The sequence below is a fragment of the Prunus avium genome, chromosome 1, assembly GCF_965620075.1.
Source record: "Prunus avium chromosome 1, drPruAviu1.hap1.1, whole genome shotgun sequence".
Classification (NCBI taxonomy): domain Eukaryota; kingdom Viridiplantae; phylum Streptophyta; class Magnoliopsida; order Rosales; family Rosaceae; genus Prunus; species Prunus avium.
In genome coordinates, this window is record NC_142284.1 from 40,339,167 (window position 1) to 40,410,983 (window position 71,817).

General features: G+C 38.9%; 3 protein-coding genes, 1 long non-coding RNA gene and 1 pseudogene across 6 annotated transcripts; 3 read left to right on the top strand and 2 right to left on the bottom strand.

Annotated features, from left to right (window-relative positions):
- The first annotated feature begins 9,811 nt into the window (after positions 1-9,811).
- Positions 9,812-12,680, top strand: LOC110760714 (5-formyltetrahydrofolate cyclo-ligase, mitochondrial-like). Of its 2 annotated transcripts, none has more exons than XM_021963034.2 (9): positions 9,812-10,226; positions 10,349-10,489; positions 10,598-10,762; positions 11,299-11,340; positions 11,417-11,462; positions 11,833-11,903; positions 12,019-12,145; positions 12,248-12,310; positions 12,415-12,680. In XM_021963034.2, exons 1-8 carry the CDS (start codon positions 9,953-9,955, stop codon positions 12,258-12,260), a joined length of 879 nt encoding a protein of 292 aa, XP_021818726.2. In that variant the 5' UTR covers positions 9,812-9,952; the 3' UTR covers positions 12,261-12,310; positions 12,415-12,680. The 2 variants fall into 2 exon arrangements, with proteins under 2 accessions (XP_021818726.2, XP_021818720.2); XM_021963028.2 differs by having other exon boundaries at positions 9,848-10,226; positions 12,248-12,329.
- A 1,332-nt stretch (positions 12,681-14,012) lies between these two features.
- On the top strand, positions 14,013-21,415 carry LOC148297827 (disease resistance protein RPV1-like; annotated as a pseudogene).
- An 8,180-nt stretch (positions 21,416-29,595) lies between these two features.
- On the top strand, positions 29,596-35,392 carry LOC110760834 (disease resistance protein RPV1-like). Its single transcript, XM_021963170.2, has 5 exons — positions 29,596-30,346; positions 31,078-32,182; positions 32,361-32,777; positions 32,949-34,523; positions 34,646-35,392. Exons 1-5 carry the CDS (start codon positions 29,844-29,846, stop codon positions 35,156-35,158), a joined length of 4,113 nt encoding a protein of 1,370 aa, XP_021818862.2. The 5' UTR covers positions 29,596-29,843; the 3' UTR covers positions 35,159-35,392.
- Positions 35,393-36,264: 872 nt separating this feature from the next.
- On the bottom strand, positions 36,265-37,466 carry LOC110760940 (uncharacterized). The gene is made up of 3 exons (XR_015833114.1): positions 37,420-37,466; positions 36,858-37,319; positions 36,265-36,522 (listed from the first exon to the last, which is right to left on the bottom strand). It is a non-coding gene; the product is annotated as an uncharacterized LOC110760940 (long non-coding RNA).
- Positions 37,467-56,848: 19,382 nt separating this feature from the next.
- Positions 56,849-64,515, bottom strand: LOC148297828 (uncharacterized). Of its 2 annotated transcripts, none has more exons than XM_088246924.1 (2): positions 57,276-64,515; positions 56,849-56,931 (listed from the first exon to the last, which is right to left on the bottom strand). In XM_088246924.1, the coding sequence occupies exons 1-2, from the start codon at positions 58,111-58,113 to the stop codon at positions 56,894-56,896; spliced, it is 876 nt and encodes a 291-aa protein (XP_088103050.1). In that variant the 5' UTR covers positions 58,114-64,515; the 3' UTR covers positions 56,849-56,893. The 2 variants fall into 2 exon arrangements, with proteins under 2 accessions (XP_088103050.1, XP_088103049.1); XM_088246923.1 differs by having other exon boundaries at positions 57,246-64,515.
- Between the last annotated feature and the right edge of the window lie 7,302 nt (positions 64,516-71,817).

Genomic DNA, 71,817 nt, shown 5'->3' on the forward strand with positions numbered 1-71,817 from the left:
CTAATCCAAACCGTCTATTATTTTAGATAATCATTCAAAGATCATCTCTACAAAAAATACTTGAATCCAATATCATTTGACCACTCAATTGAGTTTTTGAAATTTTAGTACTTTCTTGAAGCACTGTGTTCATTGATTTTGTAGGACACAATTGCATGTTGAAACGGTTTCCGATTCGTCTAATTTTTTGCAAAGATGATCTATGAATATAGACTTAAAAAATAGATGGTTTGGATCGTTGAAAATTTTTTTGTAAAGTACCCTAAAGGGTGTCCCTCAAATAATTATTTGAGGAAAAAGGGATTGTATATATATAGAAGAAGGATTTTATAACATGATTGTACATGAACATGAGCTCCGAATAGACTGCACATATAGAAGCTGGTTCTTTGCAAGAGGTGGTTTTGATTAGGGAGAATATATATATACATATATATAGCAGGCCTCTCTCTCTCTCTCTCTCCCCCCCCCACTCCACAAGGCCAAAGGCATTCGCATTTCGCACATTTTGTCTTATCCATTCTGTATGAATCTAATAGGAGAACAGTAGAAACACTAAAAATTCTTGTTGGAAGCGAATCAAATGCTTGTCATCATCACTGTATTAGCTTCTTGTTGAAGGTAAATAAAGCTACATAAACTAACCAGCTAAAGCCAAAGGTTAATCCTTTATTTACTTCTACTCTCTTTATATATATAGCTTCCATTTTCTTTTTTGCGCCATGCTGGTGCTGGCACTATAATATTACACAGGCCAAGCTTCCAAATATCATATAGTACTATAGATGATGTTGACACGAGAATAGAAAGAAACTACAACAAAACAAAATAAATCCAAGCAGAACCAAACTAAGCTAGCTAATGACGTACAAGATATGGGATGTCAACTTGTAATAAACAGAAATGACTCATTAAAAGAAACTTTTTATAAACTCGTGTCAGACTGAACTAAAATTCGTCTACAACAAAATAAGAACACATTATATATGATGTACGATGCAATTTTTTTTTTTCCGTAAAGTAAGATGTGGACTACCATTACATACAATAATTTATTCATTTGTACTTAAGTTACAAATTCTTTTGATCTAAAATCCTATATCAAAAGGTGTCACAATTCCATAGGGTTGTTTTGTCTTGATTAGTTGAATGGCGGCTTATATATATATATATATATATATACACACATTCCTTGGCAGTTGGCTGCTTTGCATAATATATTAGAGACAAATCTATAGATTGTGGAATGGTCCAATAAAGAATATATAAGGAAAGAAAAATGAGAGGTATCGTCCTTATAATTTCGATATAAATCTGTCGTCCGGGAATTGGGATATGGAATCCATTCTAAATTGGCTTATCCCCTTGGTACAAAACAGTCCAGTTGAAAACCATATCCACCAATAATGCAGAAAAGTAGTCTTGTTCTTCCCACCCAATGGCATGCAATGCATAATCTTTACGGCTGCTGTATATATCGCAAATCGAGATCATCAAGAAAAATTTGAATATAATTATTATTGGTGGGTTTGTGATCAAATTAGGAAAGTTGATGGAGCCCAAATTAGTCAACTTGATGGTCAAATGGAAAATTATATATTGCAAAACCGAAACCTATCTAGCTAATTAAGGTTGAAACCTTAAATAATAATACTAATAATAAGATGTATGAGATTCTGTCAATCAATCTTTTCTACGTAGTTTCATTCCATCCCTATATATACTCTTGAGAATATATTTATATATATATAGAGAGAGAGAGAGAGAGAGAGAGAGATAGAGGTGGACTTAATTGTGGTTGGCTTATAGCTGTAAGTACCTACGGCTGCTATCTAGCATATCATATTCATATAAATCTCATCGTTTATGGATTCGTACAAGACAACTTAGTGAAATGTTCCTACTTATTCGATATGTTTAAGGCTCGAATATAAATCAGCATGTATAATTGGCAACAAATTAAGGGCCCTCCAAGCGATATTTATTCTGTGCTTTTGCATTGCATTCATGCACTACGTACCATGCTATATATTCCAACCCTCACTAAAGAAGCATGCTTAAAAACACTACCAGAGAGAGAGAGAGGGGTCATTTCCATTCATTTTTCTCGTGCAAGATTCTTTAATTAACACGTCAACAACTCTTACAAAATGGAGGCTTATCAACTATCTTGTTTAAATTTATTCACTATCGAGAGTGTTGAGCAAATAGTACATGTGTGCTTTTCTCCTCTTTTCTCCTCCTGCTTGGCATCCAGGATCGAAACTCCAAGTTGTCTTTGAGCCCCCTCCCTATATTGTAATTTGTAATCGCTGTATTTGAAAAAGAAAAGGAAAAGAGAATTGGTATCTATGCATACTAGGCAGATAAATATAGAGATATTCAGTCATATACCTATTCTTAGCACTAAAACTATAAATATATCCTACATCATTTAATTTCTATAAACAAACCCAAAAATTGATAGCTGGCCCTATTGAATTTAATTTTGTTTATTAAATTACTTTGATGCCCTATTGAGTGTTTTGGGCTTTTTTATGAAGTTTTGGGGTTTGGTTTGTTTTAAGAAATCAATGACAGTTTTGTAATTTAAAATAAGTTAAAAGCCTTTTTATTATGTTGTAAATGAGCTTTGGTTGTGTTTTTAAAGTCCATTTTATATAGGGTTTTTTTTATTATTTATTTATTTATAATTTGGTCTCCTATATTTGGTATAACAGTGAATCTCCCATATAATAAACTGATCACATCATAAATATTTGTTTACCCTTTTTTAAGGATGCTATAAATAAGCGAAAATTCTATGGTTAAAATGTTAAAGAAATAAAAAAAGAAACCAAAGACAAATCGTACTGCAGCTTGAAATTCTCTTGGCTTCGTGTGTGAAGAAGCTTGAAATGGATGTTGGGCTACTGGTGAAGACTCTCTCTGTTCCACTGCCCCTCTATTTTCTTCGTGTCAGACTTCTTGGTTAAAATTCTGATGGGCAACGGATTCTTGTTCATTTGACTGGTGGATATCAATTGGTAGATCTATAATTCATGGTGAGTACAAAAAATTCCATTTTGTTTTGAGGGTTAGTGACGGTTTTTTGCTCAAAGAAACCCAATGTGATTTGAGCCTTCATGAGCTGAGGTTGTAAAAAGATTGGAGTAATCTCAGGATTTTTCTCTACTTTGATTTTTGTGGTATATTGTTCATGTTGAAAATTTTGTGACTCATTGCAAAAGCAGTTTCTTTTTACAATGAGTCACAAAATTTTCAAAATTAAACAACATGTTCTTAAATGAATAATATTCGTGAAACAAACGAATTGTGGTATAATTATATGATCTTTCAATAATTTGGGTTTTGGTCTAAATCAAAAGTAACACTAAACCAATTCACTACCAAAATATGAATTTTTTAAATATTTTGTTTCTTTATCTCCAACTCAGAAACCTCTCTTTCATCTCACCACACAAGTCAGGCCCATTATTAGCTTTTGACACATTTCCTCCTTCACAATTTGAGCATTCACGGGCAAGTTCCATGGAATCATTTGAAGCCTCCAGCCTTCCCAACTTGGTGTCTTCTGCAAAAAGACAGCCGATCATAGCAGTTATGGTGGAGCTCTTAGTGTTATCATAATATATCTATAATATTAAAATTACATCCTAAGGTTTAAATTCAAGAGTTTCCCTAGTCATGAATTTCTGTTTTCTTTTTTGGGTGAAAATGAATTTCCTCTTTTCAATAGAGACATATTAAATCATATTTCTTGTGATCCAGATATTCAAACATGGAACTAAAATAATAGAGATTGTGAGGTAAAAAAAATTAATGTAACATTTCAAGCACAATAATTCATATCAAAGAGCAATGATATTGGAATATACTTACTTGACTGAAGGCAGTAATTCTACATGGGTTCCTTGTTCAACTTCTGCAGAATTTGTCTAGGAATTTTCACATATTAAAGAAACAAAATCGGAGTTTCAGTGAGGCAACCAATTTGATAATAAATATATATCATTGAGATCTTGAAACAAGTGCCAGGTTTGAGGCAGAGGATTTTCTTCTGTAATTGCTACAGGTTGAGGAAGGTCTTAGAGCTGCCATTGTTGAAAGAATCCGACGAGCTTTTGAGCCTGCAATTGTGAAAACAAACAAAGATTCATGAGTTTAATGATATACAGGTAAGTTGGTTGGTTGGTTTCTCATAATACTTTACGGATTGGGAAGACCATCTCTGTTCGTTCCCGCCTTCACATGTGGTCGGTCCAAAAAGATGAGTTTTTAGTTTAAGAAATAATTTTTTATTTTTTATTATAATGAAACGTGAATACAATACAGAAAAAGGCTTGAATCTTATCCAATCCCGACCAGTAGTCATCCAGAGTTTGTATATTGACATGGATATGCCTACTTGGAACTACATGGTTTTGAATGGGAAAAATAAATTTAGAATCAGAAGAAAAATCTTAACTTTTAAATTGATATACACCAATAAAGTTCAACTTTAAATTCCGTCTCAATAATTGTCATTTATAAAATATCAACAGAGTGAGAATTTTAAGAACAAAAAGAGTCACTTGCCACCACCACATTACCATGACAACCACCATCAAGAAAATCAAGACCATCATATCACCACATCTTCTGTATATATCGCAAATCGATATCATCAAGAAAAAGTAGATTACCCAAGATTTGAATATAATTATTATTGGTGGGTTTGTGATCAAATTAGGAAAGTTGATGGAGCCAAAATTAGTCAACTTGATGGTCAAATGGAAAATTATATATTGCAAAACCCAAACCTATCAAGCTAATTAAGGTTGAAACCTTAAATAATAAAAATAAGATGTATGAGATTCTGTCAATCAATCTTTTCTACGTAGTTTCATTCCATCCCTATATATACTCTTGAGAATATATATATATATATATATATATATAGAGAGAGAGAGAGGTGGACTTAATTGTGGTTGGCTTATAGCTGTAAGTACCTAGGGCTGCTAGCTAGCATATCATATTCCAACCCTCACTAAAGAGGCATGCTTAAAAACACTATCAGAGAGAGAGAGAGAGAGAGTGAGGGGTCATTTCCATTCATTTTTCTCGTGCAAGATTCTTTAATTAACACGTCAACAACTCTTAGGAAATGGAGGCTCATCAACTATCTTGTTTAAATTTATTCACTCTTGAGAGTGTTGAGCATATAGTACATATATGCTTTTCTCCTCTTTTCTCCCCATGCTTGGCACTCAGGATCGAAACCTCAGGTTGAAAATTTTGTGACTCGTTGCAAAAGTAATTTTTGTTTACAATGAGTCACAAAATTTTCAACATGAACAATATACCACAAAAATCAAAGTAGAGAAAGATCCTGAGATTACTCACAACCTCAGCTCATGAAGGCTCAAATCACATTGGGTTTGCCATGATTACTTGCAAGGATAATTTTGAGTTAGTGACATCCATATCATTTGGTTTTGTAAAAGAAAAATAATATTAACCATATCCAGAACCAAGGCAACTACTATACAATCTACATGTTTATGTAATGTGATAAAAACATCAATTTCAATATGTTGATTTTACATAATGTCGTTAATGGAAATCATAAACAAGTTATATATACATTAATTCAATTTTCAAAATTAAACAACATGTTCTTAAATGGAATGTTCATGAAATAAACGAATTGTGGTATAATTTTATCATCTTTCAATAATTTGGGTTTAGGTCTAAATCAAAAGTAACACTAAACCAATTCACTACCAAAATATGAAAATTTTCTATATTTTGTTTCTTTATCTCCAATAGAGCATATGAGCCAGATATATATATATTTTTTTAATCTTCTAGGCAACAGAACCACTTTTCCTAAAGCACAATGTCTAAATAAACAAAAATAGAAAAACCAGTTTAGGAACCTACAATTACCATAACCCTAAGATAACCTACAATTACCGTATTGTAGGAGTTTTATTAGTTTAAGTTATTTATTTGTAGGAACAATCCTTTACTTGCACCCTATACTATTGTTTAATATGTGCACTTGCAAGCTTAACTTTAGATTATTTTAATCTATTTAGGTTGAACTATTTTCACACCAAGTTCTTTGAATATCAACTTGCATTGTATTTGACAATGAATCCAATATAAGTAAATAAAGTAATAACATTTACTCAGTTATGCAAACTCATCATAATATAAATATTTCTATATACGAAAAATGCCTTTTGGCGAGGAATGTAATATTTGTCAAATTATTGATATTGATAAAACAAAAATAAAAACAATAAAAATTGTGATAAAAACCATGAAATTTTTATTGAAATTTTAAAAGATGGTCATTTAGTTAATTATATATTCTTTTGAAAAAAAAAATTTGAATAAAATGTAGTGCATAGTGAGTTTGAGAAATTTAAGGTGACTATTTAAGAAGACCATATATTCTTATATGTAAAATTGTGAATAATATCACACCTATTTACTTTTTTTATAAATGATTTCACACATACTTATATTATATTATTTGAGTAATTGTCAATAATAGATAATGAATACGTAACATGTGCAAAGTACTTTATAATATATTTTTCATAAAGTCTTGAAAAATAAATAAAGGAAAAAAAGAACATGAGAGTTACCAAATAAAAATGCATAAAGAAAAAAAAACATTTCACCCTCCCTCCGAATTTTTAACTTTTCCAAAATAAATACTGAATCTTCTTATTTTAAAAATTGTTACCAATAATTAAACCAAATATTTGCTTTTCCTTTTCAATTTTTAATTTTAAAAATGGTTACCAAACCAATAAAACTAGTAAATTTGAAATCAATTGAATTGGTAAAATTCATACTGATAGCAACACTAAGAGCACTTCCACTGTTGCAGTTTGGCTCGGGTAGGAGGGGGCCCAAGCCCCATGTCGCGCTTCCAGTGGACTTCAGCAACCTGGGTAGGAGGTGGGTCCCAGCAAACTGGGCAAGCCCAAAGGCAAAACAAGCCCGAGCTCGTGCCTCGGGGGTGCCAATGTCAGAAACGAAATTTTTTATAAAAAAAAAAAATCTTAAAAAAAACCAAAAATTTTAGATTTTTTTAATAATAAATACCTAGCCATATTCTTCACTTCCCACACAAAAACTATATACAAATTCCTTTCCTCATATCTCATGTGAATAGTGGTTGCCCTTGGGTTGTCATGATAATAGGTGGAAACATAACAAGCCTTTTGCAAGGGATGCCACTATTCACATGAATAGTAACAGCCCTTGCCCTTTACCATGGCAAAATGAGTGGAAGTGCTCTAATCCATACTACATTGACCAAATTAACGCAAACACTCTTTTTACCTAAAATTGAACAAAGTCATAGATTGTGGAAAACAAAAATTAACGGAAATATGATGATTAGGGTTGTGTCCACACTTGTAGCTAGTGTGAGAAATTACAAAACTTTACGCATTATGGAAAACTATCGTCCACTTTTCATATTAGATATTAGGAAGGGAGATTTCTATTCAAATAGAAAAATAAAATTCAAGGAAGCAAGTCTCAGCAGGCACTAAAGGAGAAGCTTAGAGATGGAATTCAAATATGCAAAGGTTTTTTTATTATTTAAGTCATGTGTCAATTTTCAATAATCATGGAAAATTCTACAATCTCCAAAGGATATAAACCCTTAAATTGAGACAAAATGACATGGGCAAATCTTGAGGACTTGGATACACCATGTTGCTACATACATGAGGATTTAATAGATGATAAGTTAGACATATATCATACTCACTACCTTTTTGTATGCAATTACCGAACAGTGTGACAGCGTTTGGAATCCCAATATGCAATTGCCAATTTAAGGAACAACCTTTGCATTGTTAGTATGCAAATACCAATGTTTTAATATTGTTTTTTGTTACAAGTTAACAAAAACAATTTCAGTTTGGCTATTTGGATTTATATAAAGCTACCTAAGTTTTATTGTTTTTTTGTTATAAGTTAGTGAAATTGCCTATTTTGTTTTCGCTCGGCCACGTTAAGTTGGTAATTGACAAACACAAACCACGTAATTGCACTTTCAATTTGCGAAAACCGACTGCCTAAGTGCCAATTGCTAAACAACCTCTGTCATTTGAGCTCCAAATTGCGCCTAGGATTAATTACTTCAAACTACTCACAAAACTAATTAAAACTAACAGTTTACCTCAAAATCATAGCAATTGAGATAATTTTCATTGTAAACTAGGCTATTACAACATTATGTATTAGGGTAAACCTTAGTGTTGTAATGAATATGCGAAATCTTGTAAATGAGAACCCAAAGCTTGTAATCTACGAGTTTATGGATACAATTTACAAGTTTATGAAATTTTCATATCCAAAATAGTGTAACATGAGTTCTTACTGTTGTAAACCCTAGTTTTTACAAGAATAAGGACCAAATTTTACTTCTTCAAGGTCTAACAATATCGAAAAAAATTGAATTAATACAAGATATTTTATTGACTGCTTTTTTGTGTAGGTGTGTGTGTGCACGCAGGCACTCCAAATTCAGGCTTTGCATATGGTGTCCTATGTTAGTTGATGAGGTTTAATATGCTTCAACTTTTGAGGAATCTAAGATCTCACTCTCGGGGAAAGGAGATGACAAATGCTGATATTTTACCTGGTGTCCTAGATTAATTTTGTTTTCATTTTTGTGTAATTTGGGAGGGCAATGGTACTATTTTTACTTGACCGGATTTTCCTCCTTTAGGGGTTTTTTAAGGCAAGGTTTTAACGATGCCACATTTTTGCCCTCCACCCTTTTATATTGTTTGAATGTTTGATTGATTAATGTTTTCAAATAGTTCATCATTCCTTACTTCTAATTATATTTTTTATGTTTATAATTTGAATTATGTAATGAAAAAAAAAAAATCAAGTGAAAAAAAAAAATCAAATTAAATGGGTTGGTTTTTGGGCCCAAGTATGGCACGAGCACGACCCCCGCCTGGCCCAGCACGTTTCAATTTGGACATGGATTTTGGGCCGGGCTGGGATCAATGATTTTACTAAATGGGCCGGCACGGCACGGCCTGATAAATTAAATCAATTTGTAACTCTAGTCAATTTAGTGATTAAAAATATTTAGGGAAGTTTTTCTTTGAACTCAATTATTTTATAAGTAAACTCAATTAATGTTTCTTGTTGAAAAAAATTACAAGTTTGTTCATTATAAAAGAATTATTAAAAAAAATTCAGTATTACATTAATTTAAAAAAAGTGAAAAAAAAAAAGGGGGAAAACCACAACACCATAGGACTGTGAACAGTTGCAGTGTCGTTCTTTTAGTTTTTTTTAATTGAAGGGTAATCAAAATAATTATTTTATACCGAACAAATTTGTAGTTATTATTGTTTTTGGTTACAAGTTAACCCAAACAAAAATTCAATTTGGTTGATTGGATTTATATAAAGTTATAAAATTTGATTGGGTTAGTTGGGTTAAGATGACTTTATCTAAAAATTAAATAAGACAAAGATTAAATATTACAAAAAGTTGGGAACTGGGCAACTTGAGCAACATGTTTCGTTTTAAAACTAAGATGTTTTCTTGACAAAACATTGTGATAGTTCATAATTAACCACATTTAAAATATCTTGAGTTAACTACATAAAACCCCTTGAACTTTGGAAGTCATTTTAAATTAGTACTCGACTTTTAAACTTTGATAAGAGGGTACGAGAGTTACTAACAGTCTAAGTAACACATGACTTTATTTGTGTGTTTTTCGTGACTTCAAGTACTCTTATGCAACATTTGAAATGTCAGATACCAATTTGAAACGACCCCAAAATTCGGGGAAGTTTATGTAATTAACCCAAATCCTGTCCCGACCCGAACCGCGCCTAAGCGCGCACGCAACCAAGAGCGCCTAATTCTAACGGAAAAAACCGCAAAGCTCGAGCCGCGAAATATGTTCAGTCACAGTAGAGCAAGCGCGAGCGGGCTTATAAACAGGGCAAAGGAGGCAGTGACGCTCATCACCCAGCCGCGCACGTTAGGTTCTCCTCCCCTTTTCACCTCGCGCCCCGCTAACGAACGCCTTGCGTCCCAATCTTACCGCTCCTTCGCCACCATGAACCGGAGCGACGACCCAATCGAAGCTCTATTCCAGCAGAAGCGCTCGCTCCGGTCCAGAATCCGCAAAGAGCTCAGAAACATGGACCCGGTTCGAAGATCCGAAGAAGGTACTCTTTTCAAGTTCCAGCATCCTCATACAGGCATTGTTTCAATTTGATCTCTAAGTGTTTGTGTTTTTGTCTGATTGAAGATGAAAATGTGATTCGTTTTCTTTCTTGTGGATTCTCAGATGCTGCAATTCAGAGCATTGTTGTAAATGCTCCCTGGTTCAAATCTAGCAAGAGTGTATGTGCTTACATTAGCTCCCCTGCTTTACAAGAAGTCGATACGACAAGAATTGTTTCAGAAATTTTATCCAAACCAGCCAATGGTGCGTGCGTGTTAGCATTTTATGTTCATATTCTCGTGCAATGTTGTTGTATTTGTTGTTCTTAAACTTGTGGAGATTCTTACAGCTTATTATTTATTTGAATTCAAGAGGGTGATGTGCCGAACAGGAAAAAGCTTTATGTTCCTCGTGTAGAGGATAGGAATAGCAATATGAGAATGCTCAGGATTTCCAGTGTTGATGATTTGATTGTGAACTCAATGAGCATTTTGGAACCAGCTCTTTCAGATTCTGATGGGAAGCAGCATGAAGATGGTACCCTTTCTCTAACCTATAAGTTGCTCGGGCTCGAGTAAATATTCAAAATCCGTTTATACATCCAATTGTTATAATTTTTTTTTTGAATAGTTACCTCTTAAGGGATTATTGTCCTAGTGTTCTTCTAGTATATGCAACATAAAGTAGTGTGGGATTAATGCATTTGAAATTAATCGAAGCCTACTGGATTTTTGTGTGTAGTGAAACCTAGGTTTGGGTCGTCTGCCATTTTATTCCATGTGTTCTTTCATAGTAAACATTTCAGAGAAGAAGTATTAGTTCCTTTAATGTTTTAATATATCTAGTGAAACTGGACTTATCTATTTCGTGATCTCAATCCTGCTCCTATTTCTGGCAGGTGGAATTTTTGTTATTTATGTTGATGATCACAAATTTGTGCTGTTTCCGTGATAAATTTGGATAATAATGTCCTCAATAAAGTAGTTATAAGTATTAGGCAGTTATGTTCATTTTTCATTGGTTGGTAATGACGGTTAAATATTTGAAGGACCTGAAGGACCTATTTGTTACAGTTATGGAGGCAAGGGAACCAGTTGACTTGTTCATCCTACCTGGTGATATTTTTAACCCTGCTCATAATTATTTATGTTGTATAGTTTTTATGTTGTCTCACTTCAATCTTTATTCTAGGGCTTGCATTTGACAGATGTGGAAGGCGTTTAGGCCGTAGTGGAGGGTGGGTTGTTGCATCCTTGCTTCAGAGTTTCACATTATCTTTATTTACAACAATGGCGGATTTGCAGTTAGAATATTATAGCTTTTATAAAATTTGTTACTTCTTTCATGTGGTATATTGAAACTAATGGATGATTTGCAAGTTATAAACCATAATAGTGTTTCTGTTTGCTAGTAATGGCTGGTTTCATGTGAGTGTTGAGACATGGATTTGAATTGTTGAACATGGAAGCTACCTAAGAACTAGGCATAAAGAAATGCCTCTGTACACATGTGCTTTAATACTGTAATGCATCTTATAGGTTCATATCTTTATTAAGTTACCGGTAAATTTTTGCTCCATTATTTGATTGCCTGGTTAAATCTTGAAGCTACTATGATTTGTTCCTAAAGAAGTACCAAGAGCTTACAAAGGAACGAAAATGGAAGGAGCCCCTTCGTGGTAAATACTCAATGTTGCTAGTTCAATAGTAATTTGTAACTACAAATGGTTTTGAACTTACTGCTTGATACTACAGTTTTGTTATGATGTCTGCTTCTCTATTATTTTGTTGCAGTTGCACTTTCATATTCTATACAGATCGTGGAGGAAGGAGCCATAGCTGTCACTTCAAATGATGTTTCTGTGGATGCTCTTGTATCTCCAGCCGGTGTCATTCCGATAAGCCCTGCTGCTTGGGAGAGGTGAAGCTTGAAAAGTGATTTCTAGATTCGGTGTGTCTCTAAAATTGGTAAGGGCTGATTGGAAACTCACAGTTCTCGTTTTATCTACCTCTAATCTAACAGGAGCATGGGTTAAACCTGGTGCGGTTCATCACAGTCAATCAATTTGTGTTTTGAAGATGGAATGTACGTAATGTGGATAAGAGTGGGTGTCTCTCATGCTTTTTCCTTCGTTTATAAAGTTTTTGAGACAATTCTCTTGCATTGGATAAACACCATTCTTGTTGCAGGAATATGGTTAGCTGCTTCATGTGTCTTGGAAGATAATCTTGTCAATTACTAAGAACAAGCAAGGGGATATAGCCACCTTACTGTGGTCCTGTCTCATTGCTAATCGACTAAATTTGGAGGTGCATAAGGCATAAGAACATTGTTTTTGCTGGATTAGTGCCCCCTGTAATTTCTGAATATTTTGCTACAGAAGGAACACTGGAAGCAGGATTTGTATATGTATCTTTAACCAAGTTGTATACTACTTTTAAGTAGTTTGATGAAACTAACCAACATTTCCAAAAGCTGAAGTCTCAATATAAACTGACTAAAATACCAACCCCAAGTTGTTCTGGTTAGTTGGTCACTAAGTAGACAGTACTAGTCATTGGTTGCTATCATGGGATAAGGGAGGAGAACTACCATAGCAACATTACTGAATTCAACATAAAATATGCATGGGATTATGGTAACACAGTACACGAAGATGCATGGTATTTACCCTTTTCCTTCGAAATTTATAGAACGAGAGCTTTGACGCTATGCTTGAGCAAGAAGCTTTATTCTGGCAGCAGAAATCCAGAAGTAAATGGTTGAGGGGAGGGAGCTTTGACGCTATGCTTGAGCAAGAAGCTTTATTCTGGCAGCAGAAATCCAGAAGTAAATGGTTGAGGGGAGGGGCAGGGACGTAGCCAGAAAAAAAAAATTCCAATTGGGCCTCTCCAAACAACAGAGTAAGGGTAAAAAGTTCAACAATACTGAAAACAAAGTTTATATATATATTAATCCATAATGTTTTACATGAAATACATTACAATCTTCCTCTATGCATTTTCATGTTCTGAAACCGTAGCATAATGGCTTCATTATCAATGCCATCAAATTTGTCTCTCTTAATAAATAAATAAATGTATATAACCATGTTATCATTCATGCATTGATCTCCTATCCGATTTCACAATTGGTTCTTCAAAATATTCATGGCTGAAAATGCTCTTTCGACGATGATAGTAGCAACGGGTAAAATCAATGTTAATGTTACAACCAAGTAAATCAGTGGATATACCTATAGATTTTATTTTCCCAACAAAAAAATGAGTAGGGCATCCGCACCCAGTGAGCCTATATGCTGACTCCGTTCCTAGAAATTCAAAATTCTTCCACCTTATCACAATCATTAGGAGAAGGAAGAACAAGGTGCGGGAGCGGGAGGGCCTCTTTAATTCAGAGGGAAATTGAATTGCCGAGAGATTGCCGAGAGGAAGCAGCAGGTTGCTGCCGATTATTTTGAAAAGCTTTTTTGGCTGGAAGCTTTTTGCTGAGCGTGGTATTATGGCAACGCTTTTTGGCTAGAAGAAATTATAGATGTCCACATTTAAAAGGATAAAAAAAAAGGTCAAATAATTTACGGTATATGGAACAACACTTGAGTGCACTTTACTTTCATAACCATTCCATTGTGACTAACGAATCTTGGCATTAAACGTAATCGGAAATGTTCATTTTCTAAATACATGAATCCGCGGGTATGGTGGTGTCACGTTGAGCATAATGATCAGCACTATATAATATAAAACTGATTTGAGATTATATTAACCTAGTAATAAGTGGTAATTAAGTCAAGCAAGTGGGGGAAACAATAATCCAAGTTAACTTATCATCACATGGTCCTTTAGTAAAGTTGCATTGGAGACAAATAAATATAGTAATCAAAAGTTGTATAGTTCCATCACAAAAATCAATCCTCAATCGTTGAATTGGTAGGTAAAGATTTCTCAGAGCTAGCGCACGCAGACAAAGAAAATAGAGGAGAGCTCCAGTAACCTGAAATGGCGACGGGGGATGACAACGACACGGTTTCATCAAGTCCGGGGGTTTCCGGCTACGTTGGGACGTGTTCCTAAGCTTTAGAGGCGAAGACACCCGCGCAACAATCACCAAGAGTGTGTGCGAGGGGCTCGAAAAACGCGGCGTCCGAGTCTTCCGAGAGGACGACGCTTTGAACCGCGGGGACAAGATCGCCCCGAGTCTGCTGGAAGCGATCGAGGACTCGACGGCGGCGATCGTGATCCTGTCGCCGAGATATGCGGAGTCAAAGTGGTGTCTGGAAGAGCTGGCTAAGATATGCGAGCGTCGGAGCCGGCTGATTCTGCCTGTGTTCTACCAAGTGGACCCCTCTCACGTTCGACATCAAAACGAACCGTTTGCAAAGCATTTTAGAGTTTATGAACAACTGCCTGAAATCGCCGACAAGGTCCCTAGGTGGCGGAGTGCCATGGAAAAAGTAGGCGGCATAGCGGGTTATATTATCAACACCAGGTACTGAGGTACCCGTATATTTTCTTTTTGGGTTTTTTGTTTTTTGTTTTTTTTTTTGTCTAACCATGAGGTGGTCCTGGATGGGCCCCAATTATGGGTGACACCTTTAAGCCTTAACCACAACCCAGACTAATCCCCACTCACACCGAGTTGGCCCATAAGGGGTAAAGTGTTGGCCAAAGTGCTGACTCCGTACGAGAGCAGGGATCGAACCCCTGACCTCTCTTAAGGAATGAGAGTGCCGAACCACTCACACCAACCACCTTGGTTGAGTTTTTTGTTTTTCAGTTACGTGCATGCTCTGCTTTCTTCATACTTTACAAAAGCATTTTAGTAACCCGCTGCGTTAATAAAAGTTGAAACCCTAGCTAGCTATAGCTAGGATGCATTGCTTAGAGTTGGATCGAGCTAGCTCTCTCGATAATAATGTTGTTCATTTTTACGTATGGATCAGTCAGATGATGGTGATGGCTGTGAGTGCCATACAAACATTGAGATGAGATAACTAACGATTCATACACAGGTTGCAGAGAGACGAAGACTTATGAATTAATAAGTTGGTGTTCTTCCTTCTCCTTGCTGATAGTTTTAGAGATTTTCTATTTAAACCCCGCACTTCTCTCAGTTCACCCTATGTTCTAAGTTCACCTCATCTTTTAATTTAAATTTTCACAATTTCTAAGAAAACTCCACTATCTTCCCAAACTACCTTTAAATACAACCCAAACTGAAAAAATAAGAAATAAAAGAGATTTTCTATTTAAACCCCACAATTTTCTTTGCTCCCAGCTGAAAAAAAACAAAAACAAATGGAACCTCAAACTCGAAATTTAATACTTTCTAGAGAAAGAGAACAGCTTTATCTCTCTCCAAGAACTGTAACTGGAATTCCAACACTTGGGTATTGTTGAGTTGAGAACTTGAGAGAGAGAGAGAGAGAGAGAGAGAGAGTGTGTGTGTGAGTTTGTAAACAGGAAGTTGGAAGGAGGTTGTGGTTGGGGAATGTAGGAGAAAATAAGGTGGAGGTGGAAAAAAGGAATGAAATTTGAAGAATTATTAAGTTGGATGACCTTTTTTATTTTTTTACCCAATAATAAAACTTACAGCTTAATGATTTAAGTATTGGGATGAACAAAAAGAAGTGCGGGGTTTAAATAGAAAATCCCTAGTTTTATTTGGTCGAGATTTGACTTTTCACTTTTCAGAGGACTTTTAGGGTTTTGGTGTTGGGATATTTTTGTAATTAAATAAATATAATAATCAGCAAAAGGTTTTGGAGTGTCTTATTACAAGTAATGAATTGTATATTGTAGTAAATAGTAATTGAGTTGGGCTTTTATAAGGCCTACTTGATTATTCTGTTCTGTTCACTTTATTATTCATAGTACCATACGGGTTCGTTTGGCACGCTGGATTGTCATGGACTAGACTAAGCACTGGGATTGTCTTGAATTGGCTTGGCTTGGCATAAGCTGGATAAGCCTAGTACTGCGTTTGGTGTACGATTGGATTAGGACTAAATTTTTAAAAAATATTTAAAATTTAAAATTTAAAAAGAAAGCAAATGAATTTTTTTATTTTTTTATTTTTACTTTTCTTCTCTCTCTTCCTGTGCTCTTTCTTCTTCATCTTCTGTCTCTGCGTCTTTTCTTTTTCATCTCTTCTTCTCCCTACTCTCTCCTTCTCTTATTCTCAATATTCTCTCTTCTTCTAATTTCTACCCCACCTAAAAACATCATCCAGTTCAGATACTTTGGCTTTGGTGTGGTAAGTAATTTGCATAAACAAATTTGAGGGAGAGGCAGGAGCTCACACCTAAATCATGGCAGAAATCCACAATCCACACCAAAATCATCATCCACAGACAAACTTGAGAGAGTGGCAGAAGCAGACTCAAATTGATGAAGACCCAAAGATAAATCGTGGAACAGCTTCAATCGCCGTAGTGGTCTGTCGTCGTCGACACCGACTGCCGTCGCCGTTTGCCATCTCTGTTGTTGCCTGCCATCGCCATCTGCAACCCACAGTCGGTGGTTGTGATTGCTGTTTGGGTGGTCGGTGGTTGCCGCTGGCGCTTGGGTGGAGTTGGTTGCAGAGCTTTGGTCGGGAATAATAGTCCCTCATTTTCACATGGGTTTAGCTAAGAACACCTAAGAAGGTGTTTTTGGTGGGCCCAGGATTACTAATCCTACTTAATACTAGGACCAAGTGACAACAAACATGGGATTAACTTTTAGCCAAGCCAATCCAAGCCAAGGAGGTGTACCAAACAAGCCCTACATGTCTGTACACGACTTCGGCATCCAGTTGGGGGTTTTTGCAAATCTATATTTGTTACATTATATAGTACAGTCCCGATCTCTTGGACCACAGGAGTCCAAGAGATTGTGGTCACCCACCATTGGATATTTATCCAATTGTTCAAAAAAATTTCTTAAAAGGAGTGCAAGAGTGAGTGAACCGTTGAATTTATATCCAACAGTGGATAGTATATTTGTTAGCGGGTCTATTAAAGTGAAAAATGGTATATATTCGAACCCGTGATATCTTAAAAATAGAAAGATATAGTCTATTTAAATTTCTGCTATCGTTTTCATTCCTTTATTTTTTTTCCCACTTGACTGAAGTGGCGTTTTTATTTAGGTTATCTTTAAATGTGAGACTTGGGTCTTTGTTTCTGACTTCTTCACCTGTTAACCACTTCGTGTTTTCTTCCTCTTGTATATTCAGTTGGTGTTGAAACAAATCAAGTCTTTATGTAAATCTAAACAAGAAGCTTGCCCTGCTCGATCACGTTACTGTCCCGGATTTCAAGAGGAGTAGTAATATTAGGGATCATAATTAGTTATCATTTCTTCAACTTTTACAATCTACCAATTAAAGGATATGTTTTTTTTTTCTTTTTTATAAGTACAAGTTATAGTCTAAACAATAGGGAGGGGAGATTTCTCACACACACAGAGCTATGACGCTTCAAACCTGAGACCTCTAGTCTTCAGGTCAAGGCCCTTTTCCACTGGATTAGACCCCGTTGACATGTTGCTTAATTATAAAGGAATCTGTTCTTAATAATATCTAGAGAGCTCCTTCAGAGGCTGCCCGCGAATTACATGAAATAACCTTCTCTTTTTAAGAATTTGAAAGGGACATCCCCTAAAACTTCTTAATTACGAAGAATAATGTTCTACTTATGTTGTTCGACTCTAAATCTACATCACATATATGAGGAGAATTAATCTCAGCAATGGTTGAAATTCTAGTATCAAATTCTATGGTCCCAGCTCTAGTGTCTGTGATTCGGAGTTCCATATGCGCACTCTCGTGTCCAACATTTGCTGGTCGTTGTCCCTCTCGCATATGATTTGAGGATTTAGAGTTCGGGTTTAGAAAGCCTGAAAATATAGGTTTAATTATTATATTGGTCATACGTGGGATTCCCTTTAACCCGTTAACTCAAAATGTATTTCTTATGACAGCAACGAAGCAGATGGGTTCATTCAACATTTAGTCCAAAGGGTTTTGACTGAAATAAACAAAACCCCAGCTGCATACACAGTGGGACTTGATTCCCGAGTTGAAGAGGTGATGAGGCTTTTAGACTTGAATGTTGGATCCAGCGGAGTTCGAGTTCTGGGAATTCATGGCATGGGCGGGGTTGGCAAGACAACACTTGCCAATGCTCTTTTCAATAGGCTTGTTGGTCATTTTGACTGCCACTATTTGATCTCAAATGTTCGAGAAATATCAGCAGGACATGAGGGTTTGCTATCTCTTCAAAACAAACTCATTGGTGATCTTTCCCCTAATAAGGTGCCTCCTGTAAATGAGCTTGAGACTGGTGTTGCTGCAATCAGAGCTATTGCGTATGAGAAGCGAGTTCTCCTTGTTCTGAATGATGTTGATAATGTGAGCCAACTAAGTGCTTTAGTTGGCAACAACACAGAATGGTTTTACGAAGGAAGCCGAATTATCGTTACCACGAGAGATATAAAAGCCTTACCAAGTCATCTTGTGGATAAGTTGTATGAGGTGAGGGAGTTGGATTCGTCCAAGGCACTACAACTTTTCAATTACCATGCACTGAGAAGAGAAAAGCCCACAGATGAGTTCTTCAATCTGTCCAGGGAAATTGCGGCTCTTACAGGTGGGCTACCCTTGGCTCTTGAAGTGTTTGGTTCTTACCTCTTTGATAAGAGGAAGATAGAGGACTGGAGAGAAGCTCTGCAGAAGCTGAGCAAGATTCGTCCTGGTGATCTTCACGATGTGTTAAAGATAAGTACGCACTAGACAAGCCAAACAAGTATATCTTCCTAGATATTGCATGTTTATTTGTAAAGATGAACATGAAGAGAGAAGATGCAATTTGTTGGAATCCCACATCGGTTGGGTGAAAGAAATGAAATGGGTTTAAATAGAATTACCCCACTCTAACTAATATCGAGGCATTTTGTGGTAAAACCCCACACCTGACGGATTGAGCAGGTGGTAAAGTGGGGATAGTATCGATGTTGTTAGAGTGGGACCCATCGGGCAGATCCAAAATTCAACACAATTAACATATTGAAGGGTTGTGGTTTTGCGGGCGAGATATCCATTTCTGACCTCACAGCAAAGTCACTTATTAAGATCACTGAAGACAGTACACTGTGGATGCACGATCAGATTAGGGACATGGGAAGGCAAATCGTTAGAGACGAAAACCTTTTGGATCCCGGCATGCGTACTAGACTGTGGGATCGTGATGAAATCATGAATGTCTTCAAGGATGATAAGGTAAAGATTCCAGCATGATAAATTTTATTTTAATAATTTTTATTGTTTATATATATTCATACCTACTTGACAATAGGGAACAAGACATATACAAGGGATAGTCCTAGACTTCGAATCAAGGACAATGAAGGTGAGGGATCCGGGTAGTGACAGAATTTCTTGGAATAACTTTCGAAGAGGCCACACTTTTACCTCTGCAATTCCATACGTTAAGGAAAGATACAAAGCTCATCACCAAAATAAAGCAGAGAAAAAAGGAGAGGTTATAATTTGCTCAAAACCCCTTGCAGCAATGGTCAATCTTAGACTGCTTCAAATTAATTATGCGCATTTGGAAGGGGACTTGAAGTTTCTTCCTGCTGAGTTGAAGTGGTTACAGTGGAAAGGTTGTCCTCTGAAATCTCTCGCTTTGGATTTTTTTCCTCTCCGACTTTCTGGCCTTGATCTAATTAGATATTGATTTGATTGCTATCCTGATTAGGGATTTGATTTAAGTCAAATAAATCAAATCCCTAATTAGTCAAATCTCGCCAAATTGGGAAGGAATAATTCCCTTCCATCTACGGAATTATTCCTCTGAAACCCTAGCTCCTGAGACCTCTATAAAAGGATGGCCACATACAAGGGTTGAGGTACGTCTAAAATTACTACCAAATCTCTGCAGAAATTATTTCTCACAAACCCTAGCCGCCACTCTCTCTCTCCCTTTTACACAAGGCTCCGGCCACCCGGTTTTCACCACACATACATATTCCCATACCCTATTTTAGCTATTGTTTCTCTATAGATCGATTGAACTGACTTAGGCATCGGAGGGCCTTTGGCCAACACCCCCCGGGTGTGGTCCTCTTATTGCTATTCATTTTACAAGGAGAAAGAGAAGCGGAGAAGACGAAAGAATCTTTCAACCGAATATTCTCGTGGGAGGAAATTTGCTCCCACATAGGTTTGGAAAATTTTGTTGCAGAGCTACATGAGGAAAATACGCAATCTTAGCATGCTCGGGAGCAAGATACCAGACTGGTTTGCTCAAGATGTGGTTACATTCTCAGAAAGAAAAAACAGTGTTCTCAAAAGTGTGATCATAGGTGTTGTAGTCTCTCTCAACCAGCAAATACCAGATGACATAAGAGAAGAACTTCCTGCAATAGTGGACATTCTAGGACAGATCCTCATACTGGATTTTCCTACCTTCACTTCAGCTTTGATCTTATTGGGAGTGCCAAATACAAATGAAGACCAAGTTCACTTGTGCCGATACCCAATTCACCATCCCTGGGTTTCACAGTTGAAAGATGGTTATAAGATACATGTAATGTGAAGAGAGCCGCCGATGATGAAAGGAGTTGAGCTGAAGAAGTGGGGGATCTATTTGGTCTATGAAGGTGATGATGATTATGAGGGAGATGAAGAATCATTAAATGAAAGCCAGCAATCTCTTTCAGAAAAGATGGCAAGGTTCTTCAGCTCTTTTGAAGAAGGTGACTGAAGAAAATAGTTCAGTTGACCTGTTGAGGATAAATGTGAACCTCCCAACACAATTTCACCACCACTAATTAAATAATGGGGTTTTATTATTTTAGGTTTGACCCATTCGAGACACAAGTCTCTTAATTACAATCCCTTGCTTCAAGGGAAAACCCTTTGATTCCACCATAAAGAAACAGAACGTGTGTGTTTGGTTTTGCGGCTGCTCCCAAGTCCAACCTTAGGGTGCCTACGTATCCCTCGCGGGAATCAAGCCACACGTAGTTCAAAGCATTGCAATGAATGAATGACTCATTGCAAAAGGGAAAATTTGTATGAATTTGATTGAGAAAGTGTTTGAGTGAATTTAGCTGAATAAACCAGGGATTCGATTTTTGATGTGTGTTTGGGGTGAATTTGGTTAAGAATAACCATGGATTCTGTTTGGATTTGAGATTTGGGCGGTTGCATCTAGATTGAATCTCTAGATTGCCTACGTACCCTTTTGAAGGGATCAAACCAACGTAGTTCGGAAAAGATTGTTTAAATTGTGTGGTTTTGTACCACTTGGGATTTTGGCGTGGTTTTGTACCACTTGGGATTTGGCGTGGTTTTGTACCACTTGGGATTTGGTGTGGATGCGGTTGCGTCTATTGGTATGCTAGACTGCCTATGTACCCTTGATGAGATCAAACCGGCGTAGTTCCAAAAAGATTTGTATGAGAATTTGGTTGCGGTTGCGTCTATTGGTATGCTAAACTGCCTACGTACTCTTGATGGGATCAAACCGGCGTAGTTCCAAAAAGATTGTTTAATTTGCGTGGTTTTGTACCACTTGGGATTTTGGCGTGGTTTTGTACCACTTGGGATTTGGTGTGGATGCGGTTGCGTCTATTGGTATGTAGACTGCCTACGTACCCTTGATGGGATCAAACCGGCGTAGTTCCAAAATTTGGAAATTAATGGGTAAGTGTGGCCCACTAATTAAGAATTTGTGTCTTTGAGACAATTTGGAGATTTTCATAGGTAGATGACCTATGGGAAAAATTGGAAATTAATGGGTAAGTGTGACCCACTAATTGAGAATTTCTGTTTGAGAGATTTGAATTTAATCTCGTTGGAATTTTCATGGGTAGATGACCCATGGGAAATTTAGATGGTTTTGTACCATTTTTCTTGTTGTCAATGTCCAAGAAAAATAATGAGTAATTTTAATTATCCCATTGATTTTCCATGAAATTGACATTTGCACTTGGACCTGAATATGGCTTTGAGGATTTTAAAATTGATCCATTAACCATATTACAGGCCATTTGGGCCTCTGTATGCTTAATGAGTGTTTATTTGATCACTCATTAAACACATTAGGCTTTTGAGAATTAATGGGCAATTTTTGACAACCCAATAATCTGTTTCCAGGCCTCGACATTTTTCATCAGTTGGATCATGAGCATGGAGTCCACATTAAAGAGACTTTGAAACCCAGCTGCCAATTGAAGCCAGACTGATATCTGTTTGCCCCAAAAATAGAACTGAACAACAGCTTTGGAAGACTATAACTGGCTTCAGATAGAATTGGGGAAAGATCAAACAAGAGGACCATGCGACATGGCCCCACTACTTCCTTTTTTTTTCTTGTTATCACACAACAACATGACCTCACCCTTTTGTCAGAGTAGGTCATGTTGCCATTTCTTTCTTTCCCCTATGTGCCAAACAAGTTGAGTTGCATGGAGAGGAGAAATTTCAAGGCCATGCGGCCTTCACAATTTGGGTGCTTGACAGAGTTCCTTGCCCATTTTCCTATCATTTATTTTGATAGATCAACATGGTTTTTTGCTAAGGCCTCCATCCCTGTTCTTTTGTTGTCTTCCTCAGCAAACACAAACACCATTGAAAATGTCTTCGCTGCAGTAAGAGAAGTTCAGAAAATTTTGGGAATTTCTCTGTCTTTTAAAAGCATTGAGAAACATAACAATCCCACAAATTGAACTTGCTGATTTTGATGATGAAGCCGTGAAGGAGAAGCGACTGTGGCCCTGCTTTGCTCCAGCTGGTCCCTTACAGCCTGGTGCCTTTAACAAATGTCTTTTAATTTTATCAAGACACCCAAGGATAAAAGTCCTTGTCCAAATAGAGTCAGAATTAACCTCCTTGTTGATTTGGAACCCCTCATCCAGGAAAGTAAACCCCTTGTCCATATAGGATTGGGCTATATATATTTCTTTTATTTATAAAAAGAAAACATGTGCACCACAACTTAAAATCATCGGCAAACGAACACTTGATATTCTTTCTTTGTTTGCCTTTCCAGACCAGTTTGTACAGCCACCTGTTGCATCATCAAAAGAAAAGACAAACTCTGGGATTTCACGTGGTAACCCACCCCATAAACTTCCCTTTCTTCTTTTTTTTTTCTTTTGTTTGTTTCCATGCGGCTGACGTCTTTCTTTGGATCTGCAGATTAAGGAGGTGCCTTGCTGTGGGCTACATCGAGAACTTTGAGAGCAATTTGTCTTCTTGCTTCAGCCACCAAAAACAAATATAGGTTGAACATTTATTATGCCTATTCTTCCTCTCTTTTTGTTTACTGTAGCAGTCCCTTTTCCGATTGCCAACATCTTTTTCTTTGCTGAATTTTTTAAGTTAAATAGACCAAGACAAGTCATTCAAGAGGGGGAGGGACTGTGCGACACGACCCCCTTTTTTTAACACATTGTCATTTTTAGCTGCCTTCTCTTTGTTTTGTCTCTTTGCAAACAAGTAAAACCATCACTTTTCTTTTGCTCCATTCTCTCTTCCGCTGGCTATCTTCTTCATCTTCTTTTTATTTTCTTTTTGTTGACTTGCTGGCAGCAAACACTCATGAGGAGGCAATTCAATTGCCATGCGGCCCTTTTGGTTTTAGATGCTTCAAACCAGTTTTACGCAAAGATTACAAGCTTTCCTTCTTTGGTTTTGATTCCATGGTGGGTTCATCTCTACCTCCATGATTTCCTAAACTCTCCATGATTTGAGACATCCCCTGCGTTTGGAAACATATTCGGAGTTGCCTGCTGGAAACATGATAATTGAAATCATCATGGAAGATGATCTTTCCTGTTGGTGGTAGACTGAAAACATCGATGGAATTATTTGAGCGGAGCCAAGCCTTGGAGAGATTCTTGACTTGTTTATGATGATTTCTATCATCATAGCCAAGAATCTTTCTTTGGACTGATCAAAAGATGGGTGCAGATTGTATACTTGGAAATATTTGAGCGGAGCTGCCCGTTGGAATAGATTATCCCCTGATACATGATGATTGAAATCATCATAGAGGACAATCTTGTTGAAGTGGATCGACATTTTATTAAGAAGAAGCTCGATGCAAACATGTTAATGAGGGAAGTCTCTTGTTATAGCTTTTCACAACTCTCTTGGCAAGTTGGGCATTGGTGATATCTATGCACCAACTTGAGGGGGAGTGTTAATTATGTAGTCAATTAATGTGTTAATTATGTAGTCAATTAATGTTTGGTAGCCTACAATGTTTGGTAGCCTACAATGTTTGGAGGCTTGACTAGGTTGGTAGCCTACAATGTTTGGTAGCCTACAATGTTTGTAGGCTTGACCTTGGGAATTCCAAGTTGCCTAACTTTGGGGGCTTGCCTAACATTGTGGGCTTGATTACTTGTATATATATGTGTTGATTGTAAGTAATGAAACATAAGTGAAAATCAGAAAATATTCTACAACTCTCATTCTCTCTACACTTTCCACTCTCTACTCTCAATATTCTCTATGTTTTAGCATGGTATCAGAGCCTATGGCTAATCCTTAAGATCCTCTATCAAATTGAGAGTCGTTGGCGTTTTTTTCATGTTGCTGTAAATTCTCTTGTTTCTGTTAAATTTCCTCTCTTTATTTGTATGGGCAATAAGTCCCTTGGCCACGATGGCCTAATTTGTTTCCTATGGGCAGTACGTCTCTTGATCACCATGATCTCTTTCCTCCGTGAGCCTCGTCATCGCTCACCGAGCCATTTCCTTTCCTCCGCGAGCCTCGTCACCGCTCGCTGAGCCTTTTCCTACTCGGCCTTGTCTCTGTCCTGCCCAGCTACACTACTGCCGATGTTCCCTTTGCACAGCCACTCTGGTGTTTGCATCATCTCTTTGCTCTCTAACGAGCTCTCCTTTCAACTCTCTCTTTCCAACCCCTCTCATTGTTTAGCTCCCGTATAAGCTCTTCTCTGTGTTTGAGTTTCTCTCATTGGGATTTCTCTTCCTTATTTGCTCTTCTTTTCTTTATTGATTTTATTTGCTTTTGCCAACTTGTAGGCCCAAGGGTGTTTTATTTTCTTGTCTTATTTCTATCTTGTCTACCTTTTTTTTTCCCTTTCCAATTTGACTATTTCTCTCTCTCACGCCAACATCTTGTGTTTTCTTATTTATGGTTTCTTTTCTCACCACCTATCACATACTTCTTACTTTATTCCCCTTTATTTCCTTAAATTATTTCTTCCACTCTATTTCCATCCCATTTTTGTCTGATATATTTCTTCTCCCTTGTTGCCTTTCACTTTTCTCTGTGTTACCCACGGGTGTTTTCTCCTCATCTCTTCGTTCTCATGCACACCACATTTGTGCCTAATGTTTTGGTGGGTATCAAAGTTTTCTGTCTACCCATATATATATATATATATGAAAATCTTTTCTTTGCTACCTCTTCTCTTTCACGCCAATCACTTGGCTTCCTTTTCCCTTTATTTTATTGGACTTGTTTTGCACCATATGCCTCTTCCGTTTCAACACCTCTTACACTTGTCCACGTCACCTACCCTATCTATACAATATTCATCCCTTTCTCTCTATGTGTGCATACACGTCATCCACCTTCATTCATTTTTAATCCTTCTTTCTTTTTGGGTTGCAGACTCTTTTCCATCTTTTATTCCTTTTCTCCAGTTGTCGGATGCCCATCTCCATTCCACCTTTCCTTGCATTTGTTTCTACCACGAGATTGGCATGTTTGAGTCTCTTTACTATTATTTCATTTTCTCTTCTTCCAAATCTCGACCCTCTACCAGTGTCAGATTTGAGGGGGAGATAGATGCAACTTTATTTGGGTGCTGCAACTTTATTGTCATTACCGGTGTTGCTTTCTCCAAATCTCGACTCTCATACGTCGTCGGATTTGAGGGGGAGTGACACTGCTGCTCATCTATTCCGCTGCCTGCAATTCAGTTACCTATCTGCCATGACTGATTCTTCTACATCTGAGCTTCAGTCAGCTTCTGTTTCTCAAGTGCCACTGCTCTTATGGTTCTGACAACCCCTTCTCTTCAGGGGGAGAGGAGGAGTGAAGAGAAGTTGTGTCTGCAATAATGGAAGTATTTGTGACACTGCTAGTATTGTTGTTGCTGCCTACTATATCCTTTGCTAGTACCAGCTGCTGCCTTTTTGTGTCCCTTTGCTGTTAATAGTGTTGTTGCTCCTACCTGCTGCCTTTTGTGTCCCTTTGCTGTTAACAGTGTTGTTGCTCCTACCTGTTATGACTCTTGTTGGGGACAGTGTTGCTGGGGATAGTTATATTGCTCTTGCTGGTGCTAGTGTATTAGATTTCTCTCACTGGTACCAGTGCCACTAATCATATGGCTCCATCGACCCCTTCTCTTCAGGGGGAGAGGGGGAGTGAAGAGAAGTTGTCTCTGCTGTTGCTGCTGCCAGAGAAGTTGTCTCTGTTGTTGCTGCTGCCATAGTTCTTTGCCCTGCCTTGCCCTTGCTGGTGCCAGTGCCTTGTACTGCTCTTGTTGGAGCCAGTATTGTTGCCCCTGCCTGTTATGGTGCCAATATTGTTGCTCATGCCTTTGCTAGTGTGTTTCCGTTGTGGTCACGCCCATTGACTTTGCCTTTGCTCATGACTTTCTTTGCCTTGCCTTACCCTATTTTTTAGGGTTTGGCTTTACCTTGCCACACTTTACCATGCTTTGCCTTACCTTGCCTTATCCTATTTTTTAGGGTTTGGTTGCCTTTGCATTTGCCTTTGTCGTGCCTTACCCTATCTTTAGGGTTTATTTTCACCTTACCTTTGCCGTGTTCACAGGGTTTCTGTGTCCTTTGCCGTGTTCACAGGGTTTCTGTGTCCTTGCCGTGTTCACAGGGTTTCTGTGTCCTTTACCTTACCTTTGCCGTGTTCACAGGGTTTCTGTGTCCTTTGCCGTGTTCACAGGGTTTCTGTGTTCTTTGTTTTGCCTTTGCCTTGTTCGCATGGTTTATGTGATCTACCGACCAACTGGCTGCACTTGGATTTGGTGTTGCCACCGACAGACCGAAATGATTAACTTCGATGTGGCCTTTGCTCCACGTGTGGCCCACCATGTAGTGGTCCCACGTGAGGGGGCATGTTGAAGTGGATCGACATTTTATTAAGAAGAAGCTCGATGCAAACATGTTAATGAGGGAAGTCTCTTGTTATAGCTTTTCACAACTCTCTTGGCAAGTTGGGCATTGGTGATATCTATGCACCAACTTGAGGGGGAGTGTTAATTATGTAGTCAATTAATGTGTTAATTATGTAGTCAATTAATGTTTGGTAGCCTACAATGTTTGGTAGCCTACAATGTTTGGAGGCTTGACTAGGTTGGTAGCCTACAATGTTTGGTAGCCTACAGTGTTTGTAGGCTTGACCTTGGGAATTCCAAGTTGCCTAACTTTGGGGGCTTGCCTAACATTGTGGGCTTGATTACTTGTATATATATGTGTTGATTGTAAGTAATGAAACATAAGTGAAAATCAGAAAATATTCTACAACTCTCATTCTCTCTACACTTTCCACTCTCTACTCTCAATATTCTCTATGTTTTAGCAAATCTTTCCTGTCAGTTGTGGACTGGACGCTTGGAAAACATCGTTGGAATCGTTTGAGCCGAGTCGAGCCTTGGAGAGATTCTTGACTTGGTTTATGATGATAGAAATCATCATAGCCAAAAATCTCTATGGACTGATCAAAAGCTAGGTGCAGATTGCATACTTGGAAATGCTTGAGTGGAGACATGCCTTAGAGATCCCTGACTGTTTTTATGGTGATAAAAATCATCATAGCCAGGAACCTTTGGGTTGAACGAAACCTGGAACCTTCAGCAAACAAGAAAACAACACCACAAAACTAAGATTTTACCTTGAGATGGCTCTTGCTTTCTCTGGTATGCTTGCTGTCTTCCTTTTCTTCCTGCGGCTATCCTCCTTTCTGCTCCTTCCGTTCTCTGCCTTTGTGGCCTTGTGAGCTCCCCCCTTTTTCTTTCCAGCCTCCCCTTTTTATTTACAGCCGTGCTTTTTGTAGGTTAGCCATCAGAGATCACCTCTGTGAAGGACTCTTCATGCACTAAACACTCCGCCAAAACAGGAACCACCAAGCTCTCTTGAGAGTTTTCATTGGTTGGTCAAATATTTTTTTTAAACTCCTTTTGGATTTGCACGTGGGATCAACCCACCTTTGAATTGTTTTAGAGATTTTCTATTTAAACCCCACACTTCTCTTAGTTCACCCCATGTTCTAAGTTCACCCCAATTTTTAATTTAAATTTTCACAATTTCTAAGTAAACCCCACTATCTTCCCAAACTACCCTTAAATACACCACAAGCTGAAAAAATAAGAAATAAAAGAGATTTTCTATTTAAACCCCACAAGATACCTTTAGAGGAGAAAATACGTTCTGAGCATGAGAAATAGTAAGTATTAAATTAATTTTTTGATGATATTTCATAGTCTTATTCATTGTCTGTTTTCAAGTGCATAAACATACAATTTAACTCTTAAGTCCGCAAGCTTAGCCCATTCATGTTTACATATGTTCAATAAAAGATGGGTTTTCTCACCAGATATAAATACTGGTGTTGAAGTTGAACAAATACTTGTCTATTCCATGGTCAATGATAATTTTGACATTCGAGATGGGCTCATAATTACAAGAATTAAAGCCCTATATTTGCCCTTCTTAGAAAGCACACAGAATACAAAACAGAGAGTTGGTGCTTTTCAACTTGTTATGACGAACATGTGTAGAAACAGAAACAAGATAGAGGGGCCAGTTACTTGCACACACATTCCAGGGATTGGTTTGAGCCACAAAGGTTAAGGAAACAACTTTGTATGGAATTTGCATGATGAGAAATAAGCAAAATATAAAGGTGTTGAGAACCTTTGCCCAGCATACACTATGAAGAAACTCAAATACTTTACCTTCATGGTCTCCTTGTGTTGAAGAGTGGTGGGGTGTGTGTATAGATGTATTAGGGTTAAGTATTAAGTTGGATGACCTTTTTTATCTTTTTATGCAATAATAAAACTTACAGCTTAATTATTTAAGTATTGGGGTGAACTAAGAGAAATTAGGGATTTAAATAGAAACTCTCTTGTTTTATCCCTTGGCTTTGAAACTTGAAAAGCTTATTGGATAATTGGCTTTACTTTTTTTGTTAAAAGAAAATTATGTTGAAACACTTATCATCTTGCTGGACGTGGGCTTTGACAAACACCATCCAAAATTTTTTATTTGTGAATTTTTTTGGTTCAACATGACCAAAGCAAGTGAACAAAGAATGTATAATATTCTTAGTGCTTTCTCTTGTCTTTCCGTTGCTTTACCAAAACAACTATTCTTTGTAGCCTCCTTATATTCTTACTGAGTTTTATCATTTTTATTTTTACCTCTCATTTTTATGTGGCTATATTTTTTTTGTTTTCGAGCACCTTTCCTATTGAGAGGGCAAAGAACCCTAGTGCATTCACAACCCAAGCAACTGGCAAGAATCCAATACTTTTATCACTAATGGTGCAACTTTGATTCGAAATTATCAATCCTTCAATTGGCATCTACATTTCTCTGAACGCATAACAAGTGAAGCAGAAATGGCTGGCGAAGAGGACGCCGACAACGCCGTCTCACCAACCCCGGGAGGTTTCCGGCTACTCTGGGACGTGTTCCTGAGCTTCAGAGGCGAAGACACCCGCTCAACGATCACGAAGAATATCTACGAGGAGCTCGAGAAACGCAGCGTCCGAGTCTTCCGAGACGACGACGGTTTGAACCGCGGGGACGAGATCGCCTCTAGTCTGCTGGAGGCGATCGAAGACTCGGCGGCGGCCATCGTCGTCTTGTCACCGAGATATGCCGAGTCAAGGTGGTGCCTTGAAGAGCTGGTTAAGATATGCGAGCGCAGCCGGAGACTGCGCCTGATGATTCTGCCTGTGTTTTACCAAGTGGACCCCTCCGACGTTCGACGGCAGAGAGGCCCATTTGCAGAGCATTTTAAAGCTCATGAGCAAGTGTACGAAAACGCCGTCGTCTCTAGGTGGAGGAGCGCCATGGAGAAAGTCGGTGGTACAGCTGGGTACCCTATTTTCGACGCCAGGTAGTAATTAATCGAATTAAATTAGTAATAGTACTAAAATTATAATCATAATTCATAACTAAATTCCCACTCAATCAGTTTGAAAACCCTTCAAACCCTAGCTTAGCTTAGCTTAGCTACCATGCAAAAATTGAGATATGATTAGAGATTTAGTTATCTAATGTTTAAGGTTATGGTATATGATATTAAGATATAACAAAGTGTTTTGGAGTGTTTTGGAAGAATTAATTAAATAAGTGTGGTGGGGTATTCTTTTCACTTTGTTTAAACTATTTATTCAGTCATATGTAATATAGTAATTTAAATTGGGCAATACTGTAAACATTAGCTAATGTGTCTTTTTTTCCTCACCGCACTGTTGTTTGACTCGTTTTCATTCGGATTTACATTATGAAGTGTGAGACTTTTGGCTTGTTTCTGAGGGACAATGCTTGGCTCCTGAACCACTTGTTTTCGTAAATAGCTGCTTCGTGTGTTTTGCTGCATAACATGATTTCATTCTGAGGACCACCCGTTAACTAATTGGTGTTTTCATTCTACGTCCTCTTCCTCTCGTATGATCACTGATAACATGATTTGCAGTTGATTTGTTACTTTTGGCCTGTTTCAAGATTTAGTTATTGTCAAGATAAACTTGTCTGTAACAGATACAATTAATTCTCAGGCGTTCTATGTTTTGCTTTTCACCCTAAGGGCCTAAGTGATGTATTTGTGATTATGTATATTGACAGCAAAGAAGCAGAGTTGATTCAATCGTTAGTCAAAACGGTTTTGACTGAAATACGCAAAACGCCTGTGGGTCTTGCTGCATACACAGTGGGACTTGATTCTAGAGTTGAAGACATGATGAGGTTGTTAGATCTAAGATCCAAGGACATTAGAGTTCTCGGAATTCATGGCATGGGTGGTGTTGGCAAGACAACACTTGCCAAGGCTCTTTTTAATAGACTTGTGGGTAAATTTGAGTGCCACAGTTTCATCTCAAATGTTAGAGAAATTTCAGCAGGGCATGAGGGTTTAGTATCACTTCAAAACAGGCTTATTGGTAGTCTTTCTCCTAATACTGTGTCTGTAAATGAACTTAATACTGGCATTTCTGCAATCAAAGCAATTGTATACGAGAAGCGAGTTCTTATTGTCTTGGATGATGTTGATAATGTAAACCAACTAAATGCTTTAGTTGGCAGCAGACAATGGTTTTATGAAGGAAGCCGAATTATTGTTACCACAAGAGATAGAGAAGTCTTACCCAGTCATCTTGCGAACAAGTTGTATGAGGTCAGGGAGTTGCAATTCCCTCAGGCACTTCAACTTTTTAGTTACCATGCACTGAGAAGAGAAAAACCCACAGATACTTTCTTAACTCTGTCTGAGCAAATTGTGTCTCTCACAAGTGGGCTACCATTGGCCCTTGAAGTATTTGGTTCTTACCTTTTTGATAAGAGGAGAATAGAGGAATGGAGAGATGCTCTGCAGAAACTGAAACAGATTCGTCCGCGCAATCTTCAGGATGTGTTAAAGATAAGTTATGATGCGCTAGATGAGCAAGAGAAGTGCATCTTTCTAGACATTGCTTGTTTATTTGTAACAATGAATATGAGGAGAGAAGATGCAATTGACATATTAAAAGGTTGTGGTTTTGATGGTGAGATAGCAATTGCTGACCTCGTAGCAAAATCTCTCATTAAAGTTTATGAAGACAGTATCTTGTGGATGCACGATCAAGTTAAAGACATGGGAAGACAAATCGTTACAGAGGAAAACGTTGTAGATCCTGGGATGCGTAGTAGACTTTGGGATCCTGATGAAATATTGAATGTCTTCAAGGATGATAAGGTAGAGATTCCAGCACTATTATTTTTATTGTTTATATATTCTTCTGGCTAAATTTAGATGTCGAAGACACTTCGACCAAAAAAATAGATGTTGAAGACGCTTGAATGTCCTGAAGGATGATGTATTATTATTTTTCTTCACTCAGTTTCTTACATATTTTTCCATACCTTGATAATAGGGAACAAGAAGTATACAGGGGATAGTACTAGACTTTGAATCAATGAAAAGGGCGGTGAAGGATCCAAGTGGTGACAGAATTTCTTGGGATAACTTTCGAAGATGCCCAACTTTTACCTCTGCAGTTACATACCTAAAAGAAAGGTACAAAACATATCTTCAAACGAAAGCAGAGAAAGAGAGACAGGTTACAATTTTCTCTAAACCCCTAAGAGAAATGGTCAATCTTAGACTGCTTCAAATCAATTATCTGAATTTGGAAGGCCGCTTCAAGTTTCTTCCTGCACAGTTGAAGTGGTTACAGTGGAAAGGTTGTCCTCTGAATTCTCTTCCTTCGGATTTTCCCCCTCGCCAACTTGCTGTCCTTGATCTTTCACGCAGCAAAATCGAACGTTTGTGGCATGGGCGTGGTAACAAGGTATATGCTTCACTATCTGATCCATCATCTTTATCATTATAATTGTGACAGGAAGAATTTATATCACTGATCTTCATAAGTGTCTGCCTTGTATCTCTGTCTCTTCCTTTCTATTTCTAAGGCACAACTAATGCAGTTTGGTAGATGCTCATACACTTTTATTGTTTCCAGGTGGCTGAGAAATTGATGCTTTTGAATCTATATGGCTGCTTTAACCTAACCACCATTCCTGATTTATCTGGGAATCGGGCCTTGGAAAAGCTTAATCTTGAGCGTTGCAGTAAACTGACTAAGCTTCATGCCTCGATTGGGAATTTGCATACATTGGTCCACTTGAACCTTCGAGACTGTGAAAACCTCGTTGAACTTCCACATGATGTCTCCGGCCTGACAAAACTTGAGAACCTAATCCTCTCTGGTTGCTTACAACTGAAAGAACTGCCAAGCAACATGGACAGCATGGTATCATTAAAAGAACTTCTCCTTGATGGCACTGCTGTAAAAAGTCTTCCTGAATCTATTTTCCAGTTTTCAAAACTCGAAAAGCTCAGCTTGAACCGGTGCAAACATTTGAAGGGGCTACCTGAGTTGATAGGAAAGTTGCATTCTCTGAAAGAAATCTCCCTCAACGATTCTGCTTTAGAAAAACTACCTGTTTCCTTTGGATGTTTGGCAAACCTTGAGAAACTAAGTTTGCTCTGGTGTGAATCACTGACAACTATTCCTGATTCCATTGGCAACCTCAGTTCGTTAATGGAATTTCATACTTACGGTAGCGGAATCAAAGAACTTCCTGTGTCCATTGGTTCATTATCAAATTTGAAGGAATTATCAACAGGACACGGTCAAATTTTGAGCAGATTGCCTGATTCAATTGGAGGTTTGAATTCTCTAGTTGTGCTAAAAATTGATCAGACATTAATCACAGATCTTCCACATGAGATTGGTGCCTTGAAGTCACTTGAGAAGCTTGAGATGAGGAAATGTGGATTTCTTAGATCGTTACCAGAATCAATTGGAAGCATGAAGGCATTGACTACAATAGTCATAACTGAAGCTGATATTACTGCATTGCCAGAATCGATAGGGATGTTGGAAAACCTTACAATGTTACAGTTGAACAGATGTAAACACCTCCGCAAGCTTCCAACTTCAATAGGACAATTAAAGTCCTTGCACAGATTGCAGATGGTGGAAAATGCTGTGACAGAACTACCCGAAAGCTTCGGAATGCTTTCCAGTTTAATGGTTTTAAATATGGGAAAGAAGTATCAAAAGGGGGAAGATACAGAAGAGATTAAATTTATACTCCCCGCTTCTTTCTCAAATCTATCCTTGCTATATGAACTGCATGCTGGTGCTTGTAATATATCTGGTAAAATTGCAGATGATTTCGAGAAGTTGTCATCACTCGAAATCTTGAATCTAGGCCGTAATAACTTTTACAGCCTTCCAGCCAGCCTGAGGGACCTGTCTCTTCTCAGAAAGCTTATATTACCTCACTGTAAAAAGCTCAAGGCTTTGCCTCCGCTTCCCTCAAGTTTAGAAGAGGTGGATGCTGCTAACTGCACCTCATTAGAAAGTATCTCTGATATTTCAAACCTCGAGAACTTGGTGATGCTAAACCTTACAAGTTGTGACAAAGTTGTGGACATTCCAGGACTTGAATGCTTAAAGTCCTTGGTAAGGTTGTATGCAAGTGGTTGCACAGCTTGCTCATCAGCTATTAAGAAAAGACTTGCTAAGGTGCTCTCTCTCTCTCTCTCTCTCTCTCTCTCTCTCTCTCTCTCTCTCCGTGTATATACTATATGTGTGTACATGTATAAGAAAGTGAAACACAATCATAGATTTGAAATTTTTTGCTGCAGAGCTACATGAGGAAAATACGCAATCTTAGCATTCCCGGGAGCAAGATACCGGAATGGTTTTCTCAAGATGTGGTAACATTCTCAGAAAGAAAAAACCGTGTTCTCAAAAGTGTGATCATAGGTGTTGTTGTCTCTCTCAACCAGCAAATACCGGATGACATGAGAGACGAAGTCCCTGCAATAGTAGACATTCTAGCACAGATCCTCATACTGGATTTTTCTACATTCACTTCAGCTTTGTTGTTATTGGGAGTGCCAAATACAAATGAAGACCAAGTTCACTTGTGCCGATACCCAATTCACCATCCCTTGGTTTCTCAGTTGAAAGATGGTTATAACATACGTGTGATACGGAGAGAGCCACCGATTATGAAAGGGGTTGAGCTGAAGAAGTGGGGGATCCATTTGGTCTATGAAGGTGATGATGAGTATGAGGGAGATGAAGAATTATTAAATGAAAGCCAGCAATCCCTTTCAGAAAAGATGGCAAGGTTCTTCAGCTCTTTTGAATAAGGTGGCTGAACCTGTACTTTTGAGAAAGATGACTGCACATCTGAATGAATTTAGCTGTATTGTTTCTCTCGTCTCTCTGTTACGGACTGATAATTCCCTTGATCCACGTGTTTTATTTATCAATTTTAGTTTCCCACTAGCAAAAGAGCCCGCGCGATGCTGCGGGTTCTAAAACCATGTGAAATGTGTACGAAGTTGTGAAATATGTAGGAAAGATGGTACTATTTATATAGACATGGAGATCTAAATAGTGGCATCATGCTTTGTTTAGTAAGTCTAAGTTACAAAAAATAGGATAATAACATGTTTTTTATGCTGTTTGTCATGATTAAAATACTGACCATATTTTAATAAATCAAGTAGCAGTCAAAACATCAAAATATCGACAATATTGAGCTGCTCATTGTTCAAAAGAGTTTGGATAGGTCTTTATATATATGTTACTAGGTGGTGGAAGAGGATTTTTCTGCCTTGATAGCTCTGCTGTAGAGGTGGCTTATGTTCCTTCTTGTCCTCTGCGGATGTTTTAACTCTGTTGGTACAAATTTGAAAAATGACAGGTGTTTAAATTTGGTGGCCTATTACAAATTTAAACACCACATTAGTAGTGTGCCTCACTTTAGAATTCTTCATTAATTCTAAAGTTAATTTTAAATTTCAATGCTAAATATATTGGCTCCTCAATCAATGTCATGACTAGAATGATAGTTATCCACATCAAGTAAAAAGTTCCCTGTAAAAGTTTTTAAAAAAGCATGAACTCCTGACCTACAGGGATTTTATTCAACCGTTTGGGCTCCAAAGCAACATCCTCAAGAAGATACTGACATACAATGTGGGGTAAAACAACACAAAAATGTAATGAAAATTTCGTAAAGTTCTTCAACAAAAGCATATAAATGTCATCTTTATGAGGGCTCATACACAAAAGAGGGATTGAAATCGCCTTGTATTTGATTGAGTATCAATCCTGAAAATATGCAGAGAGTGCCATTAATAAGTTTGTTAAGCTAAATGGAGAATAAATTATATATTGTGTGCAAGCACAAATTAAACCTAGTAACTTTGAAAAGGAAGAAAAAGAACAAATTTGATTATCCAAATATGCTATTTGTCATTATATATATGGATAGGAGCAGCCAGAAGACAAATGCTATTTGAAAAACAACAATATAATATTTGACATATAATCAAATTCTATGTTTCATCAGTCATTCAAATCTTCCCTTTCAGAAAGCCAATTTTAAACAGAGTAAATAAAGTCCAAAAAGTCAGTTTCCTTGAGAATACCTTTACCAGTCAAAATCCGTCTGATTTTGTGCTGTAGCCGTAGTGGGTTGGGCTTGAACGCACATTAGCGTCGCCTGCATGGAATGGATCGAAATCTTAACTTATTCTAATCCTAACCAATTTTTATCAAACACCTTCTCCGCTACTTGAGCTAATTCCAAGAGCATACACCGAAATTATTTTTGAGTAAAAGCAAAAACAACACGGCAAGGGGTTTTAAGGTAAATCTAAAGTAAATCTAGATACGCCTAGTCTCTTATTTATAAGTCACATGTATTAGATAAAACTAAACATTTGCAATCATTCGTAAATCATATGTATCAAGTAAATCTGAATAAACTTAACTATGAGCAAACCATGCGTATATGATAAATAAAAATTCATGAAATGAAGTGGAAAACTCATGTACCTGACGGATAACAGTGGTGGATATGCACATTGTGGATGATGACATTGCTTATGAACTGCAATGTGATGCAGCCACCACCCACAATGTGGACATTGGCTCCAGGGCCATCAAGGGTCTTGTAGCTGTTGAAGATGAGCTCTTGGGAGAGCTTGATGAGCATGTTGCCAGGGAACACAATCCAGGGAGGCTCAGTCTGTATCACAGCATATCTCAGAGTGCCTAGCCTTGGATTCACAGCATCATCATTAGAAGAGTCTGACAATATAATACTCACCACCTTTGCCTCCAAGAGCATATTGGCCAAACCCAATTGCACAATCTGCTAAGCTCTGCCTGTTGTTTGGCCAATTTGGGTCACATTCCCAACAGTCATCTATTGGGTTTCCTGTTTGGCATGAAGAGTCCTGGTATTTTTGGGTTCCTTGCAGCATTTGCCTTCTTGCCAAAGAAGCATAAACCTTCCTGAAAAATAAAGGGAAAAAAGAAGTAAAGATTGATAACTCAGATCTACATAAGGCTGAGAAACAGAAGAAAACAGAGGTAATTAAAGCTATGTATTTACCTATGAACTTCTTGAACAACTTCTTCTAGGTTGTTGAGGAATGCTGTGGCAAGAGAAGAAAATGAGCAGAGAAGAAAGAGCAGGACAATGCAAGGTAATACCACAAATTTTAAAGCTTGCTATACAATAGCAATACTATATCAAGAGAATGTGGTTCCACCCTTTTATAATCAAGGGCTGTATATGCTATAGGAAGCTAGTCTGGATGAGTTGTACACATTTTGCCCTCTACGGCTTTCAGATAGTATATGAGTTTGACCATTGTTTTTATAACTTGGGCTACAAATTTTTTTCGCTTGATGGCTATGCTCAGGATCAGCACAACAAGCATTTTCATCAGAGATTTGTATACCATTTAAAATGGCCAAACTATGAGCTTCCTACATGATCCAATTTCGTTCGCTATTTCTAGTCCTTTTGTGCACCGCGCACAAAAATTTAAAAACCCAAGCAATAGACTGAAAACAGGAAAGGAAATAAAACATGCATAAATAAACTTTTAAATTATCAATCACACTTAAATTATAATTAAGCAAAGCAAATGCACAGTGATATTGACAGAACCACAGAAATAAGAATTTTAAATACCATAACATTTGATAATCAATAAGCTACAGCCACTATGCATAGTCTTTTAAAAAATGAATGAAATACTAACCTGTAGTCAGAGAAGCTATCAAGCACTTCCAAAAACAGCAACACAAAAGTAGGATTACAACAGCTATCTAAAATACGAAGACAGAAAAACAAAATTAGATCAAATCAACACAAAACAACGAAAAATCTGAATATTGAACAAATTAAAACATGAAAATATGATGATATGAAGCGAAGACGAGTTTTTTTTCAAATTGCTTGAGAGGAGAATCACATCTTACTTGGTTGAAAAGTAACCGATACCACAAAGAGAAAACTGAATAAACACATCACAACTCATTTCAAAATCCATATGCATGCAAGGTAGTGCAGACCAATGTTAAATGTTCAGCAAAAAACAAATTTCATAAAACGAAACATCGACCAAACCCTATATAATTAGTTAAGCCAATGGGATGAATTTGTTTCTGTAAATTAATTTAATGAGCCAAAGACATTCTAGATTTTGGACAACCTGGTGATCCCTAATTAGAGCATTAGATGAAAAAAAGAACTCTATATAGATACTATTCTCAGCATTCAGCCATGATAGTATATAAGGATTAAAGACAATGCACATTACAGAAGTTTGGTTAACAAAAAAAATAACATGCGAAGTTCATAACCATAGTGAAATTTTTAATATGACACATACTCAGTTCATCAATTCAATCAAAAATCCATCCTACCACATATCCAAATCATAATTTCAATGAAAAAAAGAACTCTATACAGATACTATTCTCCTCTGTTTTTCTCTCTCCATCAGTCATCAACGTCATTACACTTATTTTATATCAGCTTGTATTCACAAAAACCCTAAACCCTCAACAACATGCTCAGATGTTTCAATCCATTGCTCTACCCTAAAATTAACCTCAACAAAACACCCAAAAGATTCAACAACATACTCATATATTAGAGGGTTTCTCATTTTTTTTATTATCAAACAACATAATTGATAAACCCAATACATTTTTAAGGAAGAAATACTTCATTTCAAAATCTGTAGCTTCCAATCAAATCAATCATTAGTATACAACACTTCAAATCTCATGAGTAAATAGCAAGTAATTCAACCAAGAAGATATCAATTCCATACTATAGATGCCTATAGTAATACTGTAATGCTATCAGAAGTCAGAACCTAAAAATCAATTCCATATCTAACACTGTTTGTGCAAATAATCTCGCGGGAGAATATTCGCTTCTAGATCCTTCAACCTTCGATCTTCCTTCTCTCTCCTTCTCGATTCCTGTAAAAAAGACTGGAGTAAATAGACCACACCCGGGGGGTGTTGGCCAAAGGCCCTCCGATGCCTAAGTTAGTTCGAGTGTTTGTAGGAAAACAATAGCTAAGCAAAGGGTACGGAGTTGTATGTATGGTGTGAACCGGGTGGCCGGAGCCGTGTGTGGTGGCCGGAGCCGTGTGGAGAAAATATGGAGAGTGGAGAGTGGAGAGGGAGAGAGAGCTTCGGGTATTTTCTCGGGTTTTAGATGTAGGTTTCGATGTACCTTGAATGATGAATGAAGTCATCTATTTATAGGAGCCTCGGGGCTAGGGTTTCGTAGCCTCGGGGCTAGGGTTTCGTAGAGATCGAGTCGGATAATATCTGAATTATCTCGTTTAATTATAAGATAATACCCGATAATTAAGATATTATCCCTTTGATAAGATAATAACTAAATTATTGATATTATCTCATTAATTATAAGATAATATCCCTTTATTATGATAATATCCCAATTAATGGTATTATCTTTATTAATTATGAGATAATACCATATAATTAAGATATTATCCTAATTAATCAATTATCCCAATAAATGGTTTAATTAATTAATTTAAGGGATAATCTTCTTTTCCACGTGGCATGCTCTGATTGGAGACGAAAATATTTGCTCCCACAAATGCCCCCCAGCTTCTGCATGGCGCTTGTGTGGCATGTAGGAGATGAAATTATTTTTCGGACTCTCCAACTGTATCTGGGCTTTCTTCTGCGAGTTGGACTCCTTTTGCAGATCAGGTTCCCAATTAGAGTAGGCTTCTTATTGTTCTTGGAGTTGGATTCCTAGTAGGAATGAGCTTGCAATTCCTTCTTTGGCCTGGGTTGTCCAACTTGTATAAATACAGGGCTTCTCTTCACTCTTTCTTACATTGCAAACTTAACTTCTCTACCTTCTAGCTTGAGAAAGATCTTGGAGAATTTGTACTGCTTGTTGAAGAGAGGAGTTGCCGTGCACAAAGTAAGTCGAGCAAGCAAATATATATTCGTATATATTTTTGTCTTTTTTTTTTTTTTGGCAGCAAGGTTGTGGTCCAGCCGTATACTCCTAGCTGTGGCCTCGTGATTGAAGAAATTCCGCAAGTCTGCAGATCTGGAATGAAGTTGCAAGGCCAGCATGCGACTGAAGGCTTGGAGCTTGGATCTGCATTCGCTGGGCTTGAAGAGAGAGCACGGAGAAGCTGGGCTCGAAGCAGAAGGAGGGAAGCGCTGGGCCTTGAGGGCGACGCGGGCCTGCTCTAGGCAAGCACGCCATGCACGTGGGAGCTGGGCCAAGAGGCGCGCGCTGATGGGCCACGTGTGCTGCTGGGATGGAGCTGGGCCGCATGCGTACTGGAGCGAACGGGCCAGGCTGTGCTGCGATGGGCTAGAGGCGCTAGCTGGGCTGCGCAACGTGGGCTGCGCAACGTGGGCTGCGGAGGTGGGCTGGAGCCGCATGCGTGCTGGGCTGTGATGGAGTTGGCTGGGCTGCTCGTGCTGGGCCGTTTCTTCATGCTGGAGCTAACGGTGCGAGAGTTCTTCCATTTTTTTTGAAGTGAGGCACTTCGAGCGGTATGCCCAAGTTCGCGTCTACAAGGCTAAACTGTTTGACAATCTCAGTCAAGGAGATCATGTGTGCTACGACAACGTGTTGGAAGTCAGCGGAAGGTGGGAGGGCGACGTTGGTACTGGCCCACTTGTTCCCATCACCTATTGTAACGGTACGTCTTTTTGCGGCTTTTGATCTACTCTTTTTTTTTATTTGAATCTCTTGAAGTGTGGCTGACTAACTTCTGTCTTCTGCTTTGTAGTGAATGACATTAGCAAGAAATTGAAGTTGGGGCCTGACATGGCTAAGGTCCGCCATGCTTTGAACATCCCCTCAAAGTTTCGCAAGTGGCGTTGGTTATTGAGCGAGTATCGGGAGGAAGACGGTGGACTGCCCCCTACCGAGGATGTCGAGAGATGGAAGCAGAATGGTCCGGACCCTGATGATCTACCTGCTGGATATGAGGAGTGCTCTGATGAACCCCCATCAAAGAGGAAAGCTGATGTCAAGTCACGGGAGAGGAATGCGTCTCCATTGAGGAAGAGGTCAAAGTTCCCTTCCGCCGAGAAGACCCAAGTAGGAGCTACTTTCGTGTCATCTGCACGAGTCAAACATCTTGTTGGTGCAGATAGCAAGAAGATTGGTGGTATGCGCAACATTAGGGATGTCCCCCTTAAGCCTCTTGCTGATGAGTTTGGAGATCGTGATCTGCTTCGTGAGATAGTCCGTGCGCGATCTAGTTCACCTGTGGAGAGGCAAAGAGATGCAGATGTTCCTATCCGGAGTTCGGGTCGTTTGCACCAGTCGAAGAGCGGAGGTCGATCTGGGAGGTCTGCTCATCCATCCAACCACCATGATCCTGCTGTTGGGTCACGAGCAGTCAAGCGTGGAGTTGATTCGTCGTTTCCAATTTCTTTGGAAGTGAGGTTGGCAGAGGCTAAGAAGGCAAGAGAGTCATCTGCTCGGGCGAAAGGTTCTTCTGCAACATCCGCAGTTGATCCCCAGGTGGACAAGTCCAGCCCTGCAGGGGATGCAGGAGTGTCTGATCTGCTCAAGACGCATTTTCTATCAAGTCCATCCGCTTGTGTTGGGCTGGTTGATCAAATCCGTCAAGCTGGTGATCTTGGTACCTTTTCAAGTCTTTCCTTGGAAAAACAAAGGGAAGCCACACTTCATCTGCTTCAAAAAGGAGTTGTTTTTGCTGCTGAGACCATTTGGAATTCGTCTTCTGTTGCCCCCTCTTCTGCTCAGCTCAGTGAGTTGGAGAAGAAGAATGCCGAGCTAGTTTGCAAGCTTTCTGCCGAGCAGGCCCGCTATGAGAAGAAGACGTCTGACTTGAGGGCGATGATATCCGAGCTGAAGAGTTCCCTTGCTGAGAAGGATTCCGAGCTTAACTCCTCCACTACTGACTTGGCTAGTCGGAAAGATGCTTACTTCCATCTTGAGCGCAAGAATGCCGACATCTCTCACAGCTATGACAAGCTTTTGGCTAGATTTCGTGCCTATCATGAGTCTGCTGAAGAATCCAGGTCTGAAGCTACCGTGGATGCGTACAAGCTGGGCTACATGGACTGCATAAATAGAAAAGATCCATTCTTTGCCATTGGAGATGAAGACATTGAGATGCTTTGTCCTGAGCAGGTTAATGCTGTGGACATGGAAGGAGTTGAAGAGCTGGTGGCTGAAGAGGCAGTAGCCGATGGAGCAGGAGAGGATGCAGCCGACGAGGCAGTGGCCGATGGAGCAGGAGAGGATGCAGCCGATGAGGCAGTGGCAGACATCATAGATCATGCATGTGAAGCTGTTGAGAGCGTGGCTGATCAGGTGGATGCCGAAGAGGCTGCAGATCAAGGTTCCCCTATCGGCGCTTCGGAGTAGATGAAGACTCCTTTATTTCTTTTCAGCTTTTGTAGTCTGCTTTTTGTTTAGAACAATTGGTCTTGTTTGACCTATCTTCTTTTTTGTTTGAACTTGGCCGGTTGGTCACTTTGCTATGGAAATTTCAGTTATTATTTTTAACCTCAATTTGCATATTGACTTGTGAACTGCTTGAGTAACCGGCTAGTGTCTTGGTTGTACATTTCCCCTTAGGATTCTTGCAAAAGCCAGGGTCCCTCTTGAGGGATTCCGGGCGTCTTCTGCATTTTCTGGAGAAAGCTTAGAACGCTTCTGGTTGTTGCCCTGCGTCTCCCTTAGGACGCTTTTTATGGGCAACTGTATGATTATCTTGCCTCCCTTAGGAAACGGATAGGAACCTGGATACCTCCCTTAGGAAATTCCTGGCGCACCCTGCGTCTCCCTTAGGACGCTTTTTGTGGGCTGCGTATCCCGAAGGACGCTTCTTATCGTTGCCCTGCGTCTCCCTTAGGACGCTGCTTATGGACAACTGTATGACTATCCTGCTCCCCTTAGGAAACGGATAGGAACCTGGATACCTCCCTCAGGAAATTCCTGGCGCACCCTGCAACCCCCTTAGGATGCTGCTTTGCGGGCTGCGTCTCCCGAAGGACGCTTCTGGTCGTCGCCCTGCGTCTCCCTTAGGACGCTTTTTATGGGCAACTGTTTGGCTATCCTGCCCCCCTTAGGAAACGGATAGGAACCTGGATATTTCCCGCAGAAAGCATGGAGACCTCCTTTTAAGAAATTCCTGGCGCACCCTGCGTCTCCCTTAGGACGCTGCTTTGTGGGCTGCGTCTCCCGAAGGACGCTTCTGGTCGTCGCCCTGCGTCTCCCTTAGGACGCTTTTTATGGGCAACTGTATGATTTATCCTGCCTCCCTTAGGAAACGGATAAGAACCTGGATACTTCCCTTAGGAAATTCCTGGCGCACCCTGCGTCTCCCTTAGGACACTTCTTTGCGGGCTGCGTCTCCCGAAGGACGCTTCTGGTCGTTGCCCTGCGTCTCCCGAAGGACGCTGCTTATGGGCAACTGTGTGTATATATATATATATATATATATATATATATATATATATATATATATATATATATATATATATATATATATATATATTCTCTTGACATTCTGGAATGAGAAATTGAACTTTTATTGATGTTCATGAGATTACATCGCTTTATTCGAAATGGAAATAACTGAATAAAGGGACCATAACTTTTGACAGTTGCAGTGCTCGGTCATCTGCTGGGGACTAAGCGGGTAGGAAGAAGCGTCATGGATAGTATCTTTGGAGATGACAGGCATTCCATTGTCGTGGAATCTCCTTCCCTTCCATGGTGTCGAGCGTGTAGCTTCCTCTGCCCCCAGACCGGCTGATCATGTAAGGGCCTTCCCAATTGGGTTTCATCTTTTTGGACCCTTGTCTCTGCGCAGTGATGAAGGCCTTTCTTAGCACAAGGTTGCCTGGTTGAAACTGTCTGACCTTAGCTCTTTTGTCGTAGTAAGACTTCAACTGCTGTTGATAGGAGGCGACTCGAACAATGGCCTTCTCGCGCTCGCCTTCAAGTAAGTCAAGGTTGAGCCTCATCTGCTCAGAGTTCTGCTCAATACTGCCCACTTCAATGCCTATGGAGGGGACAGTGACGTGCGGAGGAATGATCGCTTCAGTTCCATAGGCGAGGGAAAACGGGGTTTCGCCAGTTGACCTTCGTTTGGTAGTGCGATAAGCCCATAGCACTCCAGGTAGCTCGTCTACCCATTTCCCTTCGGCGCCTTCTAATCGCTTCTTTAGGCAATCCAATATTATTTTGTTGGATGCCTCAGCCTGGCCATTGCCCTGAGGATATCTAGGGGTAGACAGATGCTGTTTAATGCCGTATTGTTTGAAGAATGCGGTGATCTGCTTGCCGATAAACTGCGTGCCATTGTCGGTAACGAGAGATTGTGGGCAGCCAAATCGGCAGATGATGTTTCTCCAGATGAATCGTTCCACGTCAGCTTCTTTAGTAGAGGATAGAGCTTCGGCCTCGATCCATTTAGTAAAGTAATCAGTGGCGACAATCATCATTTCTTTATTAGCTGGTGCCGTTGGCATGGGGCCCACTAAGTCGATGGCCCATTGCATGAAAGGCCACGGACTGTTCTGTGGATGGTAGACTTCGGCAGGCAGGTTAGGAACCGGTTTGTACCGTTGGCAGCGATCACATCTCTTGACATACTCGGTTGAGTCATGGCGCATGGTAAGCCAGAAATAGCCTATATTTAGAGCCTTCTGGGCGAGTGACCTGCCTCCAGAGTGGTTGCCACACTCGCCGTCGTGAATTTTGTAAAGGACCTCAAGTGTCTGAGGATATTTTATGCAGGTGAGATGAGGGCCGGAGTATGATCTGCGAATGAGCTTGGCGCCTTGCATGTAGTATCTCGCGGCTTTCTGTTGGACCTTCCCAGCTTCGGACTTATCCGTTGGAAGATTTCCATTCACCAAGTAGTCGATGATGGGGTCTTGCCAGCTGGGGTCTTCATCGATCTGCATTGAGTCGATTAGCTCTATTTCTTCGATGCTTGGCCGGTCAAGGTGTTCTACCGGGATGGAGCGTTTGAACTGGGTGTCCAGCGCTGATCCTAGGCTTGCCAGCGCATCTGCATGGGTGTTCTCCGCCCGTGGAACTTGTTGGATGGTGAAAGTAGGGAATTCTTTCAAAAGACCTTGGACTTTGTCGAGGTACTGGATCATTCTCGGATGTTTTGCCATGTACTCGCCTGAGGTTTGATTCGTGATCAGCTGGGAGTCTGAGTAGATGGCCAATCTTTTGATCGACAGTTCTTTTGCTAGGCGCAGTCCGGCGAGCAATGCCTCATACTCTGCCTCGTTGTTTGAAGCAGGAAAGCCTAGCGTGATGGCTTGTTCCAATAAAGTTCCATCTGGGGTGATTATGACGACGCCTGCCCCTGCTCCTTTGTGGTTTGACGCTCCGTCTACATGTAACTGCCACATGTCTTTAGGTAGGTTTGAATCGGTGGGGGAGGTATCGTCTGCTTTTTCCTTGACTTTCGTGACCAGCTTCTCTTTTTCGGCTGTTGGAGTAAACTCTACAACAAAATCTGCTAAAGCCTGGGCTTTTATAGCGGTTTTCGGCCGGTAGAGGAGGTCGTATTGACTGAGTTCGATAGCCCATTTCATGAGTCGCTGAGAGGCGTCGGGGCTATGGAGGATCGATCTCAAAGGAAATTCTGTCATGACAATTATCCGGTGCGCTTGATAGTAGGGCCTTAGCTTTCTTGCGGAAACTACAAGCGAAAAAATGAGCTTCTCCATTTTCGGATAGCGAGTCTCTGCGTCGAGGAGAGCTTTTGAAGTGTAGAATACCGGATGTTGTGCCCCCAGCTCTTCTCGGACGAGAGCTGAGCTGACGGCTGAGTCGGACACCGCCAGGTAGATGTATAAGTCTTCGCCTGGTATCGGTTTTGAGAGTAGGGGAGGTGTAGTGAGATAGGTTTTCAAGTTTTGAAAAGCTACTTCGCACTCGTCATCCCACTTGTCCTTGTGTCCTTTCCTCAAGGCTTTGAAGAATGGCCTGCACTTGTCGGTAGATCTTGAGAGGAATCGGTTGAGAGCCGCTGCTCTACCCGTTAGACTTTGTATCTCCTTTGTTGTGGCAGGTGACTTCATGTTGAGTATAGCCTTGATTTGATTCGGATGTGCCTCAATTCCTCTTTGGGTGACTAAGTAGCCTAGGAATCGGCCAGACGAGACTCCGAATGTGCATTTGCTCGGGTTCAACTTCATGTTGTATTTTCGGAGCAGGCTGAATGCCTCGGCGAGGTTTGTGATGTGGTCTGCTCGCTGGGGAGCTTTGACTAACATGTCGTCTACGTAGACCTCCATAGTTTTACCGATTTGCTCCTTGAAAATTTTGTTTACCAGCCTTTGGTAGGTTGCTCCGGCGTTCTTCAGCCCGAAGGGCATGACTTTGTAGCAGTATGTACCTCTTTCGATGATGAAAGAGGTCTTTGCTTTGTCGTTTTCATGCATCATGATTTGATTGTAGCCGGAGTAGGCGTCATTGAAGCTTAGCAGTTGATTGCCGGAAGTTGAATCAACGAGCTGATCAATTCGTGGCAGTGGAAAGTTGTCTTTAGGGCACGCCTTATTGAGGTCGGTGTAGTCGACACACACTCTCCACAGGCCTTTATCTTTCTTTGCTACTAGAACAACGTTCGCCAGCCATTCTGCATAGGAGACTTCTTCAATGAAACCAGCAGCTAGGAGCTTGTCGATCTCGGCTTCAATGATGGCAACTCGCTCGGGGGCAAAGTTGCGTCTCTTCTGCGCTACAGGCTTGATTGCTGGGTTGACGTGTAGGCGATGGCAGATGATCTGGGGATCGATGCCTGGCATGTCGGATGGCGACCATGCGAATACGTCTTTGTTGTTCTGGAGGAAGGCTGCAAGCTCTGCCTTTTCCTCCTGGCTTAGGCGCGAGCCGATCCGCGCTTTTCTCTCTGGCTTGTCAGGATCAAGGGGTACTAGCTCGACGTCCTCTTCGGGCTTCCATCCTTCTTCAGGAGAGACCTCCGGACGGATTCCCTCGACTTGGTCCTGATTCTTTGATTGCTATTGGGGAGTAGCTATTCCCTTTCCTTTCTGGTCTGCTCGACTGTCAGGAACGGGATTTGCCTTCTCCTCTGGTTGCTCTACTCCCTTCATATATGCCTGATTTACAGGGAGGAACTGTGTTTGCTTGCTTCTCTTCAGCCCTTGAGCTGAGCATTTCCTCGCCATTGCCTGATCACTGTTGATCTGACCGATACCGTCCCCAGGGATAGGGTAGCGGATTTTCTGATGTGTGGCGGAGGTGATGGCGTTGATTTTGCTGATCCATGGTCTGCCCAGAATGCCATTGTAGGGCGAGACTTCATCAATGACCATGAATGTTTGCGAGCTGATTACAGGTGGGGAGTAGACGTCGAGATCTATCGTGCCTACGGTAACCGTTGTTGAGCCATTGAAGCCGGTTAGTGACCTAGCTGATTTGTTGATTTTTGTCTCTAAGCCCATCTGCTGGATGACTGCCAATTGTAGGATATTGGCTGCACTGCCCTCGTCTGCATGGATTCGATCGACCATGGCCTGAGCAATTTGAATGCTAATGACTAGAGCGTCGTTGTGTGGCTAATGACCTGAGCAATCTGGTATCCCTCTTATCCGGATCTCCCTTCAAGGGTGGCGGTCTTTTTACCCAAGGTTTGTCCTTTACTTGGGCTAAAATTTGATGTATAGGGATGGAGAACTTGGTGTAGTTCTCCTTCGTCGTAGCGTCTCCTTGTGGGCGCGACCTACGTTTGTCTTTTGGCTTGCCCGCTTGGTCGGCTGATCTTCCTGCTCGGTGGACTTCTTTGCGGCGATTCGATCGTCATCCCAGAGCGCGTAGCGTTCTGCAATCGCGAAGACCTCTGCCAGAGTCTGGCTGGGAGTGATAGTCAGCTCGCGGTATAAGTCGTGCTCAGCTGGAAGACCTTTCTTGAATGCAGAGGACGCGATTCGGTCATCGCATCCTACGATGTTAGCCTTTTCTGCTTTGAATCTCTTGATGTAATCTCGAAGAGATTCATTGGGCTTCTTGCGTAGGTTGTACAGGTGGTTAGGGTTCTTCTTGATCGTCCGATAAGAAGTGTACTCTTTGGTGAAGACATAAGCAAGCTCCTTGAAGCTGTTGATCGACCCGGAGGGCAGAGTATGGAACCAGTCCTGAGCTGCTCCTCGCAAAGTCATTGCAAACACCTTGCACATTAGCGCGTCTTCGGCTTTGTAGAGAATCATAAGGCTCTTGAAATGCTTCAGATGGCTTTCGGGATCAGAATCCCCTTTGAAGCAGGTGAAAGAGGGCGTTGAGAATCGTTTCGGAGGAGTAGCCTGCTCGATTTCGGCAGTGAAAGGTGAGGAATTTGCTCGGTCTACTTCCATGCGTAGTGTATCTTCGAAATTTCCGCCAATCTTTAAGTCTCGAAGTCGGTTATTTACAAGCTTCTCAACGTCTTCCACACGCACGGTTAGTCGGTCACGTGGGCGACCTCGGCGATTTGGACGACGCTGACTGACTTCCTCGTTGGTTTGCGAAGGTTGACCTTCTCGGCTGCGCTGCCTTGGCGGCGAGAATTGGTTCTTCGAGAGTGAGCAGCGGAGCGCCTTTCTTCACGGTCCTCATTGTGAGGGTTATCTGGTTGACCTCCCTGAGAGCCTAGCCTTTCGTGAATATTTCTTTGTGAGCGAGCAGAGGAGCGCCTTTCTTCACGATCCTCATTGCGATGGCCATCGGGTTGACCTCTCTGGGAGCCTAGCCTTTCCAGAACGTTTCCCTGCGGGCCCAGGCGAGCTCGGATGCCAGGTTGTGGGCCTAGCCTTTCACGCACATTGGCCCTTAGATTCAATCTAGATGGGAGACTTCGTCTGCTCTGAGTGTGGTTCGCAGATGCTTGCGACATGTCGACAAGCTGACCACGTTGTTGTCCATCTCCTTGTCTGCCTATTCCTGCTTGACCTGCTCGGTACCCATCGAACTGCATGTCGGCGTGTCCGTCCATCCTTCTCTCTTCACCCAGTTGTCCAAGGCCAAGGTTTTGAGCCATGCTTATGTGGTTGATGAGTTGGTCAACTTTCTGAGCTAACTGGTCGACTCTCAGATTGAGGTCTACTTGACTTCGTGGATCGGGAGGAGAGAAGTGCGTGGAGCCCAATTGCACACGGGCTAGGGCTTCATTAGAGGTGTGAGCGAGAGCATGCGTCGGGCGCGGAGGCAATGGAGGGAATGGATGAAGTTGCTCCAAGATTGGGCCAAAGTCGGCGGTGGTAGTGAGCCCACCTTGATGAGAGGTTCCCCCATGCTCGGCGGCGGTGCTATGACGGTGGCCAGATCCGGCCACGGGGCCTTGAGATGGTATGACGACGGCTAGCGCGGTGGTCCCAGCTGCGGTTCCGGCAAGTGGCGCGGTGGTTTGTTGCGGGTTCATGGCGGCTAAAGGTGGTGGTGCCACCATGTCGACCGCGGGATCGTGGGAGGAGTAGCTTTGGGCCGTCACGGATTGAGCCATCGCGGCGGTCTTGCTCCTCGTGCGCTTGCTTCCAACCATGGTTGTTTGGAAGGCTTCGGTGGATTGGAAAATAGGAGGAACGGATTCCTTGAGCACACGTTGAGTATAACTCGTGCTCTCAATGAAAGCACCAAATGTTTGTGCAAATAATCTCGCGGGAGAATATTCGCTTCTAGATCCTTCAACCTTCGATCTTCCTTCTCTCTCCTTCTCGATTCCTGTAAAAAAGACTGGAGTAAATAGACCACACCCGGGGGGTGTTGGCCAAAGGCCCTCCGATGCCTAAGTTAGTTCGAGTGTTTGTAGGAAAACAATAGCTAAGCAAAGGGTACGGAGTTGTATGTATGGTGTGAACCGGGTGGCCGGAGCCGTGTGTGGTGGCCGGAGCCGTGTGGAGAAAATATGGAGAGTGGAGAGTGGAGAGGGAGAGAGAGCTTCGGGTATTTTCTCGGGTTTTAGATGTAGGTTTCGATGTACCTTGAATGATGAATGAAGTCATCTATTTATAGGGGCCTCGGGGCTAGGGTTTCGTAGCCTCGGGGCTAGGGTTTCGTAGAGATCGAGTCGGATAATATCTGAATTATCTCGTTTAATTATAAGATAATACCCGATAATTAAGATATTATCCCTTTGATAAGATAATAACTAAATTATTGATATTATCTCATTAATTATAAGATAATATCCCTTTATTATGATAATATCCCAATTAATGGTATTATCTTTATTAATTATGAGATAATACCATATAATTAAGATATTATCCTAATTAATCAATTATCCCAATAAATGGTTTAATTAATTAATTTAAGGGATAATCTTCTTTTCCACGTGGCATGCTCTGATTGGAGACGAAAATATTTGCTCCCACAAACACTATAACTAACAATCACATCGTGCAAAGAGATCAGAAGTCGGAACCTAATAAATCTATTGCATATCTCAAACTATGATATTAATCAGATAGAGAAATTTAAAGTGGTATATCGTTAAACCAAATTGAATTTCAGATACTTCACTACAGTTTCATGAACCATTAAGAGGCTAACCTGATCAGAGGCTAAGGCCAGGCGAGCGGCAGACGGAGATGAGTTTAGATGGAGATTGATTTTCGAATCGATAAAGAAGAAGGCAAGGAAGTCAGTGAACAATGGAAGCCAAAACTAATGGTCTGAGCATATGGCTCTGTAAAACAGTCGAAGCCTCCAGATGTAGACATCGAAGAACCAACCCAAGCCAGCTCTCCCATCTTTACCCCTGAAACTCTCCAACCAGCCAGTCGAAATCGAACCAGACACCTCTCAAGAAGAAACAGCCACTAGTTACATCCGAAGGAAAGAGAGGGCAAAAAGGGGAAAACACAAAACAATCAGCCAAGGGCAAAACCGTGATTTTACTGTGTGGGGGAAAAAAGAAGCTGGTTAAATGGTGAAACGGGGTCTTTTCTGTCATTTTACTGTTCAAGAAACAGTGCTTATGAATAGTATCTGGTTGCATTGGGCTTTAGTATATATATAATTTAAAGTCAAACGACATCTTTTTCAACCAATGCAACACAAGGATACAGTGCGTGCTAAAGAACTTGAACATTCTCACAATTGATTAAAAGTGTTGTAAATCAATAAGATTAAAGTGATGCAGCCTATGCTTTCCTCTAACAAGACCTACCGGATGACTTACGCTATCAAACTTAACATTTTGTGTAATATTATATGTATATTATGCCTATAAATAGGCACCAATATTAATAAGAAGTGATAGAAGGAGAAACCGTAAGAACATTGCTATGGCTCTTTCTCTATCCATACTCTCCTAAATCCTCTCTCAATTTCCTTACTCAAACCATCAATGGGCTATGTTGATTGGAACCTCGTTCTTATTAAATGTCGACAAAATCATTAGCCAAAATGGAAGGAGGCAATTCCATTACAGTTGAGAATGAACGTGAAAGAACAAACCCATAGTACGAACCCCAAAAAGATGTTAACTCTGCAGGTTATACATAGGTGTTTGAAATAAAGAGGAATTTACTCACTTTATATGACATAATGTTTCTGGTAGAAACAAGGAATGTTGAGGTACTCCATGTTTACAGATGCAATCGTGTCTTCTTATTGCACATTTACGGAGACCAACATGTTATCTTTAATGGTTATTAAATGCACGGAGCATATTGTCAGAAGCGATTCCCTAAAGATATACAAGCAGAACAAATAGCTGGATATAAAGTTATATAATGTGTCATGAAGTGTAATCCCTTAATAAATAAAATCCCTGAATGATTAAAATTATTAAAATTGCATGAAGCAAATCTCTGAAAGACATGTGCCTGAAGCACATATCAATATGTATAAATTGTCTCAGAGAGTACTTTGATTGAATTCAAATTTAAAGACGTTACAACGTATTCAAATGTTCAAAGTTAAGAGAAATATTTAGACTCCTGAAGAGCCTATGGAATAACATATGCAATTATTCTCAAAACATACAAGGGTATGTATGAAATAACATATGCAATATTCTCAAAACATACAAGGATATGTGTGAATGACTGATTATACCAAATAAATATTTAATGCTCTTATCATTATAAATATGAGGTTATTATTATTATTTTAATATAGCATATGAAAATCAAACCATTATATGAGGTGAAAGGCTTATGAAAGTAGCATAGATATTTTTCTGTATTACTCTAACCTCAATAGGGATTAGATTAATGACAACACACATGGATCCTCCAATGATGCTGCAACAAGAAGTTTTATGCAGTCATTATCAATGATCACTCCTTGAAGTACAAATGTGATATCAATATCATTTGTGATAGGTCATCAAAGTATGAAGTTATCAAAGGAAAGTAATTCTTCAAGGGGAGCATCCACCAATATTACAAGATTGACTCACAGAAGCAATGTCAACTATGACATTCAGAAAGATGATCAATAGTATGGCTTAAGGATATTTTGTAAACATCAGGGGGAGCATGCTATCAATAAAGATCTTCACACATTGTACTCTTTTTCCTTCGTCCAGGTTTTTTTCCCACTAGGTTTTTCCTGGCAAGGTTTTAACGAGGCAGTTTTGCACGCCAGTCAATGTTCATTATACATGACAAAGTTTTATGCTACACATGGTTATGTACTCTTTTTCCCTCACTACTACAAAAAGTGAAAAAGACGACCAGAAAAAGACGACAGCGGAACAAAAAACCGTCGTTGTGTTTAAAAAGACGACGGTAACAAAAAACTGTCGTGGATAAGTGCCTTAAACAACTAAAAAATGGAGGTACTGTTGAATTTTTTTTAAAACGACGAACACAAATAAAAAAGCATCGTCTTATTAAAAAGGTTTTCTTCATAGTTAAAATTTGACCAAAAAACGACAGGAGTTGGTCCAAGTGGAAGGGGCTTGGATCCTTTAAACAAGAGGTCCTGGGTTCGATCCCAAGCGCTTGCGAATAGAGCAGACTTTGTTGGGAGAGGTCCCAGCTTTGCGCCCGACAGTACCTCGAGGGTTAGTCCCCGCAATCGCGCGGGGGATACCTTGGTTTTCACCCAAAAAAAAACGACAGCATGTATGAATCCACCGACGTAGAAAATAAAGACGACAGTTCACCAAAAAACATGTCGTGTTAACTCCTAACTAAACACGACCAACTATTCTTAGTCCGCGTCGTATAATATAATTGAATCCACGTCGGTATATTACAAAGAAACGACGTGTTAAATCAATGTACCATGACGCGAGAGATTAATTTATGGACTTATTATTTTGGAGTGTACTACGACGGTACCTACAACACTACTGTCGTATTTATTTACCACGTCCTAAGTTCAAATAGTCAAATATAAGGATATATGGGAATTTCTGATATTATTTCTTCTCTCAAAGGAGGTGTATATATAGTGTACAAAGCCTTTTTACCCTAGGAAAAGATAAAAGCTAATCCTGATAGAACAGGTAATACAATATTTACAAGAATCCTAATATTAATTTCCTACCTAAAATAGGACTCACGCCAACACTCCCCCTCAAGTTGGTGCATAGATGTCACCAATGCCCAACTTGTCAAGTGAGTCACTAAGTACATGGCTAGACACTGCTTTAGTCAAAATATCTGCAAGTTGTTCCTCTGATTTCACATGTGGTACACTAATCACATTGCTTTCCAATTTTTCATAAATAAAATGTCTATCAATCTCCACATGTTTAGTACGATCATGTTGGACTGGATTATTAGCTATGTCGATTGCAGCTTGATTATCACAATACAATTTCATGACATCTTTAGCCACGAAGCCCAATTCCTTTAATAATTTCCGAATCCACAACATCTCACATACGCCATGAACCATGCTTCGATACTCAGCTTCCACACTGGACAAAGAACAAACCTTCTGTTTCTTGCTTCGCCAAGTAACAAGGTTACCACCCACAAATGTAAAATAACCTGATGTTGAACGCCTATCAGTTCGATTTCCTGCCCAATCGGCATCTGTAAAACCTTCAATTTCCAAATGTCCATGTTTTGAGAACATCAGCCCTTTGCCAGGTGCAAACTTCAGATACTGTAAAATTCGCATAACTGCTTCCATATGAACTTCACTAGGTGAATGCATAAATTGACTCACAACACTAACAGCATAAGCAATATCTGGCCTGGTGTGAGATAAATAAATAAGTCTTCCAACTAACCTCTGATACCTGTCTTTATTTGTTGGAACTTGATCTGGAATGATCTCAAGATTATGGTTCTGCACAATAGGAGTATTAGCAGGTTTACACCCAAGCATCCCAGTTTCATTCAATAAATCTAACACATATTTTCTCTGTGACAAGAAAATACCCTGTTGAGATCTAGCCACTTCAATTCCCAAAAAATATTTCAGCCCTCCAAGATCCTTCATCTCAAACTCAGTTGATAAATAATGTTTCAATTTATCAATCTCTTCTGTATTATCACCTGTTATTATCATATCATCAACATATATAATTAAAACAGCGACCTTCCCTTTCCTCCTCTTCAGAAACAAAGTATGATCTGCATTGCTTTGACGATAACCATATTTCTTCATGGCACAACTGAATTTGCCAAACCAAGCTCTAGGAGACTGCTTCAACCCATAGAGTGATTTCCTCAACTTGCACACCAAATTTGGATTTTCCGATAGATCAAATCCTGGAGGTAGGCTCATATAAACTTCTTCCTTCAATTCTCCATGTAGGAAAGCATTTTTCACATCAAATTGTTGGAGTGGCCAATCTAAATTTGCTGCAAGCGATATTAGAACACGAACTGTGTTTATTTTTGCAACTGGTGCAAAGGTTTCCTGATAATCAACACCATATGTCTGAGTATATCCTTTGGCAACCAATCTCGCCTTGTATCTATCAATGGTACCATCTACCTTGTGTTTAATTGTGAAAATCCATCTGCATCCAACTGGTCGTTTTCCTTGTGGCAATGAAACTAAATCCCAAGTTTGATTTTTTTTCAAAGCCAACATCTCTTCATCCATAGCTTTCTTCCATTGAGGAGCAGCCAAAGCATCTTGCACTTTAGATGGAATAAATTCAGTTGTCATCTGATTAGCAAAAACTGCACATGCTTCAGATAATCGATGAGTAGAGACATAGTTTGCAATTGGGTAGTTTGACTTCTTTGACTTTTCAGGTGAAAAACGATCTGGTGGAATTCCTCTATTACGTCTGGGAGGCAATTGATACCTTGTTTCTGCAACATTATCAATATCATTTGTAATTAAATTGTCAGTATTAATCAAATTTGGTTCTGTACTTACCTCAGGGTTATCCGAAGCCTCAGGAATTTGGACAGGTACTGTTGGTGTAGAAGAGGGAGAACAATTATGTGGGATATGTGGAGTTGCAGGGAACAAAGTGGGGTTACCAACATGTGATGCCAGGTCTTCAACTAACGTGACTGCATTTTCTTTTTCATTGTAGACCACTTCTTCTCTTTCTATGGTAATATCAGGTAACATAATTGTCCAATTCCAATTCTGCTCTTCAATATTCTCCTTCTCCCCTTGAAGAGGAGAGTTGGATTCATGATGAAAATACATGGATAACTCTGAGAAAGTGACATCCATTGTGACATACGTACGTTTTGTCGGAGGATGGTAGCATCGATATCCTTTGGAATATGGGGAGAAACCCACAAACACACATTTAAGAGCACATGGATCCAATTTAGACCGTAGGTGTTTAAGGATGTGAACGTAGGCTATACAACCAAAAATGCGGGGATGGAGAGTCAGGACTGACGGTAGGGGATGTGTCGAAGTCAAAACATCCAGTGGTGTCTTGTATCCATGGACAGAAGAGGGCATACGATTTAATAAATACACTGCATATAATATAGCATCACTCCAAAACATCTTAGGCATGTGAGCTTCTATCAAAATACTCCTGGCCGTCTCAAGAATATGACGATTTTTCCGTTCAGCAACCCCATTTTGTTGAGGGGTATAGGGACATGTAGTTTCATGGAGAAGACCGTTATCCTGGAAGAAAGACACAAAATCATGATTCACATATTCACCTCCATTATCTGATCGCAAAAACTGAATTTTTGTGGAGAACTGTGTCTGAACCATCTGATAAAATTGCTTGAAGAGACCAAAAACCTCACTTTTATTTTTCATAAAATATATCCATGTCATTCTCGTATAATCATCAACGAAAGTCACAAACCATCTAATGCCAGAGATTGTAGAGACTGGGGAAGGACCCCATACATCAGAATGAATAAGAGCAAAAGGTTTATCATTCTTATTGAAACTACTAGGGTATGAAACACGGTGACTCTTGGCAAGAATACAAGTTTCACACTGAAGACTAGAAATATCCAAATCCAAAAATAAAGCTGGAAATAAATGTTTTAAATAACCAAAAGAAGCATGTCCTAAACGCCAATGCCATAACCAAATTTGTTTCTTCTTGTCTGCAGCTGAGTCATGAGCAATAAGGGCCTTTCCCGTGCAAACATCATCCACATAATATAGTACTCCTCTCTTAGTACCACGCCCAATTATTTCCTGGGTTCGAATATCCTGAAGAAGGCAAAACAAGGGATAGATTAATACAAAACAATTTAATTGTTCAGTCACTTGTCCAACAGATAATAAATTCTGGGATAAAGAAGGAACAAGAAGAACATGTTCCAAAGTTAAATTTGGAGAAAGATCAACAGTGCCTGCCCCAGTCACAGGGTAGGATTGGCCATTCGCATTCGCCATACTAGTAAGGCTAGGAGTAGTACGAGTCTTCAAATTTGTCGAGTCAAATGTCATGTGATTTGAAGCACCTGAATCAATAATCCAACCAGAACCAATACCTAAGCCAGTAATAGCAGCAAAAGCACTACCTGAGGTATTAGAAGAAGTGCCCGAATCACCTGTAGGGAGGGCGGCAAAACCTGGAGGAACAGTGGAGGAGGAGACAGATGGGTCGGGAGATCCTATGCAGAGTGCGACCTTGCCTTGTGCATATCGTTCAGCGGCTACTTTGGCCTTGTTACGCTCCTTGACTTCATCCCACCATTCTGGATAGCCATGTAATTTAAAACAATCAGTTACAAAGTGATTCGTGCTGTTGCAATGAGTACACCTTTCGCCATTCTGAGGTTTAACTCGTTGTGGACCATTGGGTCTTGTAGAACCTGTAGGTCCGTTAGCTGTAGAACCTGCAGGTTTGTAGGAAGAGGCAGGCATAGAGTGCCTTGTAGGTCCATGAATTGTAGAATCGGCAAGTTTGTAGGAAGAGGCAGGCCTGGAGTTCCTTGCTACCATAGCAACTCCAGTGTTCACCGGGGTTGGTGGTACCATCATGGTGGATCGCCGCTGGTCTTCTCGCCTGACACATGAAAAAGCTTTCTCCAAATTCGGAAACGGATCCATGCGAAGAATATCGCTACGAACTCTGTCAAACACATCATCTAATCCAGCTAAAAATACATAAACCCTCTCAATCTCAATCTCCTGTTGACGAAGCAAAATATCTGATGAATTGGTAAATTTATTGGGTCGTCGATAATCAATCTCATGCCAAATACTTTGCAATTCTGCATAGTATGTGACAAGTTGTCTTCCAGACTGTTTCGCCTTGAATGCCCGACAAGTTAACTCATAAATCTGTGACTGATCTTGGCCATCATAGTATGTTTTTTTCACATTCTCCCATACATCTTTGGCAGTTTTGTAGGGAAGGAAAATTTGCATAATATCAGGCTCCATAGACTGAATCAACCATCCCTTCACAATTGCGTTTTCAGCATACCACTTATTGTAATTAGAGTCTGCCAGAGCTGGTGCAGCAGAAGCGCCTGTCAGATACCCATATTTTCCCTTCCCAGCAACATGTAACTCAAGCAATTGGGACCATACTGAATAATTTGTTCCATTCAATTTGACAATTGTAGGAGCAGCGGAAGAATCATGATTGTTGTGCCTCAAAAGAGGTTTCTTTTAAAAGTTATAAACTCGCAAGCGCACGAATCGAATATAGCATAAGCGTGTAAGAGCGAGATCGTACCCAAGGGATTGCGTGTAAAGATAGAAAACCAATTATACCCAAGTTAATTTCATTGCCAACCTAGTTGATTCAAATGGTGATTTGTTTGTTGATAAAGAAAATTAAATAAAGCATAAAACAAATATGGAAATGACAATAAACTGAAATTAAGATTTAAACTTATAAGAAAAATAACTAAGGTATTGGAATCCACACCATCATTCCATAAGATCCTAATTATTTATCTTTCAATTCCCATGGAGTAGCAATCTAGAAATCAATCTACTGCTTTCTCAAGATTTATCAATTAAGCTTGTAATTTATATCATAAGTAAATTCTCCTTCCCTTCATAAGTACAAATTCTAAGCATAAAATGTAAACAAAATTATTTAACTACAAAGGATCAAAGTTTCCTAAGCATCCTATGTGAAAAAGTTTATTTGAATAACAAAATATCAAAGAAATTTGTAAACTAAAAATATAAACCAAGGATGACTTAATAGATTAATCCAAACTCTTAACTACCACAAATACATGTTATATGTCACAATACATGATAGAAGTGGTGAAAAGAAGATTAATCTATTAATCATGTGAAGTGAAAATTATAATAATTGAACACCACAATATTTGAGAATTGAAAATAAAAACTAGAATTCTATTTAATAATGGTGTTTCATCCAACCTTAGTTAAGTAATTTAAATAGACATAATTAATATTTAAAACAAAACAAAGAAACTAAAATACATAATTTACATGAGAACTAGGAAAGGAAGAACAAGTTTAAAAGAGTTATTAGCTCTTGGTTCTTTCCTTTCCATCATTGTTCTCTTTCTTCCTCACTCTTTCTCTCTCTTTCTTTCTTTCCTTCCTTCTGCCGTGTATCACTCTTGAAATTATCTTCTCCACCCTCTTGAGTTGCTGCCTATTTATAGAAGCATGAAGTCCCTTTCATTCCAGCTGCATGTGCAAGCTGTCTTCTAGAACCTGTCTTGGTGTGTGACAGCCTGTGGATTGAGTTTTTATCCAATTGCTCCAAGTTTTGGATATGTGTTAGTCGACATCTTAATGAACAAATTTCATGAAGGATATTTATTCATTTGAGCATGGGAGAATTCGGTTTTCAGGCCTGCAAATGGACTGTACAGCATGAGCTGTAAAAGGCAAAGTTCTAGAACCCGTCTTGGTGTGTGACAGCCTGTGGATTGAGTTTTTATCCAATTGCTCCAATTTTTGGATATGTGTTAGTCGACATCTTAATGAACAAATTTCATGAAGGATATTTATTCATTTGAGCATGGGAGAATTCTGTTTTCAGGCCTGCAAATGGACTGTACAGCATGAGCTGTAAAAGGCAAAGTCATCAAATCCAACTTGAGTTCTTCTCTCTTTTTGCAACACATTGCCTATTTCTCCTCCTTCTCATGCCATTGGTGGAAGACAATTAATATCTACAAACAACCACTCATTAAATACAAAAACAAAGATTGGAAATCACCAATACAAATACTCTAATAGATTTACATAATACAAAAGAAAATACTAACAAATATAAATTTAAGGATAAAACTTGTATTAATTTTGTGCTCATCAAATACCCCCAAACCTATATTTTGCTAGTCCTCGAGCAAAAGAAAATAAAAACTAAGTAGAAAAGAAAACTAAGCCACTTTCGCAGGGATCTCGATTGCATTTAGCATATGCAACAAGCCTTTAAACCTCTAGGCATCCCTAGTAGGAGGAGTTGTGTCTCCTGAGGGTTTAACAGATACGATACCCACAAACGTTTTACTGACTCTGTAAAACAAAGTAATTAGAAAACTTAAAAGAAAGAAAAAAAAATAAAAAGAACAAAAACAAAAACAAAAACAAATTCAAAATAAAAACAAAAATAAAAACTCAAAACAATCTTTCCGCACATTTTCTGAAAAGAAATGACTCATGCACATGACTTAAACGTTTTAACAAAGAAAGCTCAGTTTTAGACATTATTTACAAGGTGGCAATGTTCAAAACACAATATGCTTAAAGTGTAGTAGTGTGATGGCCAAATTCAACTCATTCTCTAATTTCAGTTTTTACAAAACTTCAAAAATCATACCAAGCACAAATGTAACTTCAAATCTCACCAAAGTTGTCCTCTCACAAATGAATCACTCGGAAGAGGGTTACAATGCATCACTCAATAATAAATATGAGAATAGAGTTAAACCATAAGGGACTTAACTCATAATAGAAGGATGGAAAATATGCATGACTATGATCTCAAGAAGGATGCCAAACACTTAAAAGTTAAAAATGTGTGCAATTGAACCACATGACATTTAGGATCAATTTAGGTCTTTACCATGGGTTGTAATGGGGCTAAGGGTGTAAGGTGAGTGAGAAATGAAGGATATGGATACAACAAAGTTCAAGGAACTCACAATGTAAGAGCATATAACAGTTGATTACAAGACTTTGAATCCTCACGCTTAAGATTTTTTTATTTTATTTTACGTGATCATTTAGACCACAAAGCTTTATGCCTCCATTTATTTTGATTCACACTCCTTTCTTCTATTTGAACAACCATCAATTTATTTTTTGAAGCCAATAAAGAAACTTGGACTCGAAATCTGAATCCAATGTCACTTAACCACAACTTTTCTCTTTTCTTTCACTCTTTGAGTGAAGTTCTTCTTCTTTTTTTTTTTTTTTTTTTTTTTTTTTTTTTAAAAAAAAAAAAAATGTAATATCTCTTCCCAAACTTAGCATAAAAAACACATCCAAACTAAAGCTCATGAGTTCCTTAGAAAGGTAAATTCTTGTTTTTCAGGCTAAGGCTAAGACTAATAATTGGTTAAATGAAAGAAAAGGCTTACATGTAGGCTCAAAGTGGTTACAATGGAAAATCATGCTTAAGCATGCATACGGTTAGTTTGAAAGGCACAAACGGTTCAAAGAGGGCCTTAATATCATTTCTCAAATGTCACGTAATCAAATTGCACAAGAATGAATGTTTTTTTTTTAAGTGCTCAACCAAGTCAATGAATAATGAGATCAAACAACAACTTGGATGACAAGAAAATAAGAATATGTGTATAACACTCATGAAATGAAGCACAAGGCTCAAAGCTCACATTATATGGTTATACAAGTCTAATTCATGCTTGATACAATTCTTTGGATCATGCAAGTCCCTTAACTAGAGAATTATGAAACAAATGGCAAGTGCATAGAGTGGTTCAAACATATCATGCTAGAACGATGCCATTCAGTGAATACGTGAATAATAAATTTTTTTTATATAGACATTTTCAATCAAGTCATGTAAACATTCATCACAATCTCATCTTATGTGTCCGGAAAGTGACTTGAAAACAAAATGACTCAAAACTGAAAAGAAAACAAACTAAAAGAAAGCAAGAAATTAAGTGAAACGAAAATAAGACTTGCTATCCCTTCCCAAACTTAGAAATAAACATTGTCCTCAATGTTGAAAAATTTAGGCATCAGCAAAGTTATAACAAGAAATGAAAGGGATTTAAAGTAATTAAATAAAAGAACAAACAAGAATTAAAACTACAACTCAGTTGCAAAAACAAAACAAAATCAAACGGAACAAAACTAAACTAAATACAACAGTAAGCCCTAACAACAGTTCTACGCACGCAGAAATCCAGCCCATGAGGACGTTCAAATCAATTGAAAACCCAACCCAAACGAAAGCCCAAACACTTCTTTTATTATTATTATTATTATTAAAAATTAAAGAAAACAAAGAAGCGTTGTCAGAAGCGCAAGGAACGAGATTTCTGAAAAGAGAGAAGAGGGGCCGGATGTCTCGTTTACTGATAGGTCACGGGCCAAAAGAGGTGAGGGACATGTCAGCGTGCAGAGGCCGCTTTTACATCCCCCAAGCCAGAATTATTGGCTTCGTAGGAAGGCGCGGCGACTTTTTATTTCTTGAAAGCGCTGAAAGGCAGAAATGCAGTTAAGAGGGTTGGGGAACGGGTGCGGCAGATGGAGATAAGCCGTAGGGGTGTGCGAAACTCAGAAGCGCAGCGGCTAGGGTTTAGAAAAAATTAAGTCTATAAAAGGCAGAGAAAAAATGAAAAACACAAACTCCTAAACAAACAAAAGAGAAAAGAAAGAAGAAAAGAGAGTGAAAAATCAAAATGGCCTCTTCCTATCCATTTTCGTTGGATCTTAACTTAGCTCCACCGACTCAAACATGGGGCCAAGCAGTGGCACCAGTATGGGTGCCCTATTTTGCCTCCGCACGAGGGCCTGTAACAGTAAATGACTCAATACTCCTGGACAACGATGTTGCCATTGGAGTTGCGAGAAATCTAGTGACTCCTAAAGATATACGTGTGCTGGGCACAAGGGACGACAATCGGGTCGTGAGCGACGCCCTGGCACTAAGCGTGCAGAGTACAACATGTGTCGCAAGTTTGGGTCATCGCCTACTTGCGAAGTCCCATGAGGTAGAGGTGCTGAAAGGTCAGTTGGCGGCGGAGCGAAGTATAGTTGAAGATTGTCAGAGTGTTATAAAAAGCTTGAAAAGGGAGAGGTCAAGGATAGTGGAGGTGAATCGACACCAGCTAGAAGTATTGCGGGACGAGAATAAAAACCTATCAAAGATGGTAGAGTTGTACTCTCGAGACATGCGAAAGCAGCTGGAGGACCTAGACCGACCAGGGAAACGCAAGCAATCAGATCGTGAGAGAAGTTTTGCTGAAGCGAAGATTGCGATCTTTGGGAGCTCAAGTGATGAGCCCCAAGAGGCTGTGCGTGAAGACCCTGGAGAGGACATCCAGAGGGCCAAACTCAAAGCTCCTATGGTCGAGACACCGAGCACTGTGAAAAAATAATTTCTAATGTATTATTGGTGTGCCTGTTTGTTTCGCCCTTCCCCTGTATTTTTCATTTTCATTTTGTTTCACTCTTTTTTTTTTTCCAGAAATAAAAGAAATTAAGTTGCAAAAGAAAGAGTAGCACACTTCCCAAACAAAACAAAGATGACAGCCGAAAGGGAAAACACACTTCCCAAACTTAAAATAAAACAAAGCAAAACACAAAGCACCAAAAAAAATGAAAGTAACGGGCAAAAACATAAAACACCAGAAAACACGGAGGTAAAAAGAAAAGTAAAGTGAAAGTAGAAATGCTCCCTTCTAAATGCATGTGACCGCAAAATCCTCGTGAAGCGTAGGGATCCGAGAAAAAAGGGCAACGGCTGGATAGCAATTTGGAGATCCGAAGTGGATGTCGGCTCCCTCATCAGTAGATGTCTATTTAAACCGTGCATTGGTTAAGTGTTGGAGTACCCTTCATTTCTTCCTGCAAATTCAAGAAAAACCATCAAATAATTCAGAAACAAAACAATGGCATCCTCATGCGCTCACCTTGATGATCTCAACCTTGAATTGTCCCTTGCACCTCCGAATGCCCAGATAAGGGCTCCTCCAAACCCTGTCTTCCCAAACTCTACATATCATCACGGCACGGCCTCAAACTTTGCTGAGGCAATACCGAACTTTGCTAAGGCAAGGCCGAACAGAGCAGTGCTGCTGGGAGGCATGATTGGCAGCAAGCTCACACCGGCAGATCATTGGCATATAGCACACAGGTCTGACAATGTGGCAGTGGATGAGTCCCACACTTTTACCGCGCTCCAAGCGGTCTCGGCCACAAATCTGGGCTTGCGCCTACTGGCGAGGACGCGAGAGTGTGGAGCTTTGAGCGATGAGGTGGCTTCTTTGAAAGCTCTGGTGGCGGATTTGCAGAAACGGCTCTACTTGGCCAACCAGAATGTAGAAGCACTGCAGAAGAGAAATAATGATCATGTCGAACTTTTGCAGGTTCTACAAGTAAGAGCAAGTAGAGGCAATTAGCATGATGCCTCAGGTGGCTCATAATCTGGAAACAAACATGTGATTAAGAAATTTATGTATGCATTTTCACTTTTGTGTATGTAATCACATGTTTATGAAATGAATAAGTTTTTGAGCCAAATTTCTGTGTGTGCAATCATGAAGCAATCTACTTCCCAAACTTAACAACAAATTAAATACATAAACAAGTAAAAGAAAGCAAGAATTACAGTAATAAAAGCAAAGAGAAACAAGAAATTCGGAATTACCTTAAAAAAAATAAATAAATCAATCAAAACAAAACTTCTAAACCTTACCCCCAAACCTAAATCAAACATTGCCCTTAATGTTTCAAAATAAAAGCATAGCAAATGCATGGAATAAGAGGGTAAATGATATAGAAAGACAATACCTGGAAAATATGCGTGCCAATCCCTTGGTATTTATCCATTGCAGAATAAAAGACAAAAATAAAAAATAAAAAATAAAAAATAAATAAAAAATAAAAAATCCAAGCAAAAAAAAGAAATAAAGACCAAAATGAAATAAAACACACAAAAAGAAAACTAAAATCTATACAAATACAAAATAAACAGTCATAAAAAATACAAAAATAACCACACAAAGAAATAAGCAAAAATTATATTGTTTTTATTTTTTTATTTTTTTTATTTTACACTTTGTAAAAAATAATAATAATAATAATAATAATAATAACAATAACTTATTTTAAAAACACAAATATACAAGCAACTCACGGATGACCAGTTAAGGGCCTCAGAAAACACAGCCAGGGGATCCGGGAAGGTTGGAGGGGTCACAATGGTCCCGCTTAAAACCCAAACTTCTTAAACACCGAAGGTGTCGCCTATAGAACTCCTAGACACTGTATTGACGAAGACACTCACTGAAGTTACCAAAAGTCAGCTCATATGAAAAAAAATTTATTTTTTTATTTTAAAAAATTTGTTTAAAAAAAAAAAAATTAATAATAAAAATAAAAATAAAAATAAAAATAATAAATAATAATAACAATAACAAAACAAGAAAAGAGAAAAGATTGGAATGATCCCCCTTGAAGCGATTAGGTCGAGCATGGATGCATTTGGAGGTCGCGACTTCTCCTACTACTCCACACTTCTCCTCCTTATGATTAGAGTTGTCTTCTTTTCCTTTTTTATTGATACCTGTACAAACAAGCACATAAAGTTCAAGCAATAAGCACACAAATTGACATAAAGAAAAAGAAATGAACTTTCTTAAAATAAAATAAATTAAAATATAAAACTTCTTCCAAGTCCAAAGTTGCACCAAAAGAAGCTTTAACGATATAACTGAAACAAAGAAATGAAAAATTAATACACAATGATATTACAATATGAACAAGAGAATTAACAAAATCAAAATTATTTTTTTTTCAATTTTTTTTTTTTTGTAATATTTTTTTATAAAAGGTTAATACATATTACAATAGAAACAAGATAATTGACAAAATCTAAATTTTTTTTTTTTTATGTTTTATAATTTCGTTTTTTTTTCTTTTTTAAAAGTTTTATATATATTACAAAACTAAATTATAACTAGTGGAAGAATTTAATTAACCAAAATATGATTAGTTTTCCGTTGCAATCCCCGGCAACGGCGCCAAAAACTTGTTGTGCCTCAAAAGAGGTTTCTTTTAAAAGTTATAAACTCGCAAGCGCACGAATCGAATATAGCATAAGCGTGTAAGAGCGAGATCGTACCCAAGGGATTGCGTGTAAAGATAGAAAACCAATTATACCCAAGTTAATTTCATTGCCAACCTAGTTGATTCAAATGGTGATTTGTTTGTTGATAAAGAAAATTAAATAAAGCATAAAACAAATATGGAAATGACAATAAACTGAAATTAAGATTTAAACTTATAAGAAAAATAACTAAGGTATTGGAATCCACACCATCATTCCATAAGATCCTAATTATTTATCTTTCAATTCCCATGGAGTAGCAATCTAGAAATCAATCTACTGCTTTCTCAAGATTTATCAATTAAGCTTGTAATTTATATCATAAGTAAATTCTCCTTCCCTTCATAAGTACAAATTCTAAGCATAAAATGTAAACAAAATTATTTAACTACAAAGGATCAAAGTTTCCTAAGCATCCTATGTGAAAAAGTTTATTTGAATAACAAAATATCAAAGAAATTTGTAAACTAAAAATATAAACCAAGGATGACTTAATAGATTAATCCAAACTCTTAACTACCACAAATACATGTTATATGTCACAATACATGATAGAAGTGGTGAAAAGAAGATTAATCTATTAATCATGTGAAGTGAAAATTATAATAATTGAACACCACAATATTTGAGAATTGAAAATAAAAACTAGAATTCTATTTAATAATGGTGTTTCATCCAACCTTAGTTAAGTAATTTAAATAGACATAATTAATATTTAAAACAAAACAAAGAAACTAAAATACATAATTTACATGAGAACTAGGAAAGGAAGAACAAGTTTAAAAGAGTTATTAGCTCTTGGTTCTTTCCTTTCCATCATTGTTCTCTTTCTTCCTCACTCTTTCTCTCTCTTTCTTTCTTTCCTTCCTTCTGCCGTGTATCACTCTTGAAATTATCTTCTCCACCCTCTTGAGTTGCTGCCTATTTATAGAAGCATGAAGTCCCTTTCATTCCAGCTGCATGTGCAAGCTGTCTTCTAGAACCTGTCTTGGTGTGTGACAGCCTGTGGATTGAGTTTTTATCCAATTGCTCCAAGTTTTGGATATGTGTTAGTCGACATCTTAATGAACAAATTTCATGAAGGATATTTATTCATTTGAGCATGGGAGAATTCTGTTTTCAGGCCTGCAAATGGACTGTACAGCATGAGCTGTAAAAGGCAAAGTCATCAAATCCAACTTGAGTTCTTCTCTCTTTTTGCAACACATTGCCTATTTCTCCTCCTTCTCATGCCATTGGTGGAAGACAATTAATATCTACAAACAACCACTCATTAAATACAAAAACAAAGATTGGAAATCACCAATACAAATACTCTAATAGATTTACATAATACAAAAGAAAATACTAACAAATATAAATTTAAGGATAAAACTTGTATTAATTTTGTGCTCATCAATGATGAACATTGACAATTGACATAGGCTGACCAGAACCCCCTGAGGTAATTTGTGGTACCTCATTGGATTGGCCATCTTCATTAAACAAATCCTGCATATCCCCCATGGAGCCAAATAACACGGCAAGGAATTAAAACAAAATAATAGGCAAAAAGGAAAAAAATCTATAGCAGTAAGGGAGGTCTGCTATTCTAGGGCAAATATAACCCTAAGCTCTGATACCAAGTCAAATATAAGGATATATGGGAATTTCTGATATTATTTCTTCTCTCAAAGGAGGTGTATATATAGTGTACAAAGCCTTTTTACCCTAGGAAAAGATAAAAGCTAATCCTGATAGAACAGGTAATACAATATTTACAAGAATCCTAATATTAATTTCCTACCTAAAATAGGACTCACGCCAACACAAATTACCGTCGTATTTTTTCTATTTATACATCTGTCTTCTCTGTAAACCGCCGTCTTATTTTTATTGCTTTTTAAAATTAATTAATTTTTCTTTTATTTTGGTAATATCTTTCTTAATATCTATCAGAAAGAACTACTGCCAAAATACTTAAAACCATCACAAGGAACAACCAAGTATCTTAACACAAAACAAAATTTAATTCTCATGCAAATCTCTACCGATCAATATTTAAAAGGCAAATCTCTACTGATCAATACATCGTGGTTTCTTTTCTGCCTTCACCCTCAGCTTGTTCAACTGTTTCTTCCTCTCATATGCAAGCTGGGCCCTCTCCTTCCTCTTGTTCTCAAGCTCCTGCACAGCCACAGATCAATATTTAATAGGAGCAATATTTAAAAGGCAAATCTCTACTGATCAGATGAAAGCTTGCCCAACAAACAATACAGGAATCAGATAATTTCCAAAAACAATAATTTCAATTCACGAAAACTAATAATTTCAGATAATCAAAATCAACAAAGTGTGAAAAGCTCACTTGAGACCATCAGGAATGACCATCCTCTTTATCTTATCATAAGGAGGTGGAACACCCTCGTATGCCTTCAAACTGGCAAGTGCGGCTGCACCATGCTTGGTCTTGTGAGGAATCATTCTGCAAACCAAAGACAATTTATACAAAGAAATTCCCCATGCTTGGTCTTGTGAGTGAAATCTTTCAGCCCATACCCACTCCCTAGCAGAAAACATTTGCTTTCAGAAAGACAATTTTTTAGAAGTTGATGAGACAGAGCAAAGGGCAAGAAGAAGTTGGAACCCTAGTTGAAAACTGAGAGTTAAAAAACGCGTGAAAAAATCATATTTAAACAAAATATCGTAAATATCCACGTCGGTTCTATTACAAATAGCGACGTCATATTTAACTAATCAACATCGTCGTTTTCACTTCTACAAAGAGAACGACGTCGTGTATTACAAACTTTTGTCGTGTATTAAAAAGAGAACGACGTCGTTTTGAGAACCCCAAAGTAACCACGTCGGTTTCCAAAAATACGTAGTCGTTGAATTCCGAAGGACAACGTCAATTTAGATAAACAAGCGCCGTCATAACTACATCGGAATTCCAAAAGTCGTTTGGCTTTAGTGATAACCACGTCGGTTCCGAATTATTTACCGTTGTTATAACTAACTACTAGGGTGGTTTTTAAAAAAAACGTCATTGTATTGAACTCTGGGAAAATATATAAACTTTTCTTCACCTGACCTAATGTTCCACGGTTCTTTGTCACCGATAAAATATCTCAGTTTCCCTCTCATTTCCAGATAAGCATCATCATCGTCTGAATCTCGTCATCGTCATCGTCTTCGTCTCCAAATCACCATTTTCTTATGTCGGAAGGAAACTTTCTTTGCACGCCAAAGGTTTTTTCTCAATCTCTTCCCTTTTTTTACATTTCATTTGAAAGCCGCCGTTGTCTAGAAACAAGATTCTGTCAAATTGAGGAAATCTTTCACTGGTTTTGATTAAATTCATTAGTCCATGACTCTCACGACGTCAAAAGACGACAGTTCTATCTTGTTTGCGACGATGGAATCGACACACCACAACAGTCGTTAAATCCGACCTAATGCAAACTGCACGACGATGGTTAATAACCGTCATGGTGTGACAATTAATACGTCGAAAACAAGATAAAACCGTCGTCTGGTGGGAGAAGAATTGTCGTTTTTCTTGTATCTCATCTCTGTAAAACGACAGTTGTATTTTTGTGTTTGACGTTGTAAATTATAACCACGTCGGTTCTTAGGCTGAATAACCGACGTGGTGTATAAACATTTACGTCATGAATTATATAAAACCGTCGTCTTATTTCCATACATGGTCTGAGAGACTGTTTAATAGGACGTCGTTGTTTTCGCGTTACTGTCGTGGTGTTGTATTTACGACAACGGTGTTGTTTTACAACCGTTGTCCTAACTTAAATATCACTGCTGTATTTTTCGGACGTCGTTTCTTTATTATTACGTCGTTCTTTTTTAATAACCGATGTTGTTTTCCTTACAGATTAATTAAAAATGGTTTCGAAATCTCAAAACAAGGAAGCTCAAGTGTCAGGGGCCAAATCAGTTTCAAAGGCTCAACTAATTGAAGCCAAATCAGTTTCCAAGGGTCAAAGGGATGAAGCCAAATCAATTTCAAAGGCTGAAATGGATGAAGGCAAATCAGTTCAAAGCAAATCCTCGAAGAGGATGAGATTTTCTTCTACTTTCGATAAAGACCCAAGCACAGCCACATTTGTTGAGGAGCCAAAATTCACCCGCAGTATCAACACAATGAGCCGTGTTGTGAACAGGAAAATTTAGAAGATTAAGTCTGTGGTTGAGTTCAATAAAAGTGGCAGACCACATGGCAAGGCTGCTATTGAGATGCAGTCTTATATTGGTGTTTTGGCACGCACCAAAGTCCCTCTTGTGGACAAGAAATGGGCTCAATTGCCCAAGGACGTGAAGGAGCAGATTTGGGAAGTTGTTCAAATGGCCTATGTTATTGGGGATGGGTGCAAGAAGATGGTCATGTCGTCTACCGCCAAAAAATGGAAGGATTTCAAGTATAACGTAACTAGGCAGTATATCATTCCATTCGCACAAGACAAGGAAAAGTTTAAAGAACCCCCTGAGCTTTATAAGTTCATAGAGAAATCGCAATGGGATGCCTTTGTAGCTTCAAGGTTATCCCCAGATTTTGAGGCTGTGCATTCTGAGCAGAACAGAGGAGGGAGAAATTGGATTATAGGTTGTCTAGAAAAGGGTATGTTGGTTTGGAGGACCAATTGGAAGAAACCATGCCCAGTGAAGAAATCAATCGAGCTCTTCCATGGAAGAAGGCAAGAGAAGATAAAACAGGAAACATCCCTGATCCAAAGGTTGCAGAGAAGGCAAAAATAATCGTAAGTCTCACTAACTCTGTTCTAAATTTGAAAAACAGAGTGTTTTATTTTAGTATAGACGTCGCACGTTTAAATAACCGACATTATAAAACGCACACCACGACAGTTTTATTTACCGCCGTTTAAAAATGAATAGGTCGGTTTTTGAAAAAATAGGACGTCTAGATAGAATTAATACGACGGCTTAAATTCCAGAGACGGCCGTTTTGTTTTAATTTTACTCATGCACACACTCTCCCTCTCTCTGTCTATTTCACTGAAATTTGTGGTGCACAATTTTCTGGAAAAGAATGCATATCTCAATCGAGTGTTTTCACTTCTTCATTAAAATTTACGACGGTTTTATCTCATCTAGACGTTAGAATATCTATACAACGACGGTACTTTTATGCAGCCGTATGAAATTAAGTCCTACGTCAGTTTGTTCAATAGTTCGTCGTGTTACTTCAAATACTACGACGGTTGATAAACACATAATTATTACAATTTCTATCCCTAATCTATATTTGTTAATACTTTGTTTCAATGAATTTTGAATCAATTAGAATGTTACCTTGCATTTTACAAATCTAATTGCACTTCATTGAAATAAAGGCTAATTTAGTTTATTTTTCTATTAGGTAACTCTCTCTTTGCAAGCAGCCCAAGGAGAGAAAAGAAATGAAGCCCAAACTGCAGTCCATTTTCGGCAGTCAGCTTGCAAGCCCCAAAACACACGTTTTTACTGCTCAGATGGGAATATGTTCTTCATGAAAGTTGTTCCAATGGGTGTCTATTATAACATATCCAAATGTGAGCCCCATTGGATACATATTGAAACTTCAGGCTTTCCTACACCAAGCCTTATTCAGGAGAATCGTTTTTTCAGCAACCTAAAAGAATATGGCAGCAAAGGAATGCATGAGCAGCATGGCAGCACATGGGTTGGCAGCAAATAAAGAGCCAGACCTCCATGCTAAAAGAAGAATGGGCAGCACCATGTGTGCAGCTGCCAACATGTGAAGATGATGATTATGTTGATGCTTTAGTTGCTTTCCTTCCTCTATAAATAGAAGGTAATGCAAAGAGAATAAGAGT

What these genes read in the sequence shown, in the direction of transcription:
- LOC110760714 (XM_021963034.2), top strand. Translation starts at nt 9,953, where the DNA reads ATGTTCAGTCACAGTAGAGCAAGCGCGAGCGGGCTTATAAACAGGGCA. An exon ending in TTTATCCAAACCAGCCAATG is followed by an intron (nt 10,490 to 10,597) that starts GTGCGTGCGTGT and finishes TTTGAATTCAAG; the next exon opens with AGGGTGATGTGCCGAACAGG. An exon ending in ATGGAAGGAGCCCCTTCGTG is followed by an intron (nt 11,904 to 12,018) that starts GTAAATACTCAA and finishes ATTTTGTTGCAG; the next exon opens with TTGCACTTTCATATTCTATA.
- LOC110760834 (XM_021963170.2), top strand. Translation starts at nt 29,844, where the DNA reads ATGGCTGGCGAAGAGGACGCCGACAACGCCGTCTCACCAACCCCGGGA. An exon ending in TACCCTATTTTCGACGCCAG is followed by an intron (nt 30,347 to 31,077) that starts GTAGTAATTAAT and finishes GTATATTGACAG; the next exon opens with CAAAGAAGCAGAGTTGATTC. An exon ending in TTAAGAAAAGACTTGCTAAG is followed by an intron (nt 34,524 to 34,645) that starts GTGCTCTCTCTC and finishes TTTTTGCTGCAG; the next exon opens with AGCTACATGAGGAAAATACG.
- LOC148297828 (XM_088246923.1), bottom strand. Translation starts at nt 58,113, where the DNA reads ATGGAGCCTGATATTATGCAAATTTTCCTTCCCTACAAAACTGCCAAA. An exon ending in CACTTCTTCTAATACCTCAG is followed by an intron (nt 56,932 to 57,245) that starts GTAGTGCTTTTG and finishes TGCCTTCTTCAG; the next exon opens with GATATTCGAACCCAGGAAAT.